The sequence below is a fragment of the Marmota marmota genome, unplaced genomic scaffold (assembly GCF_001458135.2).
Source record: "Marmota marmota marmota unplaced genomic scaffold, marMar, whole genome shotgun sequence".
NCBI lineage: Eukaryota > Metazoa > Chordata > Mammalia > Rodentia > Sciuridae > Marmota > Marmota marmota.
Genome location: NW_025999871.1, coordinates 2,217,379 through 2,273,248, shown reverse-complemented (window position 1 = coordinate 2,273,248; position 55,870 = coordinate 2,217,379). Strand labels below are relative to the sequence as shown.

At 35.4% G+C, this 55,870-nt stretch overlaps 1 long non-coding RNA gene across 1 annotated transcript; it reads left to right on the top strand.

The window, feature by feature from the left end:
* The first annotated feature begins 11,598 nt into the window (after positions 1 to 11,598).
* LOC125611117 lies at positions 11,599 to 29,899 on the top strand. The gene is made up of 5 exons (XR_007341252.1): positions 11,599 to 11,703; positions 14,378 to 14,456; positions 19,114 to 19,240; positions 26,211 to 26,304; positions 27,325 to 29,899. It is a non-coding gene; the product is annotated as an uncharacterized LOC125611117 (long non-coding RNA).
* Positions 29,900 to 55,870: the final 25,971 nt, after the last annotated feature.

The following is a 55,870-nucleotide window of genomic DNA, read 5'->3' as shown; positions in this document are numbered from 1 at the left end:
GATGGCGCTGGCTCTGCTGTGGTCTGTGATAAACAACTCCTTGTTTGGGAGAGTTGGCACATGACTTTTCATCACTCTATGAGAAAGCTCCACGTGGCTGCTTTGCATTGGGGCTTGAGATGCTTTATTAAGGCTGGGAGGGGCATCCGAGAGAGAGAACTGAAGAGAAAGAGAACTGAGGAGAAGAACTGTCAGGGGCCTGAATAAACTGCTGAAAGAAGATTCCTGAGTGTTGCGTCTTCCTTGCGGGCAAGGGGGCGCTACATCAGTATTTAAGGTTGAGGTGTTTTACATAAAACCTGGAGAGATCTGACTGCTCTCAAAAGGAAATCTGGTAACAATGGGCCTCCGTCCTCCCTTGGCCGCCTTCATTCAGAGCGTGGGAGAAGCTGCCTTCTTTATTACAAAGCCCGTGCTTTCTTGGTGTGACTAGGGAAAGCTGGGAACAGTGATAAGTGAGAGAAGCAAGCTGGTTTGAAAAGCTGGGATATTTCAAGAAAGGTAAAGAGAGAAGCAAGCTGGTTTCAGAGACACTCAGGTAGGAGGGAGTTTGAAGATCAGCCTTAATAGAGAGGGGAGGGAGCTAGATTGGACTAGGAATGAAGAGTGGAATTGAGGGTGTTAGGTGCAGGACAGGCTGAATAAGTTGTCTGCAGGGCATGCCAAACAAAGTTAGCTGCAGGATGACCTGGCTTCTCAAACCCTCTGTCTGGTTCTTTATCACCTGTTTGCTTCAAGCCCAAATGCCCAAGCCCCTGCTTAAGGCTGAACACTTAACTCCCCTTGTGCCAACAAGGCAGCTTTCAGACCCAGAGACCCCATACGATTTGGGCTATAAAACTCCCTGTGCCTGTTCCTCCCCTCTATCATAAAGTTCATTCAGACTCAGGTGGGTAAAAAATTTCTAATCAAGCTTTTGACCAACTTCTCCTCAGGAATTACCAACTCCTGGCTACTGATGATACCTCCAATGGAGACCTATGCCGAATGGACTGACATCATCATGGATCTGTGGTGGCAAGGAACCTTCATTGATATGGTTTCTGAAGTTATACAGGTCCTCTCTGCCCTTCTGTGGGGCTCCTTACTTCCCTCCTCTTTGATTCTCCCACACTGCCCCATCTCAGCAAGAAGCAGCTAGCACTCTCATTTAATAACAAAGAGCGGGGTATGTTGGGAGTCACCCTGGCTCCAAAGACTAACTTCCCCATCCCCCAAGAAGAGCCATCCAATGGTGAGCCCTGCTGGCTCACATGATCCTTACCCACCAATCAGACTAGCCCTGCTGGCTCACATGATCCTTACCCACCAATCAGACTAGCCCTGCTAGCTCACATGATCCTTACCCACCAATCAGACTAGCCATGCTGCCTCACATGATCCTTACCCACCAATCAGAAAGCACCCCATGCCAACTGTCAAACCGTTCAACCATTAAACTGTCATAACTGTCAAACCATCCCCAGCTCTATAAATATGCAGAGCTGTTCCTCAATAAATGGACATTTTCTCCAACAGCGAGCCTTGTTTGTTCTTTCAGGGGGCATTTTATATCATAGCAACTGGGAAGTAGATGGGGGAAATTTCTGAGCTGATGAGAGAGTTGCGTGTCATACTTAAGGTCAAACAAATTTATCAACATTTTTAAAATGTACATTTCACTTCATAATACACTCAAATATAAATAATACAAATATAAATAATTATGTATTGGGGTGAAATAAAGCAATGAGCATCATTAATGTGTAGTTAAGACCACTTAAAGTTGCTGTTCTTGCCATTTAATGAGCTCTCCTATGGCAGGATATTAAACAGAGTTGAAGACAGTCTGACATCAGTAAGTAAAACCATAAAACCATTACAGTTGGCTCTGACTGGTTGATATGAATTTTGAAATCTTTTCCACATCACCTTTTGCTGAAGAGTAGTGCTTATTTCAAAACGTGTGTGTGTGTGTGTGTGTGTGCGCGCGCGCGCCATTTTAAGCATTCAGTATTTTACCAGAGCCCTTTTGGCTTTGTTCTCACTATGTATTCTTTCTCAAAAGCAGTACATCATTTGGCAGTGGTAGAACAGATAATGAGGGGTTGCTAAAGAATTGTCCTCACTTCAAATTACTGAATATCTGGTTTTAGAGCTCCTAAGAACCTACATAGCCCATTTCTAACACAATGCTTCACTACTAACAGAAATATATCTAAAGAGGGAGGCCCAAGAAGTCTCTCTAAAAAAGAATCATATCTGTACTTCAATGGTGTGATGCCCTGGAAAATGTCATACCTCTGGGCACTGCACTTTTTAAGAGTATTGATAGTAAGACAAAAGTTATTTGAAGGAGTTGAAGGAGAAAGAAGGGAATCTCTTTTACAGGGCAGTACAAATGGAAGCTGGGGACTAGAAAGTCATTCCTTTAAAACTATCAATAACTATGTGTCCCTGGGAGGCTTCAAGCATCACTAGGCATTTGCAAACCCTAGAGATACCAAGAAAAAATACACCAGCATGTACAGTATATTTATAGCAGCAAGTTATTTAAAAATATATTGCTATTATTGTTATTATTTGTGGTACTGGGAAATTGAACCCATGTGGGGCAAGCATTTTACCACTATGTCAAACCCTTGCCCTTACTATCCTTAACCAAAAATGGAAAGTCAATTTTTTTCTATTATGAGCCATTTCATGAATGACAGATGAAAGATTTTGTTTTCCTTGTTTCCTCTGTTTCTCATTCTTTTTTTGCCTTCCTGTGAGTTGCCTGAATTCTCTTTCAAAAATTCTATGTAAGTTTAATTGTACTATTTTTTTTAGTACGTAATTTTGTATAAATTTTTAGTATCAGCACTAGGAATAGTAATATATGTGCATACCTTATCACCATCAACAAAGTGCAAAAAACATCATTTCCATGTAGAGCCCTTTGCCTCCCTGCTTTTTAAGTATAATTATCTTAAGTATTCCCTCTCTATATATTAATCTTCACATCAAAAAGTGTTATGATTCTTCCTTTAATCAGCAAATATTATATAAGAAAGTCATAAGTCAGATAATCTGTTATTTATACACAATTTTACCTATTTTGATGTTTGCACTTCCCAATCTTTTTATGTTATTATTTGCTTAGAGTATTTTCCTTTAGTTACACGTTAAGGGTAGGTTTGTTAACATAAATACTCTTGATTATCCTTTGTTTGAGAATATTTTTATTTCCCTTTTATTCTTAGATATTATTACCAGATATAGAATTCATGGGAGACAGTTCTTTTTTTAATATTTATTTTTAGTTGTGGTTGGACACAATACCTTAATTTAATTTATTTATTTTCATATGGTGCTGAGCATCAAACCCAGGGCCTCTAATATACTAGGCCAGTGCTCTACCACTGAGTCACAACCACAGCCTGATGGTTCTTTTCTTTTTATTTGAGAAAAATATGTTACTTCTTTCCTCCATGAAATGAGGGTGTATGAGATTTTTGTTGTTATTGTTGTTTTTGATGGTGTATAAATGCCACCAAATGGTCCTTTGACTAAGGGAAACAGCTGTCCTTATAATATTTTATTTTTGTCTGTGCCTGTCTTAGACTATTGTAGATTGAGTGCTTAAAAAACAAACAGCAATTTGAGAAATTTGGGGAGGCTAAGTAGTTCAAAAACAAGGTACCTGAAGGTTCAGTATCTGGTGATCCACTTGCTTACTTGCAGATGGCCAACTTCTTGCTGTATCCTACCTACTTGGTGGAGAGAAAAGCAAGATCTCATGTCTGCTTATATAAGGGCAATGATATAATTCACGAGGTCTCTAACCTCATGACCTAATTACCTTCCAAAGTCTCCATCTCCAAATATCATCATCTTAGGTGTTAGGATTCAATATGTGACTTTGGGGTGATATAAACTGCCAATCTATAGCTTCTACAACTCTTTAGTTGGAAGATATGGGAGATGATGAGGAAAAGAAAGGGATTTTCTATTATGTTGCTCCTCAGTCTCAAAGTCCCCAGTTGCCTAACTCTTCCCAAATTTCAGAATCCTTCTAGGATCATTTGTTGTGTCATGTCAAGGGTATTTAAATTATAAGAAGGACAACCTAAGAAGAATGGGATTTCTACATTTTGGCTCCAATACAAGATATAGAATTCTTCCAACATTATGATGAACATTTTCAAACACAAAGCAAAACTGAAAGAAATTTACAGTAAATACCCATATACCAAAACTACCTAGGTTTATCACTGACATGCTTCACTTCTGTTAGCATGGATCTGAATAGCTAAAGTCCGGAAACAACACAAAATGTCCTCTACAGTATAGTAGGAAAATCATGAGGGAAATTCCAACAAAATGTTTGGAGGCCAGTTTTTGTCAATGCCTGACTATCCTAGACTGAGTGACCTGAAAATACAGGTGTACGATTTTATCATATAAAGTTAGTAACAGGTGAAACTATTCTGTAAGGATGTATAAATGGGTAATAAAACTATAAATAAAAGCCAAAAACAATCTCAAAAGTCATAATTAGCCTAATTATATTGAATGCACATATGAATATTAACAACAAAATCTCATCATTATGCACAACTATAATGTACCAATGAAAATGTGAAAAAATAAAAATAAAGTCATGATAGTAGTACTATGATGAAAATGTATTAGCAGGGTTACAAAGTGTCTCTCCATGAAATGCTTATTAGTTGCAAGGGGAAATTATTTCTGATTAGGAAGTATGTACCAATACACAATAAAGGATGATAGCTTTTCATCACTGTGATTAAAATGCCCAAAAAATACAACTTAGAGGAAGAAAAGTTTAATTGTGGGATCAAAGTTTCAGAGGTCTCAGTTTATGGTCAGCCAACTACACTATTGGCAAATTTAAATGGCATATTCTTCAGTGGGGGAAAAAAACAAAATAGGTAACAAGTACTATCTGCAATATTCCATTTTGTTTAAATGAGAGTGGCAGTGATTGAAAGGTGGATATGGAGCTCAACAAGTTGTTTCAAGGAGTTTGTCAAAATGTTTACCACTTATTTCTGACTAGGGTCAAGGGCGTTTTTCTTTCAACTTTCCATTATTTGTTGAACTTTCTGAATTTGTCTTGTGACTGAAATTTACTTATTTGAGACAGGGTTTCACTATGTTGCTCCTGCTGGCCTGGAACTGGAGATCCTCCTGCCTCACTCACTGGAGTATCTAGGAACACAGGAGAGTGTCATTGCGCCTGGCTTTGTAATGGAAAACAAAAATTTACTTTCAAACAAAATAATCCAATGGCTTCTCAGTACCTGAGTCCAACCCTTTCATTTCTACTTCCCTCACTACCTTAGAATCTTTGCTCCATTCCCACCTGCCCAGTCTATCCTATTCAATCTATCAAATCTCCCAGATAACTCCAACCTTGTTCTTCTTTTGATTTTCCTCTAAAATGCTGTATAATTACGTTCCAGCATTCACACAAATGAAGAGTACAAGATATTGCCCTCCATGAAGTATCCACTTCCTGGAATCCAAGATTCCACATTGCTCATGGAGGGCGTCAGCAAAGCCCAGTTCTACTAAAGGGAGCCTCAACTGGAGTCTGGGCACCAGATAGGTTCAGCCCGCGCTTCAATGCTCAAATGCAGAGAACTACACTTCCCAGAAGCCTCTAGTCTCGAGTAGACTACATTTCCCAGACACATCAGCGGCCAATCCTGTTCCACTCCGCAGTCTTCTAGATCTTGGCGGCTTTGGAGTGTCTGCTGTTGGGTGCGGGACTCAAGGGTCTGAGGTCGCTCGCTGGGTGGGGTCCAGACGCCCGGCTCCTGGCTGGCAGGGCGGTTCAGGAGCCTCCCGCCTATGGAGCCCGGCTTCGCAAGGCGTCGCCCCAGGACTTCCGAACCTGGGGAGGTGAGCAACAGAAAGTGGCGGGAGGCGGACCTTGGGAGGATGCTGCGCCCAGGCGTTGGGAAGAGGCCCGCGAGGTGCGTGGAGAAGCCTTTTTGATCAGGGCGATACCCCAGGGCCTGTTGCCAGTCCCAGCTTGCCATCCCGCGACGTCGCCCCTGACGTGTCAGATGGTGCACTTAGCCCGGGTTTGCAGCAGGCCTGACTGCTGCGTTCCCAGATCTTTCCATAGTACTTGCCCTGTCCTGTCCTACCCTGCTGCTCTTTGGTTTGCTGCCCGCCTCGGTGGAACGAAATGAGTTTCTTCCCCATGGCTTCAGCACTGTGCAGTGGCAGGCTTCGTGACCTGTCTCACCGAGGAGAGAGGTGCTCGGCTCCCAGATGGCACAACCAGGTCTTTGATTTCTGTTCCTGATCCCCTCCCTCCATAGGAAAGCCTTTGTTTTCCTTTTCTGGAACAGCTTTCTCCTAAAATCTGGGAATTTATTCCTTGACAGGAGACAGAGGAATTTGGGTGGAAATTTTGGAGAAAAATGCAGGGGGCACAGTGAGATTAGAGCAGATGCTGAGGAACCGGAATCCTGGTGCCATTCTCACTGGGTGTGTGAACTGGTGCGCTCTGTTCTCAGTTTTCTGATCTGTAAAACGGAATGCTAGCAATGTCAGCTGAATCTGAGACTGAACAGTGGAAGGCTGTTGGTGCCTGGCACTTGGTGAGGCTCAGTGAGTCCCTGCTGGAGTCCCATGTCCTCCTGAGTCTTGCTTCAGGAAAGCTACAGAGCCACAAAGCGTGGGGCCCTGGTCCAGGATGGCCCCAGCTCTTTTCTTCACTTTTGTCCACTCCCAGATCCTTCTGACTTCCCTCTGTGGGCACTTGGGATGAAAAAATTTCAGAGCGCCTGATTCTGAGGGGTGGAAAGCAAAGGGGGCTTTCTTGTGGTTTCTTTTTCATCTCTTATATTCGCCTCCTGGAGACTGCACCCACTCTGGGGGAAGTGCCCAGAAAAAGGGGAGCTGCTCTGCCCTCACAGGTGGTGGTGGTGGTGGATTCTGTAAGGAATACTGCCGGTACTCACACATGTGTAGTGTCCACCTTTTTCTTGTTAAACACATTTTTGTTAATTAATCTCAATCCATTGTGTGATTACTAATTTGATAGTATTGGATGCCACAAGCATGTAACACTTGGGACAGAACAAACAAGTGAACCTGATAAAAATTCCTTTCTGGCTCTCCCTCCTTCACTCATTCTTATCTTCTTCTATTCCCTTGGCAAAATGCTTTTTTTTTTTTTTTTATTTCCATCCCTGAGCAAGTGCTTTGCATGTACCAGTTTTTACTCTCAGTAAAAACTGATCTTGATATACCATTTTCATCTCTATGCTGGGCAAATAAAGGATCCCCATCCAAGTGACATAACCTGTGAACAAAAAATAGCCATGTTGCAGAGCACACAGTTGGAGAGGTCTCTTTCTCTAAAGGCAAAGAGGATTCTCCTCAGGAAGCTGCAGGAGGTTTCCATGAGGATCTCATGAGATATTGGTGGTAGAGAAGCACCACATGCAGTGGTTGGGAAGTGGGGTCCTCAAGACAGCCAGCCACTATTTATTTATTTATTTATTTATTTATTTATTAATTAATTATGTAGTGTGAGGATCAAACTGCACGCCTTGCGTGTGGTAGGCGATCACTGTACTGCTAAGCCACAACCCCAGCCCAAGATAGCCACATTTTAGCTCAATCCCATTGTTACTGTTTGTGGGCCTTGGGCAAATAACTCTGCCTCTCAGTGCCTTGCCGCAGTCTGGCTGGGCACAAATCACGAGCCACTGAAGCAGGAACAAACTTTATTTTTAAACTGCAGGAAAACACTTCACACAGCTCCCGGGGAATCCTCCCGAACGCCACGAGGCTTCTCCAGAAAAACCCCCAGCCGGAAATATCTCTCTCGGAAATCCCTCCTCCTGCACTTCCCCAACCAATGGGAACTCTCGGGGAATCCCCGGAAATCCCCACGAGAACTCCAAAATAGTGCGAGAACTCAAAAGTTGCGGCAGAGGCGGATAGTAATGCCTCGCCTGTCAATCAATACTGTTGGCAAAATGCCAGGGACCATACAGACTCGGCCGTGGCTCTCAGCAGTGCCTCAGTTTCCTTACCTATAAAATTAAAATAACAGCTACCTCCTAGGATAGATGAGTGGATGACATGAGTAAGTACATGAAACGTGTTTAGATCAGGGCTGGGCACATAATAATCGCTCAGTATGTGGTTATAATGATAGCTGAATGATACTATATTAATAATAGTATTAATTTCATGGATAGTAATTGGTAAGGACAGGAGGTAGGTTGCTGAATATTCGGGAGAAAATGTTGATCAGCTAACTACAAATAACTCAATAAATAAGTGACAAAAGAACTAAACAGAAATTTGTCAAAAGAAGAAACATAACTGGCCAAAAAATATATGAAAAAAAAATTCAACATCTTCAGACAGGGAAATGCAAATAAGATTTCTTATTACTCCAGTCAGAAGGATATTGAATACAAACAATAATAAATGGTGAAGTTGTGGGGAAAAAGGTACACTTGTTGTTTGGTCATACTGCAGACTAGTATGACCACTCTGGAGAGCAGTAGGAGATTCCTCAAAAATAACTAGTACGAAACCACCATTTGACCCAGATACTCCACTTTTTAGTATTTTTCCAAAAGATCTTAAACTGGCAAATAATGATAGAGCCATCTTAGTGTTTATAACAGCACAATTCACAATCATGGAATCAACCCAGGTGCCTGTTAATAGATGAATGAATTAAAAAATTGTGAGATATATAGATAGATATAGATATAAATATTCGCAGTGGAGTTCTACTCAGCCAACAAAAGGAACAAAATTATGGCATTTACTAGTAAATTGAGGAAATGGAGAATATGAAATAAACCAAATTCAGAAACTCTATATGTACTAGCTAGAGTAAAACAAAGGAAAGTGGGAGTGATTCATAGGATTACATAAATACATAAATACACAGATTAGTAATGTAGAATGACATCTAGAGGCAAAGTGGGAGGATGGGTAAGCGGAGGCAAGGAAAAATGATTTTTTAAAACACATCAGTATATGTACATATGTAAATATACCACGGGTGATTTCACAGTTATGCATAAGTAAAAAGGACCACTCAAATATAAATGAATGATAAAATGTCTAATAGAGTAGAGGAATAAGAATGGGGGAGGGGAGAAAGGATGGAAGGGAAAAGAGGGAAGGAATCCTAAAATGAATCAGAATTTGGTGCATGTACAAGTTTGTTGCAATGAACCCAACTAATGTGTATAACTATAAAACTATAATAAAAATAAAATTAATTTTAATTATTATTGCATGTTAATTGTAATTCCTTTTTTTATATGCTTAGTGCAGAAGACATTCAGTCTCTTGGTCTGAAATTGCTCAGGATTCATAATCTAGAAGGTTATTAAGCCCTGATATTCCTCCAGTATTAATAATCTGTCACCTTAATAGTAATTGTCAAAATATGAGAGGATCTAAGGTGTTCTCTGTAAGTGATTGAATAAACAAACTCTGGTACATGCAGGAAAAAAGAGAAGAGTCAGATGTTTAAAAAAATTGATGGGCTGGGGCTGTAGCTTAGTGTCAGAGCACTTATCTAGCATGTGTGAGGCACTGGGTTCCATCCTCAGCACCACATAAAGATAAACAAATAAAATAAAGGCATTTTGTACATCTACAACTACAAAAAAAATTTTAAAAAATCAATTGCTTTAATCCCAGAATATCACACAGTACAATTTCATGAAAATGATAATAATGGTACCATACTGGAATAAGAAATATATTATTTTGAAAGATACAAGTGGAACAGTGCTAAAGAAGAATATGATTTTTTTTTAAATGATGAAAGTTCTTCTGTATGGACCAAGAGTTAATATTCTCCTTTGTAATTTCAAAAATTAAGCTATACAAAAATCGTATTTCATTGCTTTCATGCATAAAATATTATTTAAAATTTTCTTTTTAAACAGTTTTTTAAAATAACTATTATATAGGTTCACCAAAATAATACAAAAAGTGGTTAGTCTTTATATATATTATATATAATATATATACACACATATACATATATATGTATGTATATTACATATGTATATATATCTTTTGCTTAGATATGTTTAATTCTTTAGGAGACCTTTCATTCTCAAAATGCTCCAGTTTTGTGATAATTGTATGTTTGTCACAGTAAGAGTTATTTGTTTTAGAATTATTCTATTTTTATTCTTAACTCTTGATGAATATTTGCAATTCAAATAAATGGATGCTTAACACAGGTGTTTTGTGCTGGAGCCTCAGAAAGTTTAGAACTGAGAAGGACTAAAAATCATGTTACCTAAATTTCACATTTTATTGTTGAGGGGGTTCAACCTAAGTGCCCAAAAGCTGAGAGCTGTGTGTTGAGTTCAAACACATGTGGCTCATCAGCAGCACAGTGGGCCTGGAATTCAGGACCCAAGAGTCAGCTCAACCTCTGTTTGGCACACTAACCATGCCACGCTTTTTTGTTTTTCAGTTTTCACTTTGAATTCTTAATGTATTTGGTCATACTTAGGCAGAAAACATGATTGTCAGCCAAATATCCTTCTGTATATAGTACAGACTTATTATAAACTTATTATACTGTATAAGAATAGACTTATTACAAACAGTTTAAATGCAACTTGGTTTCACAATTAATTTTCTTCTCCCCTGAAAGGTGGCGGTGGGGGAGGGCATATCTCCATTCTATAAACTTGGTTTAAGTTTGTGAGAGGAGAAAGGGCACAGACAGAAAAAGAGAAGGAGAGAAAGAAGAGTTGTCATACTCCATAGCCTTGCTCATAAGTGACTTCATTTCAGTAAACAACATGGTGTTACCCAGAGCTCAGACTTTATCCCTGATGACAATTCATATCTAAGGACAAGTTTTGGAGAAAAAAGGGGAAAAATGAGTCATATTGCTTTTCTAGCAAAGGAGAAACCAGGACAATTATCTCAGGATGTAATTCTGTCAAGTTGAACAGAAGACTGTCAGAGAGGTGATTTAAAAGCTGTATTCCAGCTGTGCCTTGTGAGTAGGCACAAAACACTTGTAGACTTGGGGAATAGCTGTTTCTTAGATCTTCTTGTTCATTTTGATACCTATGTTCCATCCCCTTCCTTTGGCATTTTGTTTGTTTAAGGTGTCTTTTTTCTTGTTCTGAATCCAAAGTCCTTGCTCTGAAAGTATCTCTTTTATGACCAATCTCATTTTCTAGGTCACTGTTTTTTATTTCTGACAGTGAACCCTGTTAGTAAGGAATCTCACTACTATCTTTTAGGTTAGATACATCAAAATTCTTCTCTTTCTGTGAACTAAAGCTGTGGTGAGCCGTTCTAATTAGACCGTGGCCGCCATTAGAAGATGGCGCCGGCTTCCACTGTGGCCTGTGATAAACAACTCCTAATATGGAGAATTGGCACGCAATCCCTTACCACCCTATGAGAAAGGTCCACGTGGCAGCTTAAGATTGGTATGCTGGAGGCTTTATTAGGCTGTGCTTGGGCGCTCGGCGACGGGTCACTAGAAGATGATACATGAATCAAGGCCTGAATATACTGCTGAAGGAAGAATCCTGTGTCGTGTTTTCCCTTGCCGGCAAGGGGTCGCGACATAAAGCCCTCATCTCTGGCTTTTTGGAAAGCAAGTTCTAGATCTCTTTTTGGTGTTTGACTTTTATCCCAAGGATGTGGAGCAGCAGCCAGTCTGGCCGGGTATGATGTGTCTTCTGTTTCCAGCCTTTCTGTGCTTTGTGTCTCACTCACCAGTGTAAAAATTTGCAATGTATTCTCCACTTTTGTAATATCCAACTATTCATTATGCTGGCATGTTGGTTTTGTAAGTGTTTCTTCATTTAGTTTGTATTTCCTTTCAAGGTCATCACTCCTTTCTCTTAAAATTTTAGTAATGTCAAGGTGTTTTTTTTCTGGTTCTGATATTTTATTTTGTCTATTTCCAGTCTCATCATGGAGATTTCATCCTTCATCCTGTGATATTCATGCCATAGCTCATTCTCTGTTGTTTCACTAGTAGAAACCTAAGTAAAATCAAGGATACATTTGGCTAGCATACAACAAAATGATATTTCAAAATTTTCTCTGAAATTCATCAATAATCTGTATATTTGTATAGTGAAAGTATTGCAATAAATATGTGTCCCACTGAAAAAATATTAGATGTAAACTTCAGATCATATAGAAGCACTCATTCCTAAGACTTAAAAACTTAATTCAACAAAATGTATCTGTGAGAGTAAAAGGAAGTTAAAATTTAAAGAATCTCAAAATTAAAAAATTTATGAATTAGACCCAAGGCATAGAATAAGTGATTACTAAGTATGATGATGTAAAAAAAAAAAAAGTTTGCCCTCTTACATCTCATAAGACAAGCCCATGGTAAGAGCCTTAACTCTATATATACTCAGGCACATAGAACTTTCCTAAGTTATTTTTTAAATTGTTTTATTTGTTTTCATTAGTTATATACATGACAGTAGAATGCATTTATGCACTTTGATATATCATATATAGATGGGATATAATTTCTTATTTTTCTGAGTGTACATGTTGTAGAATCATATTGGTCATGCAGTCACATATATACATACAGTAATAATGTCTGTTTCATTCTACTATCTTTCCTATCCCCACATCCCCTCCATTCCCCTCCCATCACTTCCTTCTATCTAAGGTAACACTATTCTTCCCTAGTGCCCACCCCCTGCCTTATTGTGAATTAGCTTCTGCATATTAGAGAAAATATTCGAACTTTGGTTTTGTGGGATTGGCTTATTTTGCTTAGCATGATATTCTCCAACTCCAACCATTTACTGGCAAGTGCTATAATTTCACTCTTCTTTAAAACTGAGTAATATTCCATTGAGTACATATACCACATTTTCTTTATCTATTCATCTATTGAGGGAAACCTAAGGTTTTTTAACCTTAAAATATTCTATGCATATTCTATACTAAAATTTTGTAGTCAGTTATAGGAATTGCACACATTAATAAATGTTAAAACTAGGAATATCTATGTTAAAACTAAGCATATCTATGTTTATCAATGAACACAATTCTGGAAGCAGAGTGGGGCCAAAACTACAGGCAAGTTGTGAGATTTTCTTCAAGTCTTCCACCTCTGCTTTTAGTGCTCATCTGCCAAGCCAGTTATTTATGTCCTGTGAATGTATAAACTCCAGAGAAGGCTTGTGTTGCAAAATACTGATGATAAATATGGTGAAATACATAAATTTCTACTGAAAAAATCTCTAAGTTGCTGCTCAGTATTATTTGTTTCTTCTTAGTGAAATTTGAAATATAAGTAAGGGTGAAACAGAGAAAATAAACTGTCTTAATTTATTACGAAGTAAGTTATTACTGAGTACATATTATGGTGCATTATTATTTCCCAAAGTGTTATGTACAAAACAGGAGATTATTTGCTATAAAGTGTTTCTCTTCTCAAAATCAAGGAAATGATATCCAAAACCAGTGTCTCTGCTGGCCACACTTTCCTCATTACTTAACAGTGGGAATAATAAGCACACCTTCACATTAACACAACAAAGGAGTGAAAACACGTCCCTAAACTAGATCTACTGTTAGAAGCAAGGGTTTTGAGATCATATGAAAATCATCAATTCCTATGAAAAATATTAGAAGCCTTTTCTCTGAATGAGGCCATTGTGAAGCCACCATTGGAGTGCTGCAGATAAACAAAGTTGAATTAAGAACATTACTTAATCCAGTGGGACAACAATGCCACCCTCACTCCCTAAATATGCACCTGATTGTTATACTATGTGGATTTAAAATCCTCCATATTTTCCGTGATGGAAATAGTTAATATTTAGTCCAACACACACATGCGCGTGCACACGCACACACACACACACACACACACACACTTGAAAACAACAGAGGAAAACAATTCATTTCAGTTTTGGCCATATCTATCATTTTTGTTTGCAGAGATGTTTTGCTGGAATCCCATCTTATAAATTCTGGCAACCCGTAGGTGTCATTTTGTTCTAATGAGACCTCGAGACACTTTTCAGTAGATTTTGGCCTCATCTCAGCAGGGGATAGAAAGTCTGAAAGCTTAATTAGTAGTGGGTATCTTCAAAATAAATAATCATTGAAAAGAAGTAGGTTATTAAATCAAATTAACCTTCTCCACACATGAATTATTCAAGATTACACTGCATAAATGACAGAAGAAAGTCCTCAAAAAGTAAAGATATTTCCTAAATACAGGCAGAGATGCAATTGTGAAAAAATTTAAACAAAATATTGGACTAGTTTTAAATCTGTTTTCTCTGTATCTTAACATAAAAGGCCCTAAACTGATATTTATGTCAGTTATTAAACTCAACTCTTTTTTCAGGAAACAAATGCTGGATATCTACAAGATGCCAAATTTGCAATAATTAATTTTGCCACAAATGTCATCACTTCATTTTAGGGTAAGATAATATTTTGTTTTAAACCTAAATGATGGTGTCACACCCCACATACCCATGATTTGGGAGCAAATATACTGCATATACAATGTAGATCCTGGAAAATTATTTATCCTGGTATTTTGGGAGAAGTCTGAAGTACATACTTATGATGATTGTATGTTGGTGAAATTGCCAAACAGCACATTTCTCAGATCATATCCCCATCATGAAGTGAAACATGGCTGCATAGAGTACATTAAAGGGATAGTATAAATGTTTGTTGAAATAAAATTTTATAAAAAATTAAAAATTTCCTGAAAACTCATTTACCTGATAACATTTGTCTCTTGTAATATCTAATTCTCTATCAAATTTTCTGGCAGATATTTCAAGTTTCTTTTTAATTTCTTTGTTATCTTCATTTTCTGTTTCATTCAACTGGTCCTTATTTTGTTCAATAAACAGAGAATCATTTCTTGTATTCTCCTCCTTTTTAAAGGCGTGTCTGCAGTAAAATATGTTTATCTTTAAATTGATTATTCCTGAGAAAAACAACTTTATTCTACTTTTTATGTTTCTCTTATGGCAGCAGCACTTTCAACTTACCTTGTTGAGCATTATGTATTTTATAAACAACAAAAAATTCCCCTTTGGAACAAGACTGAACGTAATACTTGATCCAATAATTAAGAGTATGTGTTTTTTTCACAAATAAGAAGAAATTTTATTTATAAACTAGAGTTAATTTGAATAAAATAATCAGTAATCACTTCCCATTTCATTTTTAAATGGATATTAATATTAAAACTGTAGTTGAGGGTCTAGCTCAGCACTAGCACATCTACTTAGTTGAACTAAGCCGGTTTTGATCCTTAACACCAGAAGAAAAACTATAAATGTTTAAAAACATGTTTCTGAGCGGTGGAAAATGTCCATTTTATTATCTTTGGGAGAATTATCAGTAACAAAATTGAGAGGAAAATTGAGAGGAATTTAGAAATCTATATCAAATACCTTTTTAAAAAGTTTCTCTAAACAAATAATTCTACATTGAAAATGTATTCAGAGTAAACAAATAGAGGAAAATGATTTTCTAAATTTCATTCCTTGAAACATTCATTGTACTACAAAAACCAAAAATATAGATACAAATCCAGCCAAATTTCTATTTGTTGTATAAATAGATTCCTATTCAGGTGGTGGCACATGCCTGTAATCCCAGCAACTAGGAAAGCTGAGGCAGGAGTATCTGAAGATCAAAGTCAGCTTCTGCAACTTAATAAGGACCTAAGAAACTTAGAGTCTCAAAATTAAATAAATAAATAAATAAATGAACTGGTTGGACATATGGCTAAGTGGTTAAGTGCCCCTGGGTTCAATCTCTGGTACCTAAACAAATAAATAAATAAACAATCTCTATAAGATAGCCATTAAACTGTGATTGAGAAGAATATACATTTAATATTCATAAGTAATGATGATTTAACAGTGTGTTATCTTATTCACTAGATTTTTATATTCCAGATGAGTAAAATGTTTTCTTTCTTGCAATATGCTAAAAATAAGTCAGCAGTTACAAACATTCCCCCATGAACCAGTAGTATAAAGGAAAGAGTTCCAACCCTTCTTTTAATCTAGCAAATCATACCTCAAATTTTGAAGTTCTTGTTTCCATACTAGATTTTTCTTTGTAATCTCCAATTTCACTGTTTTTACTTCAGAATATTTATTTTTAAGTTCAGAAACCTCATTTTCCAGTTTTGCAATTTTTTTTTACATGGAGTAAACACTGTGAGCATTGACAGTTTTTAAGTTTTATTACATCAAATGAAGAACCTGAATTCAAATGTTTTAATTGGATCACAGAATTTGTATCAGGAAGGAAACAAAATAGAAATAATATGTGAGTAATTTTTGTATATAAATGAATATATATTTTCACACGCATTATTTATACACTATACAAATGTAAAGAGTACCTAAAACGTGTACTATGTTCTACAGATCAAACAGATGGGATAAGACCTCTTCTGTTGTTTAGCTTAAAGTCTAGTGAATGTGTTCCACTGTGCCCAATAAATCTTGTCTTCCTTAGGAAATATTTCTGATTATCCAAATCTTAAACAGGGTCTTTTGCTTAACAAATCTTTCTTGGTGGAAAAAGTGGATGTTGCCAGATTCAATGCAAAGAAATATCTCAAAGATTCATCTACAAATCTACCTATTCAAATATAAATGAACCAATTCTCAGAAACAAAATTTTAAAATAGATTTAAAAAACATAAATTCATATTGTTCACAAATTTTTACCTCAAAAAATTTTTTAAACAATTCCTATTCTTCATGAATGTTTCCCAAAGTGAATGATAATTTTTACACTTTTATCTGTGACCTTGTGAAATATTTTATTCAAAAATTTGACAAATTTATTTGCTACTGTAAAGACAATGTGCTTCATGTACTTCTATTTGATTTGGGCTCTGGGTCTCAAATAAAAAGCATTCCTTTACTCAAGCCAACATTAGCACTTTATCAATTTTTTCTACTGTATCCTTATGATTTACACTGTAGATTGTTTCTTTTTTAATTTTTAATTGACTTTTTAAAAATAAATGACAGGAGAATGCATTACAATTCTTATTGCACATATACAGCACAATTTTTCATATACCTGGTTGTACATAAAGTATGTTTACACCAATTCATGTTTTCATACATGTACTTTGGATAATGATGTCCATCACATTCCACCATCCTTGCTAACACCCTGCCCCTTCTCTTCCCCTCCCACCCCTCTGCCCTATCTAGAGTTTGTCTATTCCTCCCATGCTCCATGTCCTTGCCTCACTATGAATCAGCCTCCTTATATCAGAGAAAACATTCAGCATTTGTTATTTTGGGATTGGCTAACTTCACTTAGCATTATCTTCTCCAATGCCATCCATTTACCTGCAATTGCCATGATTTATTCTCTTTTATTGCTAAGTAATATTCCGTTATGTATATATGCCACATTTTTTTATCCATTCATTTACTGAAAGGAATCTAGATTGGTTCCAAAGTTTAGCTATTGTGAATTGTGCTGCTGTAAACATTGACGTGGCTGTGTCCCTGTAATATGTTGTTTTTAAGTTCGTTGAGTATAGACCAAGGAGAGGGATAGGGGTCAAATGGTGGTTCCATCCCCAGTTTTCCAAGGAATCTCCATACTGCTTTCCATATTAGCCGTACCAATTTGCAGTCCCACTAGCAATGTATGATAGTACATTTTTCTCCACTTCCTTGCCAACTGTTTGTCTTCATAATAGCTACCATTCTGACTGGAGTGAGATGATATCATAAAAGCTGTCTATGCTAAGCCCCAGGCCAACATCATTCTAAATGGAGAAAAAATGAAGGCATTCTCTCTAAAAACTGGAATAATACAGGGATGCCCTCTTTCACCACTTCTATCTAACATAGTTCTTGAAACACTGTCCAAAGCAATCAGACAGATGAAAGAAATTAAAGTGATATATATAGGAAAAGAACTTAAATTAGCACTATTTGCTGATGATATGATTATTTACCTAGAAGACCCAAAAAGCTCCACCAGAAAACTTCTAGAACTAGTAAATGAATTCAGCAAAGTAGCAGGATATAAAATCAACACCCATAAATCAAAGGCATTTCTCTATACCAGTGACTAATCTTCTAAGAGGGAAATGAGGAAAACTACTCCATTTATAATAGCCTCAAACAAAAAATACTTGGGAATCAAAAGAGGTGAAAGATCTCAATTGTTTCTTTACTTGTCAGTCCCTTTTGGCCATATTCTTTTCAATGTATTTTTATCCTATGTGGTTCTTACCTTGTCCATGTCCATTTATCATCTTTGTGTTTGAATCAAATTTACTGGATACAGAAGAAGCACACACTTCTCGATGTTGTTCAGAATCACTCTGGGAAAAATAATGACAATTATGAGTTTCATATAGATTTCTGCAATCCCTTTCTGACCATCATTATATTTATAGTTACAAAGACATTGCAATTGCAGATTTGACCATTACATTTTCTGCAATGGTATTTCTACATGAGACACAATTTCACATACAGTCCAGGTAAAACTGAGCTCTACTCTTTACCTGGCTACTGATGTGGGGAAAATCAGGAAGAATGAAAGAGGAAATGGGTTCCCTTAAAACAAATTTGCTGATATGCATATATCCAAACCAACTAACTTCAGTGCTTAATTAGTAAATACTGCATTCTTTCTTAAATCTAAAAACAGGGTAGAAAATTTACTTAAAATGCTTTTGTGAATTAGATTTGATGGTATACAGATACAACATTTTAAACAATGAAGGTCCAATTCTTTTTTGTTAAAATATGATTTGTAATGTGATAAGAGACTTTCAAATGTGTCACCTGGAGTAGGAAGAATAATACTCCTGAACTTGTTTCATTTGAGTCTCCAGAGCCTTCCAAATATTCATCACTTTGTTCAAAGTATTTACATAGTCAAATTTTCATTTTGAAAGAAGAAAGATTCAGTAAGAAGGTGTGTCTATATTTTATGTGGATACATGAGCACAGTCAATTTGGTTAGAATATGCAACTTTTTCATTGAAGAAAGGAATTTCAAGGAAGTAAGGCAGTAGCATGGCATCATTCTGTGTTTCCTGGCTACTTTCAGAGTTTGGAGCCAAAATAACTGGTGTACAGCTGCATAATGAAGAAGAAAGGCTGTTTAGAAATACTAGAAAGCCATGACAGAGAGCCAGAGAACAGATGAAACACAGAAATCATATCTTTTTTTATAGGTAAGTGTGTTGATTTTATTTATTTTATTTTTTTATTTGTTTTAATTAGTTATACATGATAGTACAATGAATTTGACATATCATACATTTGAATCAGATGGGATATAATTTCTCTTTTTTCTGAGTATACAGGTTGCAGAATCACGTTGGTCATGCATTCACATATACACACACAATAATAATAATGTCTGTTTCATTCTACTATCCTTCCTATCTCCCCATCCCCTCCCCTCCCCTCCCATCTCTTCTCTCTACCTAATCTAGAGTAATGCTATTCTTTTTTTCCCTCACATCTTCATACATGTATTTTGTGTAACAATGAGGGTCTCCTTCCACCATCCATGCAATTCCCTTGCTCCTTCCCTTTCCGTCCCACCCCTCTTCCCTATGTAGAGGTAATCTTCTTCCCATGCTCTTCCTCTCTTCCCCATTTTGAGTCACCCCCCTTATATCAGAGAAGACATTCGGCATTTGTTTTTTAGGGATTGGCTAACTTCATGTAGCATAATCTGCTCTAACGCCATCCATTTCCCTGCAAATGCCATGATCTTATTATTTTTTTAGTGCCGAGTAATATTTCATTGTGTATATATGCCACATTTTTTATCCATTCATCCATTGAAGGCATCTAGGTTGGCTGTACAGTCTAGCTATTGTGAATTGTGCTGCTATAAACATTGATGTGGCTGTGTGACTTTTAAAACAAGATATGCATTCATAGAAGGAATAGCCTGCAGCTGTGCCAGGGAAAACTAGCAGGATGTAAGCAATGAATCTCCCTTCTGGAGGGCTGGGGAGAATCTCACCAACCCAATTAGGAAATGGTTAAAAGCAAGAGAGAGACAGTTCTCAAAGCAGGAATTACAAATTGCCCACAGACATATGAAAATTGGTCAACATCACTAGAATTCAAGGAAATACCATTCAAAACTGCATTGACATTTTAAATGCTCCCAGTCAGAATAACACTTATCAAGTATTCAAATAGTAAGTTTAGTGCAGGATGTGGGAGGAAAGTACAATCTTATGCTGTCAGCCTGAAAATTAAGAAACCAGTATGGACATTCCTCAGGATTCTAGGACTATGACTGCCATATGACCCAGCTTCCCCAGTCATTGATCTTAACCCCAATGTATCAAAACCAGTATGTACATGTGATTTGTGAATGTTGATGTTTTAGCACTGCATGTCACAATTATAAAGTTATGGAACCAACTCTAATACTGATCAATAGGAAAATGTATAAGGGAAAAAACACAAAAAGATACTTGGCACTGATTTGAGCAAATTAGTTATTCATGATACACCACTATGTCAAACTGAATCCCAAATTGTTCACATTAATAGAATGCCCAAAACAGCAAAATCTCCTTAATTTTATAAAGGACAATATTTTAGTGAAAAATAGGAACCTTATGAAGGTTCCTCTCATTTCAAATACAGTATTTTCAGGAAAAGAGACTTGGATTTTTTTTCAGAGATATCAACCATAATTCTAAATACTTCCAAATCTCCTAGACAGAATGGGACTGCAGGGGCAGGAGCCAAGTCACCCCGTATGTTTTAACCATACTTTCTTCCAAGATTGCAGGGAAAAAAATATCATTCCTATTTTAACTTTCATAACATGGAACTCTGTCTAAACAGTGGTTATGGATGCACCCATAACAAGTAGTAGGATGGGTGTAGAAGATAAACTGAAACATAGATCAGCTGATAGCCCTGGGTAGCTAGACTTCAGTTCTGTGATCTGCCTAAAGATTAAAAGTTCCTGGCACATTCGCTGAGACATGTTTAAAGCTCTGTGACAGTAGGTACCAAGGTTATGTCTGGAAGAAAAGTGTCCTCCTACAGAACAACACACATGTGCCGACTCATAAGGTATGGTCAAGCCATTGAGCTGAGGGGCATTTCAAGTTCTTATCCACATTATCACCACACTGATACTTGCAGACACCCTCCTGGAGATTACAATAAAATCCTGAGGGCAAACACCTTTGAGAAGGGTGCCATTGTAGTAACTATGTGGATGGAACTCTGACATAAACAGTGGTTAACTCACAACAGGCATTTAGAATTAGCATGAGTTTAAATTAGAATCTGAGACATAGATCTGCTGAGAGCTCTGAGCAGCTAGAGCTTGGTCCTGTGGTGTACCTAAAGATTAAAATGTCATGGTACTTTCACTGAAAAATGTGTTTTGAAGCTCTGTGACAGCAAGTGATGAAGTTATTTCTGGTAGAATAGTGGTATCATGCAAAAAAAAAAATTCACACATAAGCACGAATACCACGTATGGTCAACCCACATAGCTGAGATACATTTGGAATCCTTGTCCACATTTCCACCACTCTAGTGCTTGTAGACACACTCCTGAGAACTACAATAGAATCCTGAGTGGAAACACGTTGTGTGAGGGTTTCATTTTAGCAACTTAGAGGGAGACATCAGAAACTACTGCATGCCTTGCACCTCCAAGACACATAGCCAGATCCCCTCACATGTTTAATAATTGTACTAATTTCTTTCAGAGAAAGGATATGAAATAGGTAGGTATTGTTTGTACATTAACAGAAAAGTATCCATCCTGAATGATTCATATTCTGTTAATGGGCAGTTTTGTGTCTGAGTTGAGCCTGTATTCTTCTTCGGTCAAGACACTGGAATCTATGAAGAATAATGTGTTTTAACTTTCACATGGATGTGAAATTAAATGTTGAGCTTTTGGGAATGAAGCTGTTTTTACATGACTGGGTTCAGTGGCATTGCATTTATGTATGTTCCTAGTTCAACTGTTTATTCCTAAATCTCCAATTTATCAACCACCATTTAAGTATGTTTACACAGATGAAAACACAAACATTATTCAAAAATATTGGTGGAGCTGCTTATATATATATATATATTTGGAATCCATCTTGATTTTTAAAGCTATTTTAATGTTCAAGACAGGTCACATTCTCTATACTTAAATACAAAATTACCATTTCAATAGGCCTAATTTACCTTCTGGAATCAAGAAAAGAGAAGTAATCAGGAATTTTATTTGACACATGTGCATACCTGTTGCTGATTATATCTAGTACCATCAAGCCTCATAGGCTCTTCCTCTGATGACTTGTCCAAATGTGACTCTGCTGACAAATGCACAGATTTACTTAAACTCCTTATAAAATTAGTGTGGATGACAATTTATCCAAATAAAAATGAAGAGCAGTAATGCTCACATAATTTTATTTTCCCAATTATACTTTCATATTAAGCTTGATTTTAGGGGAATATATATATCTGTATATATTCTGTATATATATATCTGAATATATCTGTTATTTGAAATTTTTATTGCTGTTTGTGTGTGGGCCTTTGTATTTTACCCAGGGACATGTGTATCCTTGGCAAGGACTATAATGATTATTTAACTCACATATCATTATATTTGGAGACAGAGTGTCTGTAAACCTGATTTGCTAGAAACCGGACAGGGCACTGTCTCAGCCTCTAAAGTACCTGTAATTATAGACATGTCCTTCTGAACCCAGTACATATTGACATCGCTAAGGAGTAATGTTACTTATAAAATACTTCAGAACAGCTCTTGGGGAAACACTAGTCACCATGTACAAAACCTTTAATAATTTACAGGTTGATACACTCAAGGTAAACAAAATTTTACAGAAAAAAAATATTTAAATTTCCATGGAAACAGGAAACATTACAATTTTTACTATCGCTTCATTCAAATATTAAATTGTAAACATCCTTTGTACTTTATCTTTGGTGTCCCAACTAACAGATCACATTTCCACCTTAATCAATGAACTCCATGCTGTTTTTTTTCTGCTTTCCCGTTCTTTTTTTTTTCCTATTAGGAATCACTCTTTTTTGTGGATCTTTCATTATTATGCCTGTTATTTCTGACATAAACTCATTTTGCTTTCACTCAGGCTACCTCAGATATTATCCAGTTTCCATACTGGGTAATAAACATGAGAACTGTAAGGTATTCCTTTTCCCATCTAGTCCATCAGTTCCTGAACATGAGGGTCCTGATTTTACTTAATGTTATTGTCAACAGTTTTATTTACTTCTACCCATAATTGAGTTTGTGGTAGGAGTTAGAGGAGATAACAGGGACGAGGAACAAAATCTTTTCTAAAAATAGAGATGAATGGAGACTTCAAAGTGAGGCTATTAACCAGAGGAAAGCAATGCGAAGAGTTTGGAAATCTGTAAATAGAGAGAGGATTTAAAGGAATATGTTTGCCTTACTATATAGGAATTTGTAATGAGAACTTCCAGAGGACACTGCAGGCAAAGAGAAGAATCAAGATACAGAGTGAGGTAGAATTTGAAAGATTATTATGAAAGATTACTAGGAAATTTAAGATACTTGGACATCCATGTTCTAAAGAGGCCAATGGTCATATATGTAGTATATACATAAATAGAAGAAGCAAGCACAATGCTATAAGCATGTGACCATGAGGGGCATGTGCATGAATGTAGATGAATAATGAGAAGGCAGTAAGCAGTGCACTAGGAAGTTGATGCAGGCATTATTGGAGGGAATGCTTCCAGAAATACAGAGGATAGAAAGTTTTCAGTGACATGTGTAAACTGAAGATTAATTACATGAACAAAGTAAGAGGCTGGGCCACAGGAATGTTCAATGTGCTTCTGAGTATAACTCAAGGTTTCAAATGAGATTTATAATAAAATGTAGCCACTGTGAATGTTGCTCTCATTTATCATGTAGTTTCTCCTATGGCAATATCTTTCTACATTGAGAAAAGGATTATATTGTAATTCTAGGAGGGTGTCTACAAGCATCAGAGTTGTGGAAATGTGAACAAGGATCCAAAATGCATCTCAGCTGAGTGGGTTGACCATATGTGGTATATCTGCTTAAATGTGTGATTTTCTGCATGCTGCCAGTTTTCTCCCAGACATAACCCTGTCACTTGCTGTCACAGAGCTTCAAACGACATTTTTCAATGAAAGTACCACGACATTTTAATCTTTAGGCAGACCACAGGACCAAGCTCTAGCTGCTCAGAGGTCTCATCAGATCTATGTTTTAGATTCTATTTTACACCCATGATAATTCTAAATTCTTATTCTTGGTGTCTCCATAACCACTGTTTATGCCATGGTTCAATGTTGTAAAAAATAAAATAGAAATGTATGTTTTTTAGTCATATCCCAGGAAGAAAGCCTGTATAAAGTAATTGGAGTGAAGTGTCTCTTGTACTAGTATTCTAATACTGCCTAGGAGATTTGGCAGTATTTTGAATATTGTATGATATCTGCACAAAAATCCAAATTTTCTTTTGCTTAAAATGCTGTGTTTGAATAGAGAGGAATCTACATTAGTTTCCTATTTCTGCTCTAAAATATTTTCCTTTATAATATTAAGGACATTTTTCTGGTACAGTTTTAAATTTTAGAACATTTAGGTTTTCATATACTTTATGGGGATTCATTTTGACATAATGGTGTATTATGAATAGCTAATTTGCTCAAGATCAGTGCCAATTTCCATGTTTTCTTAAAGTCCAGTCTTCTATTGATGGGTATCAGAGTGAGTTCCATAATGTTATAATTGTGACTTGCAATGCTAAAACTTTGAAGTTCATATTGACATGTATAATGATTTTGCTACATTGGGGATAGTATCTAGGAGTGGGAAAAAAGTGGAAAATCTTATTTCAGGATTCTTAGAATCCTGAGGAAACTCCATACTGCTTTCCAGTGTAGAAGTCTTAATTTTCACTCTCACTGTGTAAGATTGCACTTTTCCCCCCACATCCTGCACTGCATTTATTATTTGAATACTTGATAAATATCTTTCTGATTGGAGGCATCTGAAATGTCAATGCAATTTTTAATGGTATTTCCTTGAATTCTAGTCATGTTGACCAAGTTTATTGTTTCTGTATACAATTTGTAATGTTTGTTTTGAGAAGAGTCTATCTCCTGTTTTTCTCAATTTTTGAATTGGGTTGGTGAAATTCTCCTCAGCCCACCAGAAGGGTGATTCATCTCTTCTACCCAGCTAGTATTCCCTGGCATGGATATAGACTATTCCATCTATGAATGCATTCCTTGTTTTAAAAGCCATTATTTCTGTGTTTCATCTGGTCAAAAGCTCTGTGTTGTGGCTTTCCAGTGCTTTCCCACAGCCTTTACTTTTCGTTGTGCAGTCATACACGAATTTTTCTTGTTCTAGTCTCTGAAAATAGTCAGTAAACACAACATGTTCTTCTGCCTTACTTCCTTTGGATTCCTTTTAGTTTTTTCTTCAGTGAAAAGTATTGCCTACCCTACACAGATTGAGTAATCACGTTTGTGCACATGAAATACAGACACATTTTCTTTCTGAATTTCTCTATTCTTAAAATGAAATTTTGTATAAGTAAATATTTTGCTGAAAGACATTAATATTTGGAAAACTCTGGTGACTCACATCAGACAAGTTCAAGAGTGTTTAATACCCACACAAGATGATAGATTTGAAAGTGTCTTATTACATGTAGTATCATATTTTAACACTAAACATTCAGCCCTTCCATGTTTAAAATATTGAATCTGTGTAACATTAATTCCATTTCTCATAAGAGGTTTAAATAAATATTCTACTGTGTTTGGTGTTTTTCTGGAAAGTACAAAGTTTGCTAGTTGAGCACTGATGTGAGATGTTTTGGATATATGTATATCAGTGATTTTGTTGTCAGGGAACTCATTTCCTCTTTCATTCTTCCTGCTTTTACCCCATCAGTAGCCAGATGAAGAGAGGAGCTCAGCTTCATTTGGACTGCATAGGATAGTGTCTCATATGGAAAGTACTGTTTCACCAAATGTAATCGTCTAATCTCCAATCCCAATGACTTCACAATTATAAATATGGGTATCTCTAAAGAAGGATGATGAAATCTATATGCAACTCATTATTATCATGATTTTTACCAGAGTCATTCTGAGCAACATCCAGAAGTGTGTGCTTCTAGTACATCTGGTGAGTTCCATCAAAGAGCAAAGAAGAAAATAAATGGACAAGTACATGGTAAGATCCACATAGGATACAAAATACATTGGAGGGAATATTGCCAAAAAACATATGAACACTAATATACAATAATTGTTCAAAGAATGTGCCTGTTAGATAACTAGTAAAGAAATGGAAGGTAAGAAGTGACATATCTTATTAGGTTTCAACCACATGTTGAATTGGGGGTATTGCTAAAGGAACAGAACTATGAGTTTCATTTAGTTGCATTTAAGACATACTTCTATTACAACTAAATTCAAAATAAGAAAAAGGAGAGAAGAAGCAGGAATGAAGACTGAGAAAGGCAGTGAGTACACAGAGAAAAAAGGAAAAAGAATCATTTGTACTCAGGAGAAGTTGCAAACTTCAAGCCACAAATGAGAAGGGAAAAGAGCAGGGTTTTCAAAATGTGAGAAGGATTTGAGTTTCAAATTGCAAAGATGAATGAAGGGAAGAGTAAAACTTTCCCAACCTTCCTGACTTATTCAGAGTTGAAAAAGAATTTAAGAGTAATGACCTGATCCCACAAAGATAAGTTCATTTACCATAAATGATTAGGCATATATACAATTTAGTGATAGACAACATGTTGCTACACCCTAGGACAAAAATGTAGGACAGAAACAGCAAATGGAAAAGTAGAAAGAAATATGAATGGGTACTGAGCATTTCCCAAATCCACAGGTATCTAAAATTAACTTTGAAAAAAAATTACAGGAAAAAAAATGACACTGGAACTCTGGAACTGTAAGAAATCATCTTTTGGGAACCACATTCAAAATCTTATTCTGACTCAGCAGATCTTGGCTTCTACATGTCCATTACATTCTAAATTGATTCCAATGATTCTGGTCTACAGACAACATGATTTTCTATACATGAACAGCTATTGGTTCATACAGTAGAGGACATAAGCAGATTAAGTGCAAATATAAACCTTGCTTTATTCTGAGCATGTTTCTTGAGAACTAGGAGGGACTCCAAAGTCTTAGATGAAGAATTTGTATTACTAAGATAAATTTGTTACATTGGCAGGCAAGAAGGAGTGGCAAAAATTCATACATAGAATGTAAAATGGAAAAGCTAAGAAGAAAGGAAAATGAGGGAAGTACAAAAATTTACATAAGAAATATGAGGAAATGGAGAGCATGTTACTCTGCTCTTTTCAGTTTGTCAGCTTTCAAACTATATCTGGTGTAGAGACAATTGAAACTAGTGGGGATTCGAAGATTCAGGACAACATACAGCTACCAATTTCTCTTCTCTGTATCTAGTAGGCACCACAATATGTGGGGCATCCATGTGTGTTACTCGGGTGAACAACATTACCTTTTTGAAGAATTTGTTGTTTTAAAGAAGGCTAATATTTCTATTCATATTGATCTTATTATTATCCTTAATATGTTTGTTTTTATCATTATTTTATTGTTGCTAGGTTGAAAAACCAATTCCATGGCATGCCAGGAATGCATGACATTACTGAGATAAATTCTGAAATCTAGAGTGCCAATGTTGTGATGAACCAGAACTTTTATGCAAATACTTTCCTCAAATATCAACACTGTTACTCTGAATGTATTTACCAATTTCTTTAAAACACAATAGTTTATTAATATCTGATAATTCTGCAAGCTTTCAGAACAGTTTTCCTTTTGGATTATCTTGTCTGAACTCTTTATGCTTTATAATAAATACATTGTCTGCATAGTTGTGGGACCACTATATTCACACAAGAGAGGAAAAATAAACTTAATGTTGGTTAAACCAGATGATGAAGGAAATAAAGAGACACCAGTTTCCCACATGGGTATGAATCACATATCTATGTATATTAGCTGTTATTGTAAACACTATATCTGAGCTAATTAGGTAAGAAAACTCTCTCAGATGAGCAAAAAATATAGCTTCCCCCAGAATCTCAACACAATATCGAACTTGTTAATTATAAGGTAAATGAAGGGCAGGAAACATATTTATAATAAAATGGATTCAATGATTCTGATATAATTCACTCAAGATATCTGCTGCCATATTTCCAATTCAGCTTTGACATTGAACTTCTAAAGGTCCTTCTCACCTCCTCTGAATACAGATCACTGTGCTCTCCAGCATTATGCATCTTGAATTGTTGAATATATTAATATTTTTGTATAAATGGTCATTGCAAAATTGATTTTACCTTTGAAAACTTAACTGCAAATTTTTCTAAACACATATTTATGATTTTGATTTAGTACTTTTGAGTCTTGTGGTTTTACTCAACACATATGTAATTTATTTTACTCCTTTCCTATAAAATGGATCCATTATTTGCTGGAGAACAGTTTTTCCCAGAAATTTTGAGTAAGAGTTGTAAATTGAGAATATACTTGCAAATACCAATGAAATGTTTGCTCATATTTCTGTGACATGTTTTGGTTGTTTATCATTCTTCTCAATGATGTGCACCGAATGAGATGCTTTTGCATGCTAAGCAGTTGCTCTACAACTGAGCGTCTACCACAGATCTTTCTGATTCTCTGTGGGCTTTGTACATACATGTTTCAGGTTCCTACATGAGTTTTCTCAATGTAGAAAGATTAAAATATGTCCTAATAATTTTATTATAACCAAGCCTTCTTTTTTTAGCCAGGTACATATTTTTTTCCTACTCCATGTCTTCATTTTGTGGTATTCTAGAGATTGTTTAAAATATATATTTCATTTATAGATGATAAACATTTTTCTTTAAGGTTTGGTTGTTGTTGAAGTATGTTCCCTCCCCCTGAAAGAGATACTGGTGAGTGAAATAGCATGTAGAACATGCTCATTTGTGGACAAGGTGCTGAGATATAACCCCTGCCCAGGACACATCCAAAGGAAAAATTTGCATGCTACAAGGTCCCACATGTAACCAAGGAAGAGAAATCCATCCAAATGCATGGAAATCCTCAACCTATGAACATCAACATCATGAGAAAAGAAGGCAAAAACACACCACCAAAATTTCCAAATAACTGCATCCACTAAAGATAAAACATAAATATGGTTTAAAATCCATGAGAGAGGTAAGATGAATATGTTTAATAATTGTATTGATTTCTTGCATGGGAAGGATATATAATAGGGAGATATTCTTTGTACCCTAACAGAACAGGACCCATCATGAATGGTTCATATTCCATTAACAGGTAATTTGTGTTGATTTCATTCTATTGCTCCCTTGACCTAAAAATTCTAGTCCAAGGAGAATTACGTCTTAAACATTGGCATGGGTGACAGGTAATGAGAAACAAAAATCTTGAGCCTTTAGGAATGATGGTATTTTCACATAAACGAGTTCTGTGATCATTGAAGTTTTGTATGTTCCTTGTTTCAACCCATTATTTCTGTGTCTCCAGTTTATCACATTAAAGAATGTTACACAAATGAAAACACAATTGTTATTCAAAAATATTGGCTCAACTGCTAGCATAAAGTTTATTTTTAAGCTGCCATGGCTTCTAATACTACTTTCATGTTCATGAACAGTTAAATTCTTTTAGAGTTAAATATTAAATTACAATATTTAGGTCCCTAAAGAATATTCTATGAGGTCAATTCATTTGTTGTCATTTACCTTCTAGAAGCACTTNTGGTGCAGCGACTTGTGGTAGTGTTGGGGTATTTTTGCTGATGCTGTCATAGGTGGTACAATTTCTCCAAAAGGAGCCATCAATTGGCTTGGTGTATCTTCCTCCCTTCTGCTTGTCATGGTCATTCAGCTAAAATTTTGGGGCCAACAGAGGTGAGGCAAAGAACCTCACCCCCCCCATTGGTACAAAGACCTATCCACAGGTGTGGCTGTATGCTGGACAGGTAGTCAATGACGGATAAGATCCAATTGCAATGGTACCAGCCTAAGACAGGAGGCTGACGCCTTGAGGTCAGCTCATCCGATAATGGGTAAGAACCATATGTACTATTGGACAACCTAAGGCAGGCACGGTCCCTAAGCCACATGCTTGTTGTTTAAAAAGAGAGGGGGAGATGTTGAGAGCCACAGCCAAAGGGGCCCCAGCAAACTTCCAGCTGCCAGCAAAAACTTCCAGCTGCCAGCAAACTTCCAGCTGCCAGCTGATAATTGGCTCACAGCGGCCCCAGCAAACTTCTAGCTGCCAACTGATTGGCTCCTCTGCACTGATGCTCATTGGGCTGTTTCCCCGCCCTTTCAGACCATGGAGTTGCTCATTGGGGGACTTTTTTTGGCTCTGCCCACGCAATCCAGCTAATCAGCCTCAAGAGCAGGAGGAGTGGAGGAGGTTGAGGCTTGTGGGAAGCTGGTGGTGGCAGTTGGGCTCTGAAGGTTTTTCCTGAGGAGCTGGGTAGTTTGGTGTGTGTGTTCTAAAAATAAAGTTTGTTTCTTTTGACAAGTGGCTCCTGAATTGTGCCCAGCCAGACTGCGGCACTGCAGAGTCAGAATGAGCTTCTGAAACTAGTCACCAGTAGATAATTTATTACAGTTTGAGAGATTCAATGTAAACTTGGTCATCTTCTAATACCTCAACCTTCACTTAAATGTAGCTCTGTATTTCATTCTAAGATATTCCCCTCAAATCATAGTTGAGAAGGATCTATAATTTTTCCAGTTTTAGATTTTTAGATATTGTGGATTTGGGCATCACTTCATAAACATTCATATTTCTTTCTACTTCCCCATTTATTGTTAATGCCCTATATTTTTGTGCTAGGTAGTATATAAATGTTGCACATCAATAATTGTATACATATGTAATTATTTATGATAAATATAGTTCTGCAGGAACCCTTCTTCACTCTTCAATTCAGTGCCAACTGTAACTAAATCAGAAAGTTTAGGAAAAAACTTTTTATTGCTTTTATTTTTTAAATACATGACAATGGAATGCATCACAATTCTTATTACACATATAGAACACAATTTTTCATATCTCTGTATATAAAGTATGTTCCCACCAATTCATGTCTTCATACATGTACTTTGGATAATGATGTCCATCACATTCCACCATCATTGATAACCCCCTGCCCCCTCCCTTGCCCTCCAACACCTCTGCCCTATTTAGAGTTTGTCTATTCATCCCATGCTCCCTCTCCCTACCCCACTATGAGTCAATCACCTTATATCAGAGAAAACATTTGCCACTTGTTTTTTTTTTGTGTTTTTTTGGGGGGGTGGGGATTGGCTAACTTCACTTAGCATTATCTTCTCCAACTCCATCCATTTACCTGCAAATGCCATGATTTTATTCTCTTTTATTGCTGAGTAATATTCCATTGTGTATATATGCCACATTTTTTACCCATTCATCTATTGAAGGACATCTAGTTTGGTTCCACAGTTTAATTATTATGAATTGTGCCGTTATAAACATTTATATGGCTGTGTCCCTGTAATATTCTGTTTTTAAGTCCTTTGGGTATAGACCAAGCAGAGGGATAGCTGGGTCAAATGGTGGTTCCATTTCCAGATTTCCAAGAAATCTCCATACTGCTTTCCATATTGGCTGCACCAATTTGCAGCCCCACCAGCAATGTAAGAGTGTGCCTTTTTCCCCACATCCTCACCAACACTTATTGTTGCTTGTCATCATAATAGCTGCCATTCTGACTGGAATGAGATGATAGATAGTTTTGATTTTCATTTCTCTAATTGATAGAGATGTTGAACATTTTTTTTATATATTTATTGATTAATTGAATATCCTCTTCTGAGAAGTGTCTGTTCATATCCTTAAAGCAAAGGCAAGAAGTTTAGGAAATTTTTACTCTACTGCCCTTTCAACTTTGGATCTGGAAACTCACAAATTTTTTCCACATTTGGAAAACCCTGATCTTTTCTGTTCTCATATATGACTTGAGTTTCCTTCCCACCACTGAGAATAACTGCTTGTTTTTCCTTCACTGACTCCCTGTACTAACTACCTTTCTCTGTCTTCATTCCCACTACACCTCTCCTTTTTCATGTTTTCAACTTTATTGTAATCAAATAGTATACTGAATGGCAGTTTATAATTCAATTCCATAAGAAATACCCACAAGTAAATCAGTGGCTGAAATCTAATAAGACATGCCACTTACTACTTTTCTTTTTTCTTACTAGATATTTAATAGGTACATTACTCGAACAATTACAACATACCAGTACTCATGTTTTAAAGTAATATTCTGTCCAAAACATTTTGTTTCCTATATGGTTCTTACCTAGTACAGTCCTTTTCCTGTCTTCTTTGCTCCTTGATAGCACTCACCAGATATACCAGAACCATACAACTCTGGATGTTTCTCAGCATCACTCTGGTAAAACTGGTGTTAATAATGAGTTGCATGAAGATTTTATCATCACTCTTTAGACATTAACTTATTTCTAGTTGTGAAATCTTGATAATTGGAAATTAGACCAATATATTTTGATCAAAAAAAAATGTCCACAAGAGACACTGTCCTATGCACCCTGATTAAGCTGAGCTCTTATCTTCATCTGGATGCTGATGGGATAAAAGCAGGATGGAGGACATAGGAAATGTGTTCCCTGACAAACTCACTGACTTGCCTATATCCAAAACAACTAATGTCAGTATTTAATTAGCCAACTTTGCATTCCCCACCAAATCTATGCATATTGTAGAAAACTTGTTTAAAACTATTAAGACAAATGCACTTGATGTTAAACAGCATTCAACATTTTAAACATTTTAAAATTTTTGATGTTAAATTATGATACTTGATTGATAAGAGAGATTCAATACTGTCTCCTTGTGTAAGAATGAAACACTGCTGCACTTGCTTCGTTTGAGTCATCAGAGCCTTCCAAAATTGAATGTCTTTCAGTAAAATGCTTACTGAGTTAAAATCACATTTAGAAAAAGAAGAAAGTAAAATGGTAAATGTGCCTATATTTTACTTGGATGTAATAACACACAAAATTTGGGTAGAGTATGTAACACTTTCCAATGAAGAAATAAATAAAAGGTATTCCAGTGCAGAAAGGCTACAGTACAGAATTATACAGAGCTTTATGACTGTCTGCAGACATGGAGGTCAGAAGAACCAGTGTGTGGGCTGCATAATAAAAAATACAGGCTGTGGGTAAACACTGAAAGGCCAATACAGAGAGCCTGAGACCAGTCAAGATCCTGAAATATTGGTTAAAAAAATGCATTCATAGAAGAAATAGACTGAAGCAGTGCCAGGGAAAACTAGCTGTGTGGAAGAGAGGAATCTCCCTTCTTGTGGGCTGAGGAAAATCTCACTAACCCAATTAGAAAATGTAGAAAAGAAATAGATAGACAGGTCTCAAAACAAGAAATACAAATTTCCCTCAAATAGATGAAAAAAAATTTCAACATCTCTAGCATTGAGGGAAATACCATTCAAAACTACATTGGCATTTCACCTCACCCCAGTCAAAATGCATTTATCAACTATTGAAATTATAAGTGCTAGTGAGGATGTGGGGGGGAAAAGTACAATCATACACTATGAGACTGAAAATTATGACTCTCACTCTGGAAAACAGTGTGAAGATTCTTCAGAATACTAGGAATATGACCACAATGTGACCCAGATTTCCCACTCCTTGCTCTTACTCCCAGTGTAGTATAATCAATATACTCATGTGAGACAAGAACTTCAATGTTCGTAGTAGTGCAAGTCACAATTAGAAAGCTATGGAAATATCCCAGATGCCAATCAACTGAAAAAAAAAAAAAAAACAAGTGGTGACACTGGGCACTGAATTTGAGCAATCTAGTTTTTCATAATGCACCATTATGTCCAAATGAACCCCCACATAATATATAACAACAGTGCCCTAAAGATTCTAAAATATAAAAAATGTAACATCAAAATCTCCCTCATTTTGTGGAAGGATAAGATTTCAGAGCAAAAAATAGAAATAATATCCATATTATTAAATTATTAGTAAATTATCCTCAATTCAAATACAAAATTTTCAGCAAAGGATAGTTTTGGATTCTGCCTAATATGTCAAGGAAAATTGGATGCACTGGAAGATTTTCTAGGCAGAATCCAAGTGTGTGTAAGAGCCTCTTTACTCAGGTTCCTTTTCTAGGCTTTCTTGCGGGAGTATCAGAAAAAAAAAACAGCCTTTCTTTTTTACCCTTTCCAAGACTGAACTGTGGTTTAAAACCGTGAGTTACAGGCACCCCTAACAAGAATCTAGGAGAGAAACTGAGACAGACCTGCTGAGTGCTCTGGGAAGGCAGAGCATCATACTGTGTTCTACTTAAAGAAAAAAAGCTCATGGCACCTTCATTCAAACATGGTGTTTGCAGCTCTGCAACAGCAAGTGCCATGGATTTGTCTGGTTAAAAAAAAAAAACTGGCTCCATGCATAACCAAAAATCTCGCACAGATATCTAAGGTATGGTCAATCAACTCAGAGCCATTTGGAGATGTTGCCCCATTTGACCACAAAATTTTGAGAGGCAAAATGCTGGGGATTTCAATAGAGAACACAGGAACAAAATTTCTATGTGAGAGATCAAAAACCACTGCATATTTTGTACCTCAAAGATGAAGTAGCCTGCTCTCCTCATGTTAGAAAAAGTATAACAGAGTTGAAGAAAGAAAACAAAGGAGGAAAGGAAAGACAGGAGAAAAGTGGGGGCAGGAAATGGGGTGACTCCTGAACTGAAATTAAATTCCAGGAATATATGATTTTGTTGGAATAAGCCTGATAAAACTACTCCATATAACAATGACTATGTATACTTCTATCATTATAACTACTATCTATAACCATTAAGATCTAATAAAAAAAACTAAATAAAAAATAAAAAACTAAAGGGACATAAGCTGTCTAAGCTGTGACTAACAGAACATTAGAGAAATGGACATAGTAGACTGTACACTGGGGGATTCAAGTTGGAAGGGAAAAGGAGAGTTCTACTCATTTCTTCTTTGTGTTTGGCAGCTCACATGACCATCTTAAAGGGCCTACAGTCTGAGAGGGTGAAGGTGAATGCACTCAAGGCCTAAATCCAGAAATGCTGTGTTCCTGGGCTACAGTAAGTGGAGGATAGGCCTCCATGAACAACGACTGGATTTCCTGGGAGGCTCCTGAGAACAAGATACACAGAACGGATTGGCTGCTGTGTAGCCTAGGAGCAGGTCAATCTAGTCTCTCCAAGAAGTCCCAACCCAACAAGCCTGATTAGATCTGAGGCCCATTAGATTTCAGTGCAAACTGCTGGAATTTCAAACAAGAAAGCTGTAGAAGTAGTAGCCTGTGAGTGGATCAAAATGGTCATGATGGACACTATGCCAAGTAACATGATGGACACTATGCCAAGTGACATTAAGTTCTAACTCATCCCATCTTGTACTCAGAAAAGAAAATGGGTATTATATAAAACAGCTTCAATCTTCAGTCACTTCAAATGATAACACAGACAGGAATACAAAAACAGGAAGAGGTTAACACTCCCAACCCTTGCTCTATCGGTACATAACTCAAGAAAAAATGGAAAGAAAGGTTATTGGACATAGAAAATGACCACCCAATGCAGTTAAATATTTCTCCTCCACAGATAAAGCTCCTTTATTCATCACTAAGATTTTGACTTAAATTTTTTTTAATTTTTTAAATTTTATTTTATTATTTTTTATTCTGTTGATGTGTGCATGTGTGCCAATTCTGGCTGTGCTTATAGATTAGGGAACATATATGCATACACTTATTTGTCTCTTTTTCTCTCACATATTAAGCATTTTTAAATGTAATTACTGTTTTTCTAGCATTTTCTTGTGAGGGTTCAGTTTTTGCATTGTATGTCATGGTGTGACATTATATTCTTTTTATCTTTTTTACCCTTTCCAAGACTGAACTGTGGCTTAAAACAGTGAGTTATATGCACTCTCTCTTTTTTTATATTTTTAGTTGTAGATGGATATAGTACTTTTATTTTATTTATTTATTTATTTAGTCCTGAGGATCAAACCCAATGCCTTACACATGCTAGGTAAGCATTCTACAACTGATCAAAAACCCCAGTCTTCTCATTCGCTTATTTTCTGGTAACAACCAAATTCTACTGTTCATTCTCTCTCTCTCTCTCTCTCTCTCTCTCTCTCTCTCTCTCAATACCTTGCTTCTATTTTTCCCCACTATCTTATGAACATTACCTGCTACATATATTTTGCATTGTCTCTGTTGACTTTTTTATATATCTTACCTAACTTTGTAAAAAAAATTCCTTTTTCCCAAATATTAACTATATTTTTAACATTGTTCAGAATTATTTAGTTTAATGTAACTCCTACCCCCACCCTTAATGCTAAAACAACCATTACTCTTTTAGGTGATATAGTTGACACCTGCTATTGGCTTTAAAGCCACCAATAACTCATGGCTATTGTTTTTACTGTTGACAATTGTTGAATTCACTATTTCTCTTGATTGGAATCAATTAATGTTGAAGACATCAGAAGAGAATTTATTTTTTTCATTGTGGTATGTTGTTTGCAACAGTTGTCATTTATTATTTATTTCATCTCAGTCTGGTAACCCATAGGGAATAGAATAGGTAAAAATGATAAAAAAGAATATAATGTCACACCATGACATACAATCCAAAAACTGAACCCTCACAAGGGTTGCCAGAGTTCACAGGTTAGAAAGTCAGCTGCTGAACTAAACATTTCCTGACATTACTCATCTCAAAAAAGTGAGAAGATCAAACTCACAAATCATAAGAAACCAGCAGGAACAAACCAGAGGGAACTCAGTTTGGCATCCCACCCTTTGGCATCTACCCATATAACAATAGCAGAAGTGTTTTCAGAACAAATAAGATAATTAGACATAAAGGGACACATGAAAAAAGAGGTAGAGAATTTCACCTCAAAGTGTGCACAAGACCTCTGAAAACATGAGAAACCAACCCCCCAGTTCACAATCCCTCAACAAAGGATCCCACTGATAATGAGGTGGACTAAAACCAAAGGAAAGACTGTTAAATAAAACAACTAAATGATCAAAGAACTAAAAGAAGATATAAGGAACTAATTAAGAGAAAAATTACAGAAGATGAAAGACACCTTTAATAAAGAAAAAGAAACCAAACAGAACTCCTAGAAATGAAAGGCATGATCAAGCAAATTAAAAACTCACTTGAAAGCATTACTAACAAATTTGATTACATAGAAAATAGAAACTTAGCCTTTGAAGACAGAACTTTAGGCATTGAAGATAGGCTACATTATCTTGAGTACACAAAGGGTATGTAGGGGAAAAAATTATAGGATATGCCCATGATATTCAGGAACTCTGGGACAACTTTAAAAGACCGAACCTGAGAATCATTGAAATAAAAAAGAACACGAAGATACAAACTAAAGGCATAAAGAACATTTTATTGAGGTGGTTGAAGAAAACTTCTCCCATATAAAAAATAAGATAGACATCTACATATTTAAGACTTACAGGACCCCCAAAGAGGGGGCTTACAGACAAAAGAGAAGCTTGCTGAAACAACATAATCAAAATGCCTATCTTATAATATAAAATAGTATTAAAATCCACAAGAGAGAAACATCTGGTCACAATTAGAGGCAAACGAATAAGATTCACTTCTGATTTATCAGCTAAGACCCTAACATCACTGGGTTCTAGCATGAGATAGTCTAAGACCTAAAAGAAAACAACTGTCATCCAAGGTTACTATACACAGCAAAATTCAGTTTAAAATTTGAGGGAAAATAAAAACATTCCATGAGAATTTCCAGAAATTAAATATTTTTTACATTAAAACAAATAGAATAACAAAAAGAATTTACAAGCACCAAGCCAGTATTGCAAATGATATGCAAAGGTAAACTGCACACAGAGGAACTAAAAAGCAATTCCCAATGACCAAATACAGAGGAAGTTCAACAGAAGAATAATCCACTAAGTAAGAATCAAAGGAGTATAAAATATAGCAAAACAAAACAAAAAACAGAGTACATTTATAAAGGCATGAATTGGCATGAACATACTTTATATACAGAGATATGAAAAATTGTGCTCTATATATGTAATAAGAATTGTAATGCATTCCACTGCTGTTGTGTATTTTATAAAAATAAAATCAATAAAAGATTTTTAAAATATATAGCAAACATGGGAGGAAAGTGCAAGCATATGTCCATACTAATACTAAGTATTACTGGTCTCAAATGCCCAATTAAAAGACACAGATAAGAGCATGGATCAAAAACAAGATAAAACTCTATAATGTTTACAAGAGACTCAGAGTCAAAGACAGCCCCAGACTGAAGGTAAAAGGATGGCAAAAAAAAAAAAAACCAAAAAACTTTTCAGGCATATATTCAAAGAAAACAAGCAGGAGTAGCTATTTTCTCATATCTGAAAAAAATCTTTCAAGCAAAAATTAATCAGAAGAGAAAAATAAAAAAATGAAAAAAATAAAAAAAACTCACATTAGATTGGATAGAGAGAAAGGATGGGAGAGGAGGGGAGGAGTAAGGGAGTATAGGAAGGGCAGCAGAATAGAATAGACAATTTGATTGATGTATGTACATTCATGTATGTATTATATGTCAAAATGCATTCTACTGTCTTGTATGACTAAAAAAATAAATCAAAATTTAAAAAAATTAATCAGAAGAGACAAAGAAGGCTGCTATATCCCAATAAAGTGAATAATCCAATAAGAAATTATAAGAATAGTAAAAATTAATGCCATAAATGTCAAAAAATACTTCATGATATTAAATTACACATAAACCCCAACTCAGTAATATTAGGTGATTTCAACACACCCTTGTCACCAATACACAGGTCATAAAAATATTAAAATGACAAGAATATTTCCAGCCTAAAACAATACTATATTCAAATGGATCTAACAGATATCTGCATAATATTCCAACCTCAAACAGCTGAATTTACATTTTTCTCAACTGCATTAGACTTCCAAATATGTCTTGTTCATGGCCATGACGCAAATCTTAGTAAATTCAAATTTGAAATAATCCCATCAGATTATCCTATCAGATCAAAATAGAATAAAGATATAAATTAATGGCAAGAAAAATAATGGAAACTACATAAATACATACTCATTACTCTCTTAAATGAGTAATGGATGAAAAAAGACATGAGAATAGAAATCAAGAAATTCTTAGAAACAAATGAGATCAAAGACATAGAATATGAAAATTTCTGGGATTTTATGAAAGCAGTTCTAAAAGGAAAATATATAGCACTGATTGCCTAAATTTAAAATTTTGCAAGATTTCAAATAAATAAGCTTATTTCCCACCACAAGTCCTTGGAAAATGAAGGACAAACTAACTCCCAAACCAGTAGAAGATAGGAAATAATTAAGAACAGAGCTGAAATCAATGAAATTGAGAATAATCAAACAATATATAGGATCAATGTAATGAAGAGTTGGTTCTTTGACAAAGATAAATAAAATTGACAAACCATTAGACAAACTAACAAGAAGAAAGAGTTAGAAGAAGCAAATCAACAAATCAGTGATAAAAACAAAATCTCAACCGACCCTTCTAAAATCCAGAGGTTTATTTGAACATATTTTGAAAATTTATACTTGAATAAACAGCAAAATCTAGAAAACATTGACAAATTTTCAGACACATGTGGCCTGCCCAAATTGAATTTAAAAAAATATGGAACACCTACACAGACCAATATCAAGTAAACTAAAATACCAATTTAAAGTCTTCCACAAAAGGAAAAGTCAAAATCTAATGGATTCTCAGTTCTTTCTCACATTATTGCATGAATTTTAAAGGGAGGAAACCTTCCCAATTACATTTTATGAAGCTTGTATAATCCTGATACCAAAACCAGAAAAAGATGCATCAAGGGAAGAAAACTACAAAGCAATATCCCTGATGAATACAGATACACAAATCCTTAATAAAGTATCAAAACCTCATTCTAAAAGAGAATGTGCCATTATCAGGAATGCCAAATTCATTCAACATATGCAAATCAATAAATGTAATTCATCACTTAAAATAAATAGGGAGAAAAGTCACATGATCATCTAAATAAATGCAGAAAAGACCTTGGATAAAATCCAACACACATTCATGTTAAAAATGCTGGAGAAGCTAGGGATCAATGGCACTTGCCTCAACATTTTAAAGGCCATTTATGACAAACCCAAAGCCAACATCATACTAAATGAAGAAAACCTATAAGCATGTCCACAAAATTCAGGAACAAGACAAGGCTGTCCACTCTCACCATTCATATTCAATACAGTCCTCAAAACATTAGCCAGAGTGATAAGGAAATAAGAGGAAATCAAGGAATTCAAACAGGAGAACAAGGAGTCAAACCCTCTATTTGCTAACAATATGACAATATGATAATAGAAAAAAAACTCCATCAGAGGATTTCTAGAGTTTAATAATAAATTAGCAAAGTATCAGGACATAAGATCAACACCCAGAAATCAATGGTTTTCCTATACTCCAACAGTGTTTCAGCCAAGGAAGAAATCAAGAAAAACATCCCATTCAAATAATCTCAAAAATTTAAATACCTAGGAATTAATTTAAACAAGGAGGTAAAAAGCTCTACAATAAAAATTATACAACACTGAAGAAAAACAATTGAAGAAGCCCTGAAAAGATGGAAAGACATCCCATGATCCTGAATAGGCTGAATCAATATTGTCAAAATGGCCCAACTATCAAAAGCAATATACAGATGAAATGCAAGTCCATCAAAATACCAATGACATTCTTGATATATTTAGAAAAAAATCAACCTTTAAATTTATTTGGAAGACAAGAACCAGAATAGTCAAAGCAAGAGTAAATAAATAAATAAATAAGTAAAACAGGAGACATCAAAATACCTGATCTAAAATTATACTACAGACCCATAGCAACAAAAGAACATGATATTGGCATCAAAATAGATGCAAGAACCAATGGAACAGAATTGAAGACAGAGAAAAATCCAAAAACCTCTAGCCATCTGACATTTGACAAAGTTGACAAAAATATATCTTAGAGAAAAGTCAATTTTTAAAAATGGTGCTAGAAAAGAATGGATAGTTGTATATAGAAAAATGAAATTATATCCTGGTCATTCATTCTGCACAACACTCAAAATAAAATGAACTAAAGACTAAAAAGTAGACCTGAAACTTTACAATTGCTAGAAGAGTCATAGAGGTTAACACACCAACATAAAAGTGTTGGCAACTTAAGTAGCTCCCAAATTGCAAAAAATAAAACTAAGTATCAAAATTGGAATGGCATCAAACTGAAAAGTTTCTGTACAGCCAAGGAAATGATTAAAATATGAAGAAGTAGTTTGAATACAATCAAAGAAGAAATCTCCAGTGCCAGAACCTGCATATTTAGGACTGAGGCTTATCTGGGTATAGAGAGTTTACAGATCAAAGACACTGCCTGACTAAACCAAAAGGCATAATTTGAAATACGCTTGTACAGAAAAGAAACAGCATCTCTTTATGTGGCAAGCAGAATATAGAGGAAGGGATCATTTTGCAGCCACAGAGTGTGAAAGGTAACTGAGGGAGCCAAGTCCTGGCAAACCTGATTCTGGCCCCAAATACAGGCCAGGCAAAACCAAAATTCGTGACATAGGGTGTACCTAAGTTACAAGGAGAAAATTAAATGTGAAGAGAGGGTTACACAGAGAAAAACTGGTCAAGGAATCCCACCCAACTCTCCCGATTCTCCACTAATCCAGATGCTGGCAAGACTGACTGGGAGACCTATGTCTGGCCAGGTATTCAAAAGGGTGGGGATTGGAAAGACTGAGTTTGGTGAATGTACTAAGACCAGGAAACTAGGGGTCAGCAAGTGACATAGTGTAATAACAATAGGCTCGTCCACCACACGAGGGTAACCTAGGTGTGATCTTGGAATGCAGACTTCCAGTGTGGACCAGAAGTTGCTGGGCCCAGGAGGTAGGCTGATTTAGAATCTCCAGACCAACTGGCATCCAGAGAAGAGCCTGGAACCTACCTAAACCTAAACACCCACCTTACCTCCAGAAGTTCCACCTCCAGGTTTATTTCTCTCACCCTAGAACCACACTCTGAGGGTACAGAAAGCATTATACTCCAGACAACCCCACCTAACTACTGAGAAGGGAAGCTAAGAATCTTTTTTAACTCCAATGGAAACAATTCTCTAAATTTTCATCAAGATCTTTTTTTCCTTATATCTTTTCTCTGCTTAATTGTGACCTTAATTGTTCATAGACATTTATATATATATTCATATTTAGTTTTATTTTTTCTTTTATTATTTATCAATAAGATATAAAAATTACAAATATTTTTGCTCCAAACAATGGAGCATCTATGAACACAAAATCAACCATTCTTGGGCTGGTGTTGTGGCTCCGTGGTAGAGTGCTTGCCTAGAATGTGTGAGGCCCTAGGTTCAATCTTCAGCACCACGTAAAAATAATAAAATAAAGATATTGTGTCCAACTACAACTAAAAAGTAAATATTTTTTTAAAAAATCAACCATTCTAAATTTCAAGAATCAAATACATCACATAAAAATAATCCTGAGTGACCTTAAGACATTTTTGTCACCACTGAGAAGAGCCTCCAAACAAAAACTAAATAAAGAAGCTACAGAAGTAAAAATTGCCACTAATAAGTTAGTCTTAGGAGACATATATTGAATATTTCATCAATCAAAGTCTGAACTTTCTTCTCAACAGCACACAGATCCTTCTTTAAAATAGAACACAAAGCAGCTCTTAGCAAATACAATAGAGACATTATTTTGCATTACATCACATTCTAATAGAAAAAAAATTAGAAGTCAATGATAAAATAAAAAATTAGATGCTACTCTAATACCTGGAGAATAAATAATACCCTATTGAATAACCAATGGATAGCAGAAGAAATCGGGGGTAAAAGTTTCAAACAATACTTAGAGGCAAATTAGTATAGTGATACAACAAAGCAAAATCTCTGGCACACAAAGAAGGCCATGCTGAGGAAATTTCATTGCATTAAGTTCATTCATTAAAATAATAGAAAGTCACCAAATAAATAACCTTACATCTCAAAGCTCAAGAATAAGAACAAATCAACACCAACAGCAGTAAAAGACAGAAAATAAGTAAAATCAGAGCAGAAATCAATAAAATTGAAATTTAAAAAATCCAAATATCAACAAAAAAGAAACTGATTCTTTGAAAAAATAAATCTGATAAGCTCTTAGCCAACCAAATGAAGAGAAAGAGAGAAAACTCAGATTACTAAAATTCATGATGAAAAAGAAAATATCACCATGGACACTACTGAAATTTAGAACTATAACCACAACTATTTTGAAAATGTATATTTCAATAAAATAGAAAATCTTGAAGATATTAACAAATTTCTAGAGACATATTACTTACCCAGATTGATTCAGGAGGATATAGAAAATTTAAACAGCTCAATTTTAAGCAATGAATTCAAGATACCATAAAAGCATATCAAAAAAGAAAATCCTAAGGACCACATACATTCTCAGCCAAGTTCTACCAGGCCTTCAAAGAACAACTAAAAACAACCTTCCTCAAATTATTACATAAAACAGTAAAGAAGGGAATCCTTCAAAACTCACTCTATGTAAATACTATCATCTTGATACAAAAACCAGAAAAAGACATATCAAGGAAAGAAAACTTCAGCCCAATATCCCTGATGGACATAGATGAAAAAATTCTTACTGCAATACTGTCAAATCATATACAAAAACATATTAGAAAGAGTGCACCATGATCAAGTTGGGTGCATCCCAGGATTCAAGGATGTTTCAACATACAAAAATCAATAAACATAATTCATCACATCAATAGGCTTAAAATCAATAATCACATGATAATATCAATAGATTTAGAAAAAGCATTTAACAAAACACACCATCCATTTGTGTTCAAAACACTAGAAAAACAAGGGATAGTAGGAACATACCTCACATTTTTAAAACTATAAATGCTAAACCCAAAGCCAACATCATTCTATATGGGAAAAAAATTTAAAAGCATTCTCTCTAAAAACTGGAAAAATACAGGGATGCCCTTTAGAACAAAGAAATTAAAGGATAAAAATAAGAAAAGAAGAACTCAAACTATCCCTATTTGCTGATGACATGCTTTTATATTTAGAAGACCAAAAAAACTCCACCAGAAATTTCTTGTATTTATAAATGAATTTAGCAAAATAGCAGGATCTAAAATTAACACACATAAATCAATTGCATTCCTATACATAACCATAGCTTCAAAAAATAAAATATTTGGAAATCAATCTAACAAAGAGGTGAACAACCTCTACAATGAAAAGTACAGAACTCTAAAGAAAGAAATTGAAGAAGACCTTAGAAATGAAAAGATCTCCCATGTTCTTGGGTAGGAAGAATTGATATTGTTAAAAATGGCTATACTACCAAAAGCATTATACATTTTTAATGCAATTTTTATTAAAGTTCTTAGAAAAATAGTCATAAAATTCCTTTGAAAAAATAATAAGAATAGCCAGAGTAATCCTGAGCGAGAAAAGTGAAGCAAGAGACATCAAAATCCAGACTTTAAATTACACTGCAGAGTATAATTTAATAATGTATATGAATTATATATTAATCATTATACAATAATTAATATTAATAATTTGAATATTGATTATATTAAAATATATATGTAATAAAAATGGTTTGGTATTGGCACTGAAGCGGACATGAAGACCAATGGTACAGAATAGAAAACACAAGGGCTGGGGTGTGGCTCAGTGGCAGAGTGCTTGCCTCACACATGTGAGGCACTGGGTTCCATCCTCAGCATCACATTAAAAAAATGAATAAACAAAATAAAGATATTTTTAAAAGAAAAGAAAACACAGAGACAAACACAAAACTATAGTCACCTCATACTAGACAAAGGCACCGTAAGCATAAGCTAACCCTAACCTCTTCAACAAAAGGTGAGGGGAAAATTGGAAATCCATATGTAGTAGAATGAAATTGAACTCCTATATTTTACTCTGTACAAAACACAAATCAAAGTGGACCAAGGCCCTAGGCATTAGACCAGAAACCCTGAATATACTAGAGGAAAACATAGGCCCATCATGTCAGCTTGGGAACCAATTTCCTCTACAAGACTCCTAAAGCACAAAAAGCAAAATCAAGAATCAATAAATGGGGTGATATAAAATTAACAGCTTCTTAACAGCAAAGGAAACAATTAAAAATGTGAAGAGAGATCACACAGAATGGAAGAAAATTTTTGCCACCCATACCTCAGATAGAGCATTAATCTCCAGGATATATAATGAAATCAAAAACTTAACACTGAAAAAAAAGTCAATACATGAGCAAAGAACTTGAAGATACACTTCACAGAAGAGTAATGGATTCAGACAACAAATATATGAAAAAATGTGCAACATCACTAACAGAGAAATGCAAATTAAACCTATGCCGAAATTTCATCTCACTCCTGTCAAAATGGCAATTATCAAGAATACAATAACAATAAATGTTTGTGAGAATATGGGGAAGAAAAGTACACTCTTACATTGCTAGTGGGACTGCAAATTGATGCAATCATTCTGGGAAGCAGTATGGAGATTCCTTAGAAAACTTGAAATGGACCACAATTTGACATAGTTATCCCACTCCTCAGTATATAAAGCAGAGGAATTAAATTCAGCATACTATAGTGACATGGTCACATCAATGATTATAGCAGCTCAAATCACAATAAATCCAAAAGCCAAATGTTCTCTCTGATATGCAGATGGTGATTCACAATAGCAGGGAGAAGGGAGAAGAGGAGGTTCACCAGACTGCACAGGGTGGAGTGAGGGCAAGGGAGGGGGAATTGGAATGGGACTAACAGTAGAATGAATCAGACATAATTTCAATATGTTCATATATGAATATATAACCAGTGTAAGTCCACTTGATGTACAACCACAAAAATGGAAAGTAACACTCCATGTATTTATGATATGTCAAAATATATTCTACCAGCATGTATAACTAAGAATAACAACAAAAAGAAACTAGGAATATAACCTCAATAAAGACCAGCTATTCCACTCCTTCCTATTTTCCTGAAAGATCTAAAATAAGCATACCATGGTAACGCTGCCACAGCAATGTTGATAGCAACTCAATTTACAATACCTATATCATGGAATCAACTCAGGTGCATTATTTACTTACATGCATATATATGATAAGTAAGTTCTACACAGACATAAAATGAATGAAATTATTTCATTACTGATAAATGGGTGGAAATGGAGACTATTCTGCCATGTAAAATTAGCCAAACTCAGAAACCCAATGGTCAAATATTTTCTCTCAAAAATGGAAGTCAGGGAAACAAACAAAAATGGAAGCTAGAGTAAAATAAAACAAGGGAGGAGTGAAACATAACATAAATGACCAAATAAAAATTCATAGATGAGCAAAAGGATGTCTAATAGAGAAGAGAAAGGAGAATGGGACATTCTCTGGTGAGGGAGGATGAGAGGGCAAATAAGGAGAGCAAAGAGAGGATCCCAAACTGAAATTAAATTCCATGCACATAAGTTTGTCAGAATGAACCCGAGTACCACATGTAACTATAAAACTATAATAATAATTTTAAAAGAAAGAAAATGCCAATTTCTAAATTTTAAAATTTAATCCTATTTCAAAGATTATTTTATTATACATTCCAGATTCTTGTAAATTAATAAAAAGTACCAAGAAAATTATGAAATCTTATAAAATATACTACAAATCAGGAGTTGTAAAATTATGTATTATGTTGTAAAATTATGTAGGTCATCTGAGTGAATGCTACAGTTTGCATCTATGGTATGTAGAAAGTACTGTCTTCATTCCACAGCACACAGTAATATGGCTCACAGGGGACCACATTTGGTTCTCAAGAGAAGTTTGAATTCCAGATTTCTACATGAGTCTCCTTAATTTTAAATGTTGACTCAATTTTTATAGTCAAACTAAATATGACCATGAGATTTTTTTAAAATGATGAATAGAGAAATTTCAACAGCTGTTACTATTCTAATCAAGAAAACCCTGCTTAAAAATCCACATTTGTTGACATATGACACAGTTAAAAAATATATTTCAAATATTTTGGAGATAATGGTGGTTGGTGCATACCATGGTTCTGGCTTCTATATTTGCATTGAGTGAAAGCACTTTTTATGCTATTGACATTTTCTTCAAAGAGACAGCAAAGGGGAGAGGAGTTTCATCTCTAGAGTTGTGAGTATGTGGATTGGCATTATTTTCTAGAAGGATAGTAACACATTTCTCTTCCAAGTAATGTACCAAAAAATAAACTGTAAATTTTGAGAATCCAAGAAAAACATTTCTTATGTTTTACCTATTAGTCATGTTTATAACAGAATTAATGAATTTTTTTCTTATAATCACTTCAATCAGATTCTTTCCTGCAGAAACCCTTGGCTACATCTACCTTCATCAATGGTGTGTTGCCATCACAGTCACAGAGGTGAACATTGCATCTCCTCTTCACTAGAAAAGACAACAATTCTGGGTGGCCAAAGGCACAGGCATAATGTAGAGCAGTTCTATGAAAGTAAAAGGCTTTGTTAAGAGTTCATAAAACACCCTCTCTAATTATACAATTATTTATGCAGATACCAACACTGAATAGCGTGCAATTCCTCTACTATCTTCTGAAGAAAGTACAATGCCTACTAGTTGTTATTATGTACTCAATTTATGAATTAACAGCCTATTCTATTGACTTTTTTGTGGTTACTTCTAGGGATTGAATCCAGGGCATTCAACACATGAGCCATATCCTAAGCCCTTTTTATTATAATTTATATACATATATATATATATATATATTTTAAATTTTGAAGAAGGATCTCCCTAAGTGGCCCAGGCTGGCATTGAACTTGCAATGCTTCTGCCTTCTTCTCCCAAATCACTAGAATTGTAGGCATGAGTCACTGTGCCTGGTCTCACTGATTCTTTTGTTTCTTTGCTTATTATTATTTTTTGTGTGTGTGTGGAGCTGGGGATCGAACCCAGGGCATGGAGGCTCCTAGGTAAGGGCTCTACCACTGAACTAGCCCAGAGCTATACTACTTGCCTAGAAAGAACAGGGATCTTGAATTTAGCTCACCATTAGCTTGAATTTTACTTTGGCCTCTATGACATACTAGTTAGTCCTTCTATCCTTCAATTTTATCACCAATAAAATTAGTACTTACCTCCTAGGATACTACTGTGATGCTTAGATGAGAATCTATGCAAAATATATGAAAAGTTTCTAGCACAAGAAACCGCTCAGTAATTGTTAGCTATTATAATTATTACTATTGCTATGAATCAAAAAAGTATTTCAATTAATAACATAGTACTATCATAGTAATTTTACAGATATCTTGTAAGGACTGTGTATTTCAATGGGTCTTAGCATTAATGAATTTTTTATGCTATTTTCTCTATCATTTTAATATCACTGACATTGGAAAGCCACTGTAACTGAGGCTGCATTACAAGTATAATTGACAGCATTCAATTTTTTTAAATTCATACATGAAATAAATGAACATTATATAATTCACAGTGCCTTACCTTAAGTGAAATGTGATGGAAACATGAGGTCTATAGTGGTACTACTCATATGGGTGAAATTTAAATTAATTTTAGTTCTTAAAAGTACTATATGTAGAGATGAATAATAAAACAACAATAAAAGACAAAATTATAAACAAAGAAATCCTTGCTTTTCTTTTTTCTCAAGTAACATAAATCTGAAGGAAATGTAAGACTCAAGTGAACTAGCATGGTTCAATCTATTCAATATTTAGGTTTATAGGCAATATGTAAATCAGATATTTCCAATGTTCAGTATTTAACACTGCCTTAATTGTTAAAACAGTTTAAAATTTCCCACCTCCAGAAATGCTCCTTTTTGAAATGGAGGAGGAAATGTTTTACTTGAAATTGTGTCTTATATCTTCAGGTTTATAGTTCTGATTAAGTAAACATAGTTTTTAAGGAAGAATTTTAAGTGACATTATGTCAATTACATACTAGGAATTCAGTGTATAAGTGTAAATGAACAGAGTAAAAGAACAGATAAATATATTGAGTTCATATTTTTTAAGCAAAACTCAAGAATATTTTGGTGATAGTAATCATCTTTTATGCTTGTATTCTTTTTTCATCAACATACCACTAAAACAGAATAATTAACCAAAAATCGCATTTATGTAACAAAACATGTATATAAGAAATGTTCTATGTAGTAATATCTATAAGCACAATGAAAAGATTCCCTTCACTTCAACACAGACATGTACTAGAAGAAATGCCTCTTTATCCATTTTATGTTGGCAAGAACTTTCCTTAGAAAAAAATGAACTGAAAACAAGACTTCCTTTTTTCTACCTCTCTTTTGAAAATCTTTTATTATTTATGTATTGTTTTTATTTTGGTGCTGGGGATTGAACTCATGACCTTGAGCTTGGTAAACCCAATCTAATTTAAACCAGACAAAGTACTATTTTTCAGATGCTCAAGTGATATATGGACATGGGAGAAAATATTTGTGTTCCCTGTAAGAGAAGGCATGCAAGTCCAAAAAGAAAGAAAGTACATTTCTCAGCTATAAACTTTTGAGAGTGCACAGCAGTGGTGCTTACTCTCCTGCTTAAGACACCTCAAATAGATGATTTGATGGTAAGTTCTGTACAACATTTAAAAATATGTATGTCTCTAACCACCAACTCTAGTATACTAAATATTCTTGCAGATATTTGCATGTTTTATGTTTCATCATGTTCCTGTCAATTATCTTTTGGCTGTTGGCAAAAAGTAATTTGTGAAAGTTTATAATGTATTATAAAGTATTTTACGCAGAATGGCAAGCCTTTGTTCATTGCAAACATTTTCATAGTGTCATTATGACCCTAAAAGACTGCATGTATGTGAAACTCACAAATGTTATAACTTTGATATTTTAATTTATTTATTTTGTTTTGTGAAACTTGTAACTATAGAAAGAGTTCATACTTTGGGGACAATGAGTATTCCTGTTCACATTCACCACCACCAGGGCTCAGACCCACTAAAGATAGCTTTAGTCTCCTGAGAACAAGACAGGAAAGGAGCATTATGGAAGTAGCAGGCAGCACATGCAGCCTTGGCACCTTCTGTTTGCTGCACCCTTGGCCCTGATAACCAAATTCCTGCACTGCCTGGATGCTGTGAATGAATGCCCTGCTCTCTCTGGTTAAATGAACAGGAAAAGAGTATGGCATAACTACAGGAAAGTGAATTCGAAGAGTGGAAACAGAAATTTTTGCATGGAAGCTTTAGGCAGTTTTTTTAATGTAGTCTACCCAAAGTGGTGACAAATTGGAAAAGCATAATGAGTTTGAGGCTTTGGAAAGTGTGCAAGTTACTAGTGAACTCTATCGTCCGCTCTCTTGAAAAATAAGTTAATGAACGATCTGCAGAAATTTCATGGCTTTTCAACAAGTCTTGTTAGGAAGATGGTTAACTGATGAAGATGACACCAAGTTATCCTTCAGAATTTGATGAACTAGTGAGTCAAGCATATAAGAAATAAGTAAAACCTACTGAGGAGTGGAAGTATCCCTCCTAAATAGACTATTGTGAAGTAATGTCAAAATCTAAAGAAGAAAAAATGTGGAACCATGTTCTCATTTCGGAGTTCTCAGAAGTTCCCTCTTGTAAGTAGNTGTATCAATCTACGCAAGTTGCTCGCCCCCCCCCGGTTATTTTGCTGCAGCCGGACTGCAGCAAGAAGAAGCCAGTTCACTCTCCAGATAAAATAAAAAGGCATTATTACATGCCTCATGCCCTTACCCTTTGGACTAACTTTACATTTATGTTTTCTTTATTTCTATTTTATTTTCCCATGTTAAATCTTTAATCAGTGCACAATTTATTGTGGAACATGGTGGCATGGTGTAATGCTTAGGAAAGACTTCTTTTTATTGATATTTATTTTACATTTATTTATTAATTATTGAGTATTGAACCCAAGTGACTTGACCACTGAGATCCATCTCAAGCCATTTTTATTTTTATTTTGAGATAGGGTCTCACTACGTTCCTGAGTCTGGCATGGAACATGTGATCCCCCAACCTCAGTGTCCCAAGTTCCTAGAATTAGAGGCATGTCTTACCTTTCCTAGCTTTTTTTACTTTTTAAAAATATCATTTTTTTAAATTTTTCTTAATTGATTATATTTTCTTTATTTTGTATAGTCTGTTTCTTATTTAAACGTCTTTAATAATTTGTTTATATAATTTATTTTAGAAAGAATATATATTTGACAACTATTTACAAATGTGTGGTAAGCCATTCTTATAGACCGTGGCCGCCATTAGAAGATGGCGCCGGCTTCCACTGTGGCCTGTGATAAACAACTCCTTTTATGGAGAGTTGGCGCGCAATCCCTTACCACCCTATGAGAGAGATCCACGTGGCGGCTTGGGATTGGGATGCGGGGGGCTTTATTAAGCTGTGCTTGGGCGTGGCGGGAGCGGGCGCTAGAAGATGATACATGACTCAAGGCCTGAATAAACTGCTGAAAGAAGAATCCTGTGTCGTGTTTTCCCTTGCCGGCGAGGGGTCGCGGCACAAATGTAATCTTCTTTTTTATATACTTTTTTATTTGTTGATGGACCTTTATTTTATTTACTTATTTATTTGTGGTGCTGAGAATCAAATCCAGTGCCTCCCACATGTGAGGCAAGTGCTCTACCACTGAGCCACAACCCCAGCCCAAATGTAATCTTCTTCTAATAAATTTAAACCATTTTACTTAAATGTACTAGCAATGTAATTTCAATGTTATTAAAATAAAATTTGGGGTTTTTTTAGTGCATTCCAGTTATAAATATTGGTGGGGTCATTGTGACATTTTTCTCATCAACACATATAACATAATTTTCTTCATTTTATTTTCCAGTACTTTCTTTTCCCATGCTTTCTTCTGTCCCCTAGTCCCTTTCCACTGCTCTGTTAGTCTTCCATTTTTAAAAAATTTTTATTATTTTTATTTGTTGTTTTTAGTTATACATGACAGTAGAGTGTATTTGGACATATTATACATACACACAGAATAACTTATTCTAAAATGAGGATCCCATTCTTATGGTTGGACCTGATGTGGATTTTTACTGGTGATATGTTCTTACATGAACATAGAAAAGTTATGTTCAATTTATTCTACTGCCTTTCCTATTTCCATCGCATATCCCTTACCTTCATTCCCCTTTGATAATTCAATGAATTTATATTCTTCCCTCCCCTAATCCTTATTGTGTGTTAGTATCCACATATCAGAAAGAATATTTGGCCTTTGCTTTATTTGGATTTGCTAATTTCACTTTTCATGATAGTCTCCAGTTCCATCCATTTACAAGCAAATTCCATAATTTCATTCTTCTTTTTGGCCGAGTAATATTTCACTGGGATTAGGGGGAAGTGGCTTTTCTCACAGCTCCATGACTCCGGACTCAATCAGTGAGAAAACTATTTTTCTGTGAGGGGAGTGAAAAGGCACTAGACTGATACTCAATACTGAACAGAAAACTGGGAAATTTGGGGTACATCGGACAAAGATGAGGAAGAGAATTGCAGCTGAGCTCCTGGAAAGTGTGGGAAAACTTAATAGATAACGTGGAAAAAGTTTGAAAAATGCTAGGAAATTCTTAGCATGGGAAATGCCAGGATCAGAGGGGCAGCCTGCACTGGGCTGACCCAGAACCTATTTGGCTCATTAAAATGGTGCATGAAAGTCACCTGGGTTTGCCTGCTGTGCATGGGGAGTCCAGCCTCAAGACGTTTTGTTACCTCTTTGGGAGAGTGGCACCAAATCAGACTGGGAACTTAGATCCATGAGTTAGTGGTTAAGTCCAATACATGAAGCCAGCAGACACCAACTGAGAGCTCTAAGCTGAGTCTAGAAAATTGGGTGAGTCTCTGGCAGAGAATTTCTAGCATGGAGACCATTTTGCAGGGTGTGATACAGGTTGGAGATGCTGGAGAAAGCCCGCCCTCCACTGCTCCCTTGAACCCAGCAGTATGCAGGACCAGCAGCAGGCAGTGGCCAGAGGATATGAACAGGTGGAGTTACTGAGATCAGTGCTCAAAAACAGTCCTTGGGAGGTCAGAAAGGCAGTATCCTGAAACAACAGAACAGGTGAAGGCCTGACCCCCCTTCCCATGAGTGAGAGTAATGGGGTATAGTCCTAGAAGCGCATTGATTCGTGAATGCTTGATAACTCCCCTCACAATAAAATACCTGGGGTAATACTAGACCTAAATCCCACCTCTGGGAACTTCACTTCCAGAAACTCATTTTATAGAACCCAGGGGCAAGTATGCCCTAGAAGTGAAGCCAGAAGTGTCTTCCATAGGTCCTTCATCACCCCTCTGGGAAGGGAAGCTGAGAAATGGAAACAAAGTTTGGCACAGACAGCATGCATATACTGTCACTGACTATTCTGTTATTTGGTTTCTGTTTTTGTTTGGTTGTGTTTTTGATTGTGTATTGATTGATAGACAATGGATATTTATACATTTGTGCATATACATGTTTATTTTACCGTTTCATTTTTAGCATTTTTGAAGGAAGTTATTTTCTGTTCTCTCTCTCTCTCTCTCTCTCTTTCTCTCATTAGGGTTTTTTGATTAGTGGATTTTGGATTGATTTTCTATTATCTATTTTACAACTCTTTTTCATTTGTTTCTATTTCTCTGGTTTTTTTTCTTGCTAGCAAACTCTATTATTCTTTTTCATTTTCCCTTTAATTCTTTTACTTCTATATTTTTATTCTGCCCCCTCATAAACAGAGCCTACATCACTGCTAAATTTGCTCTATACACCTTGAATCTATAAACACTTTTCTACCCCCATCTCTTCTTCTTTGCACTCAATTAATTTTATCTTTAACTGAATATTTATACATATTCATATTTGTTTGTTTTACTCATTCCTAACACTATTTGTAGACTAAGATGTTTGATTAGTATATATTGATTTTGTTCTTTTATTTCTATTTCTTAAACTTTTATCTTATACATTTCTTCTCTCACTTTTCTGTTTTTCTCAACTCCCTTTATATCTTTTTCTTTGCTAACAGCCAATCTCTTTTGATGTCTCTCCCAATTTTTTCTTAATTTTTACTTCTATTTTCTCTTCTCCTCCCTCACAATCATCACATCCTATATCACTTATGTTATATCGCTGTTCACCACTTGAAATTGTAAACACTTTTGTAAACTTACTGTTTTTTTTTTACTCTAGGTAGTAACTGATCATATTATTTCTGATTGTCGTGAGAATCAGCATTGTAGATGTCATAACAAAGACTATTCACTTTAATGCTGGAAATTCACATTCCTTCACAGACACTATAAGTCCATACAAAAACTCTACTGGCTCAAAACCAACCAATAGATGGTTAGGTACACAAACAACAAGAAAAATCAGGGAAACAAATTGCCCCCAACAAACCAAAATACTTCAATAAGCGAATCCATCAATACCACAGTGAAAGAAATGTCAGGGAAAGAGTTTAGAATGTTCATCATTAAATTGTTGTCTGAGGCAAAGAATGAAGTAAGAAAGAGAATACAGAAAGTGAAAGAAAGTGAAAGATCATTTCAATAAATAGGTAGATATTCTGAAAAATTAATCAAGCAGAAATCTTTGAAATGAAAGAATTGATAAACCAAGTCCAAATTTTATTGGAAAGCATCACCAGAAGACTAGACCACTTGGAAGACAGAGTTCCAGGCAATGAAGGCAAAATACATAATCTTGAAAATAAACTTGACCAGGGAGAAAAGATGTTAGGAAACTATTTATTTTTAATTGGCACATTGTCATTATATATAAAATTATTTATAAAACTGGAAAGATTTGTGGTTTTATAAATGTGGCGTTAGCAGGTATTCACAGCAGTGTTACAGTATCTAAAGTAGGGAAACAACCCAAATGTCCTTCCACAGATGAATAGATAAACAAAATGTGGTGTATATGCACAAAATAATATGATTCAGTTTTTTTATTATGCAAGGTACATATATGATTGCACAAATGGTGTGACCCTACTTTGTTCACAATTAGAGAAGTGAAAAATCGTGCCCCATTTGTGTACAATATTTATAAATGTACAATTAGGTCAACATGATTCTCTGGTTCTTCCCCTTTCCCTCCACCTCCCCTTTTGCCCCCCAGTTCTACTCTACTGATATCCCTTCTATTTTCTGAAAATCACATTTTCTCCTCTCTCTCTCTTCATTTTTTCATAAAAAAATATTTAAAATTTGATTTTCTGGGGCTGGGGTTGTGGCTCAGGGGTAGAGTGTTAGCCTAGCATGCTTGAGGCACTGGGTTCAATCTAAACATAAAATAAAGATATTGTGTCCATATATATATATATGGACTATATATATATATATATATATATATATATATATATATATATATATATTTTTTTTTTTTTTTTTTTTTTTTTTTTTTTTTT